General features: G+C 39.6%; 9 protein-coding genes and 1 non-coding gene across 13 annotated transcripts; 6 read left to right on the top strand and 4 right to left on the bottom strand.

The window, feature by feature from the left end:
* Window positions 1-1,060: 1,060 nt before the first annotated feature.
* LOC117612912 (protein trichome birefringence-like 2) lies at window positions 1,061-4,179 on the top strand. The gene is made up of 5 exons (XM_034341548.1): window positions 1,061-2,325; window positions 2,687-2,879; window positions 2,974-3,164; window positions 3,380-3,538; window positions 3,770-4,179. The coding sequence occupies exons 1-5, from the start codon at window positions 1,322-1,324 to the stop codon at window positions 4,110-4,112; spliced, it is 1,890 nt and encodes a 629-aa protein (XP_034197439.1). The 5' UTR covers window positions 1,061-1,321; the 3' UTR covers window positions 4,113-4,179.
* An 8,015-nt stretch (window positions 4,180-12,194) lies between these two features.
* Window positions 12,195-16,088, bottom strand: LOC117616643. The gene is made up of 3 exons (XM_034346026.1): window positions 14,905-16,088; window positions 12,996-14,766; window positions 12,195-12,701 (listed from the first exon to the last, which is right to left on the bottom strand). The coding sequence occupies exons 1-3, from the start codon at window positions 16,086-16,088 to the stop codon at window positions 12,195-12,197; spliced, it is 3,462 nt and encodes a 1,153-aa protein (XP_034201917.1).
* A 13,571-nt stretch (window positions 16,089-29,659) lies between these two features.
* LOC117614017 (homeobox protein knotted-1-like 6) lies at window positions 29,660-35,314 on the top strand. Its single transcript, XM_034342684.1, has 5 exons — window positions 29,660-30,081; window positions 30,293-30,451; window positions 30,587-30,734; window positions 34,556-34,794; window positions 34,888-35,314. The coding sequence occupies exons 1-5, from the start codon at window positions 29,728-29,730 to the stop codon at window positions 35,044-35,046; spliced, it is 1,059 nt and encodes a 352-aa protein (XP_034198575.1). The 5' UTR covers window positions 29,660-29,727; the 3' UTR covers window positions 35,047-35,314.
* Window positions 35,315-35,762: 448 nt separating this feature from the next.
* On the top strand, window positions 35,763-37,592 carry LOC117612274 (2-phytyl-1,4-beta-naphthoquinone methyltransferase, chloroplastic). 2 transcript variants are annotated; one of them, XM_034341060.1, is made up of 8 exons: window positions 35,763-35,954; window positions 36,038-36,102; window positions 36,205-36,295; window positions 36,419-36,507; window positions 36,598-36,731; window positions 36,834-36,895; window positions 37,000-37,099; window positions 37,354-37,592. In XM_034341060.1, the coding sequence occupies exons 1-8, from the start codon at window positions 35,817-35,819 to the stop codon at window positions 37,452-37,454; spliced, it is 780 nt and encodes a 259-aa protein (XP_034196951.1). In that variant the 5' UTR covers window positions 35,763-35,816; the 3' UTR covers window positions 37,455-37,592. The 2 variants fall into 2 exon arrangements, with proteins under 2 accessions (XP_034196951.1, XP_034196941.1); XM_034341050.1 differs by having other exon boundaries at window positions 35,794-35,954; window positions 36,416-36,507.
* Window positions 37,540-41,932, bottom strand: LOC117612257 (cysteine-rich receptor-like protein kinase 2). 2 transcript variants are annotated; one of them, XM_034341032.1, is made up of 9 exons: window positions 41,868-41,932; window positions 41,695-41,752; window positions 39,721-40,542; window positions 39,517-39,630; window positions 39,266-39,405; window positions 38,930-39,140; window positions 38,599-38,833; window positions 38,343-38,493; window positions 37,540-38,237 (listed from the first exon to the last, which is right to left on the bottom strand). In XM_034341032.1, the coding sequence occupies exons 3-9, from the start codon at window positions 40,478-40,480 to the stop codon at window positions 37,899-37,901; spliced, it is 1,950 nt and encodes a 649-aa protein (XP_034196923.1). In that variant the 5' UTR covers window positions 40,481-40,542; window positions 41,695-41,752; window positions 41,868-41,932; the 3' UTR covers window positions 37,540-37,898. The 2 variants fall into 2 exon arrangements, with proteins under 2 accessions (XP_034196923.1, XP_034196931.1); XM_034341040.1 differs by having other exon boundaries at window positions 39,721-39,860; window positions 39,957-40,542; window positions 41,695-41,923.
* A 1,456-nt stretch (window positions 41,933-43,388) lies between these two features.
* Window positions 43,389-46,515, bottom strand: LOC117616008 (cysteine-rich receptor-like protein kinase 3). Of its 2 annotated transcripts, XM_034345203.1 has the most exons (7): window positions 45,567-46,515; window positions 45,246-45,359; window positions 45,014-45,153; window positions 44,706-44,916; window positions 44,372-44,606; window positions 44,136-44,280; window positions 43,389-44,034 (listed from the first exon to the last, which is right to left on the bottom strand). In XM_034345203.1, the coding sequence occupies exons 1-7, from the start codon at window positions 46,330-46,332 to the stop codon at window positions 43,702-43,704; spliced, it is 1,944 nt and encodes a 647-aa protein (XP_034201094.1). In that variant the 5' UTR covers window positions 46,333-46,515; the 3' UTR covers window positions 43,389-43,701. The 2 variants fall into 2 exon arrangements, with proteins under 2 accessions (XP_034201094.1, XP_034201096.1); XM_034345205.1 differs by lacking the exon at window positions 45,246-45,359.
* A 1,436-nt stretch (window positions 46,516-47,951) lies between these two features.
* Window positions 47,952-52,066, top strand: LOC117614109 (polygalacturonase At1g48100). The gene is made up of 8 exons (XM_034342802.1): window positions 47,952-48,204; window positions 49,318-49,643; window positions 49,778-49,909; window positions 50,113-50,304; window positions 50,423-50,630; window positions 51,025-51,106; window positions 51,239-51,347; window positions 51,428-52,066. Exons 2-8 carry the CDS (start codon window positions 49,371-49,373, stop codon window positions 51,842-51,844), a joined length of 1,413 nt encoding a protein of 470 aa, XP_034198693.1. The 5' UTR covers window positions 47,952-48,204; window positions 49,318-49,370; the 3' UTR covers window positions 51,845-52,066.
* Window positions 52,067-53,389: 1,323 nt separating this feature from the next.
* On the top strand, window positions 53,390-54,215 carry LOC117615244 (pectinesterase inhibitor 12-like). The gene has a single exon (XM_034344297.1). It carries the CDS (start codon window positions 53,515-53,517, stop codon window positions 54,040-54,042), a length of 528 nt encoding a protein of 175 aa, XP_034200188.1. The 5' UTR covers window positions 53,390-53,514; the 3' UTR covers window positions 54,043-54,215.
* Window positions 54,216-54,541: 326 nt separating this feature from the next.
* On the bottom strand, window positions 54,542-56,801 carry LOC117615243 (high affinity nitrate transporter 2.5). The gene is made up of 2 exons (XM_034344296.1): window positions 55,372-56,801; window positions 54,542-55,059 (listed from the first exon to the last, which is right to left on the bottom strand). The coding sequence occupies exons 1-2, from the start codon at window positions 56,514-56,516 to the stop codon at window positions 54,690-54,692; spliced, it is 1,515 nt and encodes a 504-aa protein (XP_034200187.1). The 5' UTR covers window positions 56,517-56,801; the 3' UTR covers window positions 54,542-54,689.
* Window positions 56,802-67,531: 10,730 nt separating this feature from the next.
* On the top strand, window positions 67,532-67,638 carry LOC117616877. Its single transcript, XR_004584221.1, has one exon. It is a non-coding gene; the product is annotated as a small nucleolar RNA R71 (small nucleolar RNA).
* The last annotated feature ends 586 nt before the right edge of the window (window positions 67,639-68,224 follow it).

Here is a 68,224-nt window from a genome sequence, read left to right as displayed (position 1 = left end):
AACATATATGGCCCCAAAAAAGAGAAATACATGTAACCTATTGGGGACGTAAAAGTTGTACTCAAGACACTTCGGTTGAGGGCTTTCATTTATAACTTATATAGAGTGAATTCATAACAACGCGTTCTTTTTTAACATGATCATATTAATTTCCTTCTTCTATTCTTAATTTCAATTTCCTTCATGTTACGCCGGTTCTTTGTTTCAAATTGAAAAAAGAGAGGGAAGATTACGGAGGGGAAAAATATATTTAACTAAATATTAAACATATATTAATTCAATTTTTGGTTTTATTATTTTTCATAATTTGTTTGTTTGCTTCACGATTTAAAAATGAATCCATTTCATTCAACGTTTGATTCAAAGAACTGCGCTCATGAAACGGCTCCGCTGCAATGGATGGATCATGGCTGGGAACTAAAAAGAAGAGCTTTCGGTTTTTTGCACCCTGTTTTGGTCTTGCAGCTTTTTTTTAAAATTTTTAAAATTTATTGGATTGATAATTTTTTTTATAAATTTATTGGATTGATTCAGACTTGGAGGTGGAGCATGACAACCCATGCAATTGCAGACACAGGTGGTTTCTGTGTTTCGCGTGCAGCGTGCTCCTGCCACCTGGAAGTTATCACAGTCGCCAATGTATAACTTTGATTCCACTACGCGTCAACATCCTAATGGACGAAGTTATCGGCCATCACTATCAATGTTCGCATGTTATGGCCCTTAAGGCCCGGCCACGTATCCTCGTATATGTCGGCGGGAAGCCAACTCATATTTGTGTCGTCTTCACAGCAGTTAACCCGAAAACACTCAAAATTTTGAACGCTCTAGACAAAGCTACCCCTCCGCTTTGCACCATTTATGACGAGCTTTATTTACGCCGATGCCCTTTCCCAAATGACGCATCTGTCCCGGACTTATATGATTTATGCTTGGGGTTGTGTTGTCAAATGAAAATGAGAACAAAAGAAAGTGTAGTAATGTAAAAGACACTTGAAGGTGACGGGCATAATTGTACATTCAGCTGTCTCAGTGTCACAGACTCTCTCCACGCCAAAGAGCTGAAGAAGCCTTTTTTTCTCCAGCACTCTGCTCCTCTGCGTCACACTCACCGCTCTCCATAACTTTCTTTTTGTATTTATTTTCTTTTTCATAAATGAAAGGATGACATTCCACGCTTCATCTTGTTGATCTGTCAAAGTACATCTACTTATCTCCTTCCTTATCATGCAAACGGAATTCACATTTCCCTCACATTTTCACTAACACCCTCTGCTCTCTCGCGCTTTGTCCCCAAGCTGGGTATGCATTGTCTTCAGCCATGGTTTGGAAGAAACTTGCATTTCCAGAGCAGTTTTTTTCACCAAGAAGAAAGGTGATTTCTGGGTTTGGTTTGGGGATTGGAGTTTCTATTGTTGTACTTGGTGTACTATTGTTCAGCAACTCATTAAAAAGTCCTACAGTGGAACCTTCGATACAAGGATTCTATAGTGTTGGTCTGAATTCTGGTTCTGTTTCATGGCCTTTCTCATTTTCAAGTAGTTCTGGTTCGTCTTTCTCTCATGGTTCTAGTACTTCAGAAACGCAGGAATCTATTGATTTGGAGCATAAGATTGAAGAAGGAAGGGTTCTGAACAGAACCCATGAAGCAAATTACTCTGTAGTTGCTGGAAATCCAAATTTTGTGGAGCCCAATGGGAAAGGGACGGTTTTGGAGAATACCCATTTTCAAAATTTTACAGAGGAGGTTAAAGATCGAAGCTTTGTGATTGAAGACGAAAAGAATCAACAGAAAAACAGTGATAATGGGTCATTAATTCCTGAAAAGGGTAAAGTTTTGAGTTCAAATGCGGGAGGAACTATAGTAGAGATTGCCCATTTGGGAAACTCCTCTGAGCTTTTGAAAAATGGAAGCTTGCATGGTGAAGAGGGGAGGGTGATTGGGAATTTTAGCCATACTGGCATAGAAGATGTGCATGCAGAGAAAACAATTGAAGGCAGTTTGTCAAAGAATTCTAGTAATGAGGATGATAAGGTCACAGAAAATAAGAGGAAGAAAAGCGTTCGGGAGACATCTAATCTAGGAAATTCGAAGGAGAAAAACAAGATCATTGACTATGATTCTCAACTCAGGAAAATGCAGACTGATTCTTATCAGAAATGTGATATATTTTTTGGTAAGTGGGTAAGAGATGATTCAAAGCCATATTATCCTGGAGGTTCTTGCCCATACATTGATAGGGATTTTAATTGTCAACTAAATGGGAGGCCAGATAATGCTTTTATAAAATGGAAATGGCAGCCAAATGAGTGTGACATCCCAAGGTAAAATCCATCTTCATTTCTTGATGTTTTTTAAAGGTGTTTTTGAGCTTTAATTCTCATATAAAATCATCGAATGAAAAGTTTGTTCTGTCGTCAGAACTTATAAAAATGTATTTCCTCTCTGTCTCTGCGTGGAAGAATTTCTTTTATCATGTGTTTAAATATGCATTTTATATATTGTGTGTGTGTGTGTGTGTGTGTGTGTGTGTGTGTGAAAATGCAATGGGCATAATTTAATCCTGTGATATTGGTTGAGCGTGATTGGAGTGTGGACCATGTTTAAAGTGCTCTCACATTTTATGTAGTAATCTTTGAAGTCCTCTTTTTTCATACCCTTGTTTATTACTGATGTGATCCTCAGCCTGAATGCAACCGATTTTCTGGAGAGGTTGAGGGGAAAGAGGTTGGTGTTTGTGGGGGATTCATTGAATAGGAACATGTGGGAGTCTCTGGTGTGTATTCTTCGCAACAGCCTTCGATACAAGAGAAGAGTTCATGAGATTTCGGGAAAGAGTGAATTTAAAAAGAAGGGCTTTTATGCATTCAGATTTGAGGCAAGTGTCCATGACTATATTCTCCATATGTTGTCACAACATCATTTTTTCGGTTGAAAATCTCTGATCGTCCATGCTATTGCTGCACTGGCAGGATTATAATTGTTCAGTGGATTTTGTTGCTTCTCCATTCCTTGTTAGGGAATCATCGTTTACTGCTCGAAATGGTTCATTTGAGACATTAAGATTGGATATGATGGACCGGACAACTTCTATGTATCATGATGCTGATGTGATCGTTTTTAACACTGGCCATTGGTGGACTCATGAGAAAACATCTAAAGGGTGTGTATTTGCTTTGTTAAATTGCTTTCCTTCTTGCTGTGCGAACTTAGCTCTCTGGTATTGAACGGTCCTACAACGCTTGGGTTGCTGATACTGTGAATTAAAACTGTAAAACATGTAAAGAGAAGAAAATTTTAAATGCAATGCTCTACCAATGAAAAAATGAAGTCACTTGACTGTAAACTCTCTCATTTTTGCATTTGGTGGTTTGACAGGGAAGACTATTACCAAGAAGGCAACTATGTGCATCCCAGACTGAAGGTTCTCGAAGCATACAAGAGGGCTCTCACCACTTGGGCTAGATGGGTTGACAAGAACATTGATGTCAAGCGGACTCAGGTTTTCTTCAGAGGATATTCAGTTACCCATTTCAGGTACAGGACAATGTTTTCTCGTTTCGTTGCCTCACCTCTATTTATGCTCTCAAATTGTTGGAGGTATCTAGAGTAAACCTTTAGGAAGTTTAAGTTTGTTTAGATTTTCCTCTTATCATATTAGCATCACAGAAATTTATATTAGCATTTTATAAGGGAGATCCTTCTTCAGTTTCTGCCCATGTACTATGCCACAAAGACCAATTCTGAAACAGTTTGATCTGGTTGTAGCGGAGGGCAATGGAACTCAGGTGGGCAGTGCCACAAAGAAGCAGAGCCAATCTTTAATGAGACTTTTTTAGGGAATTACCCTTCAAAGATGAGAGCTCTAGAGCATGTACTTCAAGAAATGAAAACTCCAGTGACATATCTAAACATAAGCAAGCTTACAGATTACAGAAAAGACGGACACCCTTCCATTTACAGAATGAAATACAAGACAGTAGAAGAACAGATTACTGCAGAGCAATCTCAGGATTGCAGCCATTGGTGTTTGCCTGGGGTTCCAGATACTTGGAATGAATTGCTATATGCTTCTCTTTTGAAGGCCAGAAGGGCATCGGTGGGAAGCTGAACAAACTTATACAGAAGCTGTGTCTACCTAATAATTTGTTATTCTTTAACTGTCTCGGCTTAACTTTTGTGTAGTGAGTTTCTCAAGTAGCCTTACATGCTGATTCAGATGATGCATGTATGCAGAGTGGGTGGGCAGCTGTTTTTACGTTCAAAAGATATCCACAATACCATTGCATTGATACTTGAATTTTTTTTTAATCGATGTTATGGATTGATCCATGTTGACAACAAGAACAAGGTTTTCCGAGGATCAACTTAGCTAGCAGGAGCAGAATTGGAGACACTTTCCATAAACCAAAGTTGTTCTATTTTTAAGATTTAAAGAACAAAATTCCATCAATCATTTCCAATTCCAGCATAAACTAATAAATGAAATATATTAACACACAAAAGACACACAGTATGCTGCTTACACACACATTCACAAGATGGTAGACAGATCAATATGTTACTCGTTTTGCAGCAACTGAACTGATAAAGAGAAGACTACTAATCTTCAGATTAAAACCACAAACACTTGTATTATTACATTCTCATACTATTATTGACAAAGCAATGAAGCGTGTCATTACCTTTACCAGTGTGGAGGCTTCAACTCAACAATTGAATGCCATTTTGCTTTTTTTTTCTAGTTGATTCTATAGTATACATTACTCGTCTTGCCTTGATCTTATGAATTTTACCCAAAAAGAAGTGGCGGCTTTATCTTATCAATTTAACATAAGTATAAAAGTGGGTTCCTCACTTGTCACATTATCAATTTAACAGAGAACTAAACGGTCAATTTAACAGAAGACTAAACAGTCAAATTAACGGAATGTGCAAATTGATCGAATCTTAAAACATTAGAGTGCAAATTGATGAAATTGAAAGTCTGTGACCCAGTTCAATAATGCCCTCAAACCTATAGGGGCTACATTAGCCCAAGAAACTAGCACAAAAGTCTTGCATGTTATATTACCATATTCTTTGTCAATTTCGACTATTAGTAAGATGATTTTTATTTGAATGTGATGTAATAGCTCCTAAATTGGCAAAAATGACATGTTATGCGTACGTTATGAGTATGACTAATTGATCCAACGGCGATCAATTAGATAGATATATTAGATATATTAGGGTATCTAATTGAAAAAAGAAAGAAAAGGATAATCGAATTAATTCCTTTTAATCATACATTATGGGTATGAGTAATTGATCAGGTGATTATTAAAAGAACTATTAATTTGAGTTTATCTTACTCTGAATTTCCAGCAGTACTAGGGACATTCAAATGCTAGTTGGATAACAAGTGCTAGTGATAATAAGTCTACATCAGGGCGGATCTTTAGAATTGCTGGATGAGCAATTTCTTGGGCTTCAAAGAAACAAACATGTATAGCACATTCAACTATGAAATCTAAATATATAGAGCATTGACAGCAGCAAGTAAAGAAGCTGAATGGCTTAGAAATATTTTATTAGAAATAGAGTTGTAGCCACAACCGATGTCATTCATTTCTTTATACTGTGATAGCGAGGCTACTTTGTCTAGAGCTTATAGTAAGGTCAGTGGTGGATCCAAGATTTGAAAATTAAGTAGGCGGGACTAGCATGTTGTATGGATATATGTACGGGTACGTTGATACGATGATTAAAATAATATAAATAGCAAAATTGATATTGCATCCATCATGTTATAATCATCCACCAAATAAGAAAGAAAACAAAAAAAAAAAAATTCAAATGCATTTTGAAAATAAAAACAATTAATACATGTAAAAACAACTAGCATCTATTGCTATAAAACTAGGCGCTAGTGTACAACAAATTGGGCCACGGTGTACAAAAAAATTGGGTGTCCAAACAATTTTACCAAGTCCAAAATAATTATAGAGTCCAATAACACTCATATCTAATCGAGTTTTTATAAAAAAAAAAATAATTAAAATTTGGTCCTTACTTTCATAAATGTCAGTTTTTATAAAAAGCTTTCATACATAGCAAAAACTCCACTTAAAAAGACACAAATATCCTCAAAATTAAAACTCACATAAACTTAAAAGTAAAAATTAAAATTAAAATTAATCTTTCGCAAGCGATCATCTCTTACCAGACTTGTCAAGTATATTGTGGGAACCGAATTTTAGCAAAACCCTAGGTCAAATATTTCCTTCCATTTTGGGATTATTTGATTTGGGGATTCTTGCCTTGAATTAGGGATTTGATTCTCATTAAATCCCTAATTGATTTAAATCTCCTAACATCAGAAAAATAATTCCTTTCCCAACAAGGATTATTTTTTGTCCAAACCCAAACCCTACGAGGCTCTATAAATACAAGGCTATGCAAGGCATGAGGTAAGCCATTCTAAGCTCACAAGAAATTTCCTCCTAGCCGCCTCCTCTCTCTTTCTCTTACACAAGGCTTCGGCCACCACACACGGCTCTGGCCGCCTGGTTTACACCATACATACATCTCCGTATCCTTTTTAGCTATTGTTTCTCTATGAATCAATTGAACTAACTTAGGTATCGGAAGGCCTTTGGCCAACAGCCCCGAATGTGGTCCTCTTATTCCGATTTATTTTGCAGGAAGAAAGAGACAACGAAGAGGAAAACAGAATCTTAGACGAATATTCTGGTAGGACATATATCATCCAACAAAGGCTTATTTATGGATATGCCCTATGTGCTTTCAAAATAGTCTCAGATTACCACATGTTCTTTGAAATGTCTCAATATACCTTCACTAAGTGTCTCACGTAAGTGATTCCGTCATATTTGAGAGAAATTCTGTTAGCTGATGTGGCCCCCACTTCTCATTTTTCTCCCAAATATGAAATTCCCAAATCAAATTCCTCATTTTCTCCTAAATCCCCCATTTTCTCCCAAATATGAACCTCCAAATTCTCCCAAATCTGAACCTCTACCTTAAAGTCCAACGCCAAACAGTTTTCAAAGATTCTCGAATAAATCGTGTGACCCCCTTCCTAGATAACCCAACACAACCCCCTTCCCAGATAACCCAACACACTAACTCAATCAGTATTAATGCAGAGAAAAAGCAGCCTTCCTCCCTATTCAAAGATTTGAGACCTTCTTTTAGAGATTCCCACATATGAAATTCCCTCAACCTAACCTTCTTCTCCCAAATTCCCCATTTTCTCAACCTGACTAACCCTTCATCTCCCTTGTTAAGAGATTGAAAAGAAGTAGGGACCACATCAGCTAACAGACTTCTCTAAAATCTGACGGAATCGCTTACGTGAGACACTTAATGAAAGTATAGATGATATATTGAGACATTTCAAAGAACATGTGGTAATCCGAGACTATTTTGAAAGCACAAGAGGCATATCCATAAATAAGCCTCCAACAAATAACATGTTCTAATTAATTCAATTCTTCTTTTCGAGTATGATACAAAACAGGGCTTCCTTCATTCAATCTCTCTGCTTTTGAAAGTTTTCCTCCTCGGACTGATTGGGTATGGATACATACATATCTAAAGCTAAGGTGGCTTTGATTCACTTTGTTATTTATAGAAAATAAAAATAAATCTCTTACATAGAAATTGCTTATGTTTGGTCAAGCAGGTTTTGAGCTTATTTTTGTAGATATGAAGGTCTTGTTCGGAAAACTGCAATTGCAGGGCTTCTGTTTTCGACGGAACTTACCACTCAGACATGTCAGAAGGGATCTCAAGGAGTCCACTACAGTTGTCTTCAATGTCGGCATCATAACAAGTATCACCATAAACATATTAGCTTGAGACATGAATATGCCAAAAAATTAATAACAGATGGAGTTATTAATATTATTTACATTAAGTAAAGCAATAACTTGGAGGATCCGTTTACAAAAGCACTCTCAAGAAATTTGGTAGTTAGTACATCTAGTGGAATGAGGCTAAAACCCTTTACTGGAAATCACCAACAATGGTAACTCAACTTTGTCTAAAACATCATTAGTTCAAAGTTTAATGGGTAATAACAAGTTATTGTTAAGTGATTGTAAAAGCACTGAAATTCAATGTATATTGTTGATGCGAAAAAGTGGTTTGACACGTGGTTCGCCCAACTTAGTGATATTGTGTCTTCGGAAGGGAGTTAGTCTTCGGAAGATCAAGTTCCTGCAAAAGGGAACGTTCGGTAAGACCTTGGGGTACCGGTGCGGTACCGGCCGAAGGCTCTCCGATGCTTAAATAAGTACGGATTTAGTAAAGATTAGACTACAGATCACGCGGTAGCGTACCGTTGGTTTTTTCTGTCCCCTTCTTTTGGGAATAGGGGTCTCCTTATATAGGCCTGGGGAGGCGTGCATTATGTTCATATTTCCGATGTGGGACTGTGGGAGTTGGTCTAGAGCATGACGCGTGTCCTAGGTCAAAAGCGTCATGAAGTGTAGGATTCGGTAGGGGACATGCCGAAGGGCCTGTGATGTCAAGCTGTCGTTTCCATCCACGTGTCAGGTGGTCATTGGTCGTTAATATACGGTATAAACAGTAGTCCCCCAAGTTCTCTTCCGAAGGTTCTTCGGAAGGGAATTTGGTTCCATCCTGAGGGTTCATAGATGCCATGCCGTTCGGCAAGTTTGTTTGTGGAAGGTTCCCCTGAGATCTGTGAAGGGTCGCCGATGCTGAGAGGGGTGTAAGGCAGGGAGGCTTCGTTTCCCGTGCCTGGCGCGTGGAGACGCTTCGCCTTCTGCACCCGGCGTGCAGAGACGCTTCGTCTTCTGTACCAGGCGTGCAGCTGACATCACCATCCACCGGGCGACACGTGGCCAGCGAAGCGACGTCTGACGGCTGTAATTATGAGCCGTTTGGTTTCCCGAGGCGTACCGTTGCAGCCCTCTCCCTATAAATAGAGAACGCTCCGGACATAAGAGTTCACTTTGCATTTGAGAGTGACGCGAGAGCTCTGCGTAGGCGATTTCAGAAGATTGTGAACGGCAACCAAGGCGATTTTCGAAGGTGTTATCGGCAATTAAGGCGATTACCGAAGAGCATTAACGGCAATCAAAGTCTCAACAATAGCAAAGGTAAGTTACCGTTCGGTACCATAATAATTTTTTCTTTATATACCCGCGTGCTTTCGTAGTGTAGGCTTAGCCGATCGTCTATATGGGCCCTCTTTCGGTAGTCTAGTGAACTATAGGTAGTGGCGTAGACATCGGTAGGGTAGTTCATTTCAAAGCCTTAGCCATCCTTTTCCTTTTTCTTGTTTTGTAGATGTCCGATAGCGAGTCTTCCTTCGGCAGTGAGCCCAATGCTTTCGATGAGGAGTTATCATCGGGCTGGGACCCATCCAGCGGGGCTGCGAGCCTCGGGGCCGAGAGTAGAGAGGACACCGATGTGGAAGTTATCGGTGAGGAGATTGTCTCCGTTCCTACCCACGGCATCGGCAAGGGTCTGATGACGGGGCAACCGCTTCCCTTGGTCGCGGTCAACAAAGATGGTACCCGATTCGGTACCTCCGATCACCAGCTGGAGGCCTCTACCTCTGGTCGCGACGATGTCGTCGCCGGTCCGTCCCGGCCGAGGGTAACGATCGTCCATCGAGAGCGGCCAAGGATACCGGTGGGCGTACCGAAGAAGACCCTGTTTGGGGTCGACTATTTGGAGCCCAACAAACTTACCGAACGGGAGCTCGAGAAGATTAGGGCGGAGTACCTCATCCCGGATTCGGTAAAAATGAGGATTCCGAGCCCTCCCGAATCCCTCAGCGACCCGGGAGATGGTGGAGTCGTCTTCTTCACCGATATGTTGGCGCAGGGTGTCAGGCTGCCGTTGCAGCCTTCCGTTCAGAAGATCCTAGCCCAGATCGGGTATGCCCCAGGCCAGTATAATCCCAACTTTTGGGTGGCCTTAATGGGGTTGATAGCTGCGTTCGGGATTGCCGGGGAGGGGGAGCCCTCCTACGAGCAATTCTCGTCCCTATACAGCGTCACGAAGTCCAAGAGTGCCGATCACGGCGGTTGGGTTCAGGCGAACTGCCTGAAGGCTTCCGAGCGGGGGCACTTCATCAGCGCCGTGCCGACTTCCCAAAAATCGTGGAGGAATCGGCGGGTGGTACTCTCGGGTGATTGGGAATCGCCGTCGGGAGTGTCCCCGCTGTTTTCGGTGCCTACGGCGTTCCAGATTGCCGGTAGGTAGTTATGTTACCAGTACGTAGAACCATTGTACTTGTTATTCTATGTTTTGCAACTCATTCTTCTTTCGGCAGGTAAACTAAAGCAACCGAGCCCCAAGGAAAGCGAAATTCGGCAGCTCGACAGAGTCAGGCTGAGGGTTCCTGCTGCCGAGCGAGTTTACCCGCGATTCCTTTTTACCAGCAATCTCATCAGAGCCGGCCTCGTCAGCCCTGCCGAGAGTAAGTACCTGTGCATTTCTCTTTTTTTCTTGATCGATTTATTTTGCATGCCGACTGACCGAGTATTTTTGATCAGTGACTGACGCAAGGAAGGCTGCCGAAGCCAAGAAAATGAGAGAGTCGTCCAAGAGGCGGCTCATGATGGGTCTGCAGGGCAAGAAACAAAGGAAACAGCCCGAGGCGCCTTCCGTTCGGCCGTCCACAGATCCCGAGGACGTAACTCTTGCCGAGCGTCTTCGGCAGCTGGGTGCTGAACCAGTGGCATGGCCAACTGCCGGTGCCATTGCACCGAGGCAACCAGATGCCGAAGCCACTGCCTCAAAAGCAGCCGGGAAGCGGCCGATCACGGTAGACCTGGAAGCTTCGCTAGCCTCCAAGAGGAGCCGACCTTCAGAAACCACGAGGGCTGTCTTCGCGGCGGAGGACGAGGACGGTCCTACCGAGGCCGTCACCATCGCCTGCCCCTCGAAGACGGTGCAATTCGTCAATCATATGATCCTCGGCTCTCAGATGGAGCTGCCGGAGGTTGACGAATTGCCGAAGAAGCTTCTTCGGGAACAGGCCGGGCGGGCCTTCCGTCTTCAGGCGTCGGTAAGATATCTTTTCTTCTATTGTCATTCCATTTTTTGAAGTGGGGCTTCTCTCTGAATTTGCTAGTTGTGCAGGCGTCCATGGAGATGTGGCTCTGCGTTAAGCGGGCCATTAATGCTGCCGAACGGGCTAAAAAGGCCTATGAAGACGGCAGGACCAAGGCCGCCGATCTGCTGAAGGAGAAAGAGGCTGCCGAGCGGCGGGCTTTTGCTGCAGAGGCCAAGGCTGAGGAGACACGGCAGGCCTTGGAGGCAGCGCGAACGGCGGCGCGGGACGCTGAGGCTGCTTCGGAAGCGGTCCAGGACGCTCTGGAGGAGAGTGAGCGTACCAAGGCGGCGGAGATCGAGGCTGCCGTTCGGTCCGCTATCCAGGGGTACCGATCATCAGAGGAGTTCGCTGTCCTTTTGGATAAGGAGGTGGGCTCTGAGATGGCGGACATGTTGTACCGATTCAAGCGGTACAACCCTGGTCAGAAGCTAAACCTCAACTTCGCTGCCGATCCCCCTCCCCTTCCCGAAGGAATGACCGAAGATATGATCGAGGATTACGAGGGGGAGGATGCTGCCGAAGGGCCTGGGTCTGCTGAGGCCGCTGCCGGGGACGAACCCGCCGTCTGAGGGCGTTTTTCTTTACATTCATCTTTGTATTTTTATTTTTAATTTTTATTTCGAACACATTGATGCCGAGGGCATCTTTTAATTTAAGTTTGTGTTATGATTCAAAGTTCAACCTTTAATTGTCCAATTCTCAAATTTTAACCCATGTGAGTGCGTTATGATTGCTAATTGCCGTGGGCTAATCGCCGATAGATCGCTAGTCATCGACTTTCACAAGCTATAACTGCTAATTGCCGTAGGCTAATTACTGATTAAAAGTCACTTATTACCGTAGGCTAATAAGGACGCTGTTAAGTTTAAAAATTTTGACCAAGTCCCGAAGGGATCTGTAGGGTAAAAAACATTAACGATCGCCAATTGCCGTAGGCTAATGTAGAGCGCCGTAGGATGTTAACATTTTAGCTGCCGTGGGCAAATATGACTTAAAGAGAGGCTAAAGTAATAGTGCCGAGGGCTTTCTATTAATTCTAGTAGAACAAATACATCGAGTAATTACAGTTCCACCCTGCCGTAGGCTAGGTCACTTGTAGTAGTACTTGAGATGTTCTACGTTCCAAGGATGGCCGAGGGCCTTGCCGTTGGTGCCTCTTAGTCGATAAGTTCCCGAGCGAAGGATACCGATGACTTCATATGGTCCTTCCCAGGAAGGTCCGAGGGTTCCTTCCGTGGTATCCTTCGTCGCAAGCGACACCTTGCGCATGACCCAGTCCCCGATTCGGAAAAAGCGGGGTCTGACCCTAGAGTCATAATACCGAGACACACGCTGTTTGTAGGCTTCATTCCGAAGGTTGGCCTGTGCTCGGTGCTCCTCGAGTAGATCAAGGCTTAGAGACATGGCCTCCTCGTTCTCCTTCGGTGCGAAGGATTCCGTTCGGTAGGAAGGTTCGCCGATTTCCACGGGTACCACTGCTTCCGATCCAAAGGCCATAGAAAAAGGGGTTTCCCCAATGGACGTTCGGTAAGACGTTCGAATGGCCCACAGTGCCTCGGGAAGCTTTTTCGGCCAGGCTCCTTTTGCCTTGTCCAACTGCCGTTTCAGCAGTTTCTTCACTATTTTGTTTATTGCTTCGACCTGACCGTTCGACTGGGGATGGGCTGGTGATGCAAAAAACAAGTTGATTTTCAAACGGGGGCAAAATTGTCTGAAGAGTTCCGAATCGAATTGCCTGCCGTTATCGGTAATGATAGCATATGGGATACCGAATCGGCAACATATGTGAGTCCAGACGAAATCTTCAATTTTTGCTGCCGTTATGGTTGCAAGAGGTTCGGCTTCTACCCATTTGGTGAAGTAGTCAACGGCAACCACTGCATATTTTACCTGCCCCTTGCCTTGCGGCATTGGGCCAATCAGGTCCAGTCCCCATTGTGCAAAAGGCCAAGGACTTACAATTGGTGTGAGAGGTTCGGCAGGGATATGTGGGACATTACCGAAGCGCTGGCATTTGTCACACCTCTTCACTAGTGAATTGGCGTCCTGGTGCATGGTAGGCCAAAAGTATCCCTGCCGAAAGGCTTTGTAAGCGAGTGATCGGGATCCAGAGTGGTCGCCACACACGCCGCTATGAATCTCCCGAAGGATGTACTCCCCTTGCTCTGCCGTGAGGCATTTGAGATACGGGGTAGTGTAGCCGCGCTTGTAGAGTACATCGTTGATAACCGTGTATCTTGCTGATCGGTATCTCAGCTTCCGGGCCTGGGCTTTATCCTCAGGAAGGGTGCCGTTCGTCAGGTATAAGTAGATGGGAGACATCCATGTATCCTCATACCGTACGGCACACGCTTCGGAGGTTACCGTGCTCGGTTGGGTAAGGATCTCCACTGGTACCTTTCTTCCGACTTTGTCGTTTATCGCCGAAGCGAGTCTTGCCAAAGCATCGGCATGGCTGTTTTCGCCTCTGGGGATCTGTTTAATCTCGTATGCTTGGAAACTTCGGAGTAGCTGATGGGCGGTTGAAAGGTAGGCGTACATGGAGGCATCCTTGGCGGCGAAGTCTGCCGTTACCTGGTTCACAATGAGCTGAGAGTCGCTGTGAATTCGGATTTGCTTTGCATTCATGCTCTTGGCTAACCGAAGGCCGGCCAAGAGGGCTTCGTATTCCGCTTCATTGTTGGATGTCCGGAAGTCGAAGCGGAGGGCGTATTCGATCTTCTGTCCGTCCGGTGTTGTCAGCACCAAGCCCGCTCCGCATCCTTGTTGGTTTGCCGAGCCATCGACGTGCAAACCCCAGACGGGAGTTGATGTGTCGAGGCGTTCGGTGCCTGGTTGATCCGGCAAGATGGTCTCGGTAATTGCCTCAGATGTCGGTTGTACTGTCGCTGGGGTAAGCTCGGAGATAAAATCGGCAACAGCCTGGCTCTTCTCCGCGGGCCTCGGAACGAACTGTATGTCGAATTCCCCAAGTTCGATCGCCCATTTGATCAATCGGCCCGAAATTTCTGGTTTCTGGAGAACTTGCCGGAGGGGTTGGTTGGTCAGGACTTTGATCCCGTGTGCCTGGAAGTATGGCCGAAGTCTTCGTGCCGAGACAACAAGGGCCAGAGCTAGCTGCTCTAATGGTGGATACCGAAGTTCCGCACTCTGGAGTGCCTTGCTGACATAGAAGATTGGTAATTCTGCCTTCTCTGGCTTCCGAATTAGTACCGAGCTGACGGCAGTTCCGGATACTGAAAGGTAGAGGTAGAGAATTTCCCCAGGCAGCGGTTTTGACAAAAGGGGGGCTTTGCTCATGTAGTTCTTCAGGGCTTGAAATGCGTTATCGCATTCGGCAGCCCATGTGATATCCCGTTTGCCCCCTTTCAAGGCTTTGAAGAACGGTACACATTTATCGGTAGCCTTCGATATGAAACGGGTCAGGGCGGCCACGCGTCCGGTAAGGCTCTGAATGGCCTTCGTCGTCTTCGGCCTCTCCATATCGATGATTGCCTTTATTTTCTCGGGATTCGCCTCAATCCCCCTCTGACTGATCATGAATCCGAGGAATTTCCCGGAAGATACACCGACGGCGCATTTCTTCGGGTTCAGCCTCATCCTGTAGTCTTTTAGTATGCCGAACATGATCGATAAGTTCTGCAGGTGATCTTCGGCAGTTCTGCTTTTTACCAACATGTCGTCAACATAAACCTCCATGATGTTGCCGATGTAACCGGCGAAGATTTTGTTGACGAGCCTTTGATAAGTTGCCCCAGCGTTCTTCAGACCGAACGGCATGACATTATAACAGTACAACCCTTTGTCTGTTATGAATGCGGTATGTTCGCTGTCGGGAGGGTGCATGAATATCTGGTTATAGCCGGAGTAGGCATCCATAAAGCTCAGCAGTTCGTGGCCGGCAGTGGCGTCCCCGAGCTGGTCTATCCGTGGTAACGGAAAGCTGTCCTTCGGGCAGGCCTTGTTGAGGTCGGTATAGTCTTGGCACATCCGCCACCCGCCCGTGGACTTTCTTACCATGACGGAGTTGGCAAGCCATACCGGATACGTTGCTTCCCGGATGAAACCGATGGTTTGAAGTTTCTCGACCTCCGTGCGCATCGCCTCATACCGTTCGACATCGTATGATCGGCGCTTCTGCCTTACGGGCTTATAGGCGGAGGAGATGGTGAGTTTATGGCTAATCACGTCCGGGGCGATGCCGGGCATGTCCTCGTAAGACCATGCGAAAACTTCCGAATGATGCCGCAAGAAGTCTATGAATTGCGTTCGGAGGTTCGCAGTGAGTCTAGTGCCGATTCTAACCTGTCGATCGGGCTGCTCATCGCTCAAGGTTATGGTCTCCAATTCTTCGGCAGGTTGTGTGTGAGGGGTGGGAGATTCATCTCTAGGGTCGTCAACCGGTCCAGGACCGTTCGGTAAACCTTGCACCGTCATGGTCTCGTTGGGGAGTATGAACGAGGTTGCCTTGAGCGCCGTAGCGTAGCAAGTCCGCGCGCTGAATTGATTTCCCCGGATTGCCCCCGGGCCGTTCGGGGTAGGGAACTTCATCAACAGCATGTGGGGCGAAAGATGCGCCTTGATCCTCGTCAGTGCCGTTCGGCCAACGATAACGTTGTATGCCGTCGGGCAGTCGACGATGAGGAACAGATCGTACGTTGTTGCTTTTTTCGGCGCCGTGCCAAATGTAATTGGCAGTCTGACACTGCCGATTGGTTGGACCAAGTCTCCAGAGAAGCTTAACAGAGGTGTCAACTGCCGGTCGACTTGGTTGTCATTGATTCCCATCTCTCTGAAAGCTTTAGCAAAGATTACGCTCACGGAGCTCCCGGTATCGATCAGCACTCGCCTTACATCGTAATCGGCAATTTCAGCTCGGATGATCATTGGGTCGTCGTGGGGATAGAGGATTCCCTCTTCTTCCTCTTGGCAAAATGTGATCGGCTCCCAATGAACTTTTGGTGTTTCCTGGAACCGATTCATCTATATTCCGAGCACCTGAGGGAACTGCGCGGCACGCACATACTGTTTCATCGAACGGTGGCTCGTCCCCGCAACGGTAGGTCCTCCGCTGATAGTGCTGATCATGTTTATCTGCCGAGGAGGGTTCGGCCCCGGCGCCGTTGGCGGCCGGGCGATATACTGGTCCAGTTTCCCTTCTCGGATCAGCCGCTCCACAATCTTTCTCAAACTTATACAATCTTCCGTGTTGTGGCTGTTGTGCTGATGGTATCGGCAGAATTTACCGGCCTCCCGGTTGTCTTGCCGATTGGGTCTTCTAACATTCGGCTTCGGTATGGCCTCCTGTTCGTTCATCAGAACGGTTTCATACGTGGTGTTCAGCAGGGTGAAGACCTCGTTGCCGTGGTCACGGTTGGGCAGGGGTCCTCGGTTGTCGTTGTGACCATACCGACCTTTCCCTTTCTTTGGCTGATCTCTCCGATCGTCACGGTTATCTTTCCGCTTATGGCTCGCCGAATATGAGTCGGTCCTATCGTAGGATGGCGCCTTCGCAGGGTAAGCGTTTGGCTTGGCATCCTCTCGGCGTGCCGAAGCGCTTGGTTTTGAGTTGAAGTACTCGGCCTTGGCGTGCCCCGCCGCCTGCTTCATCAGCTCATCATACGTGCGCCAGTTGCTGCTGTGTACTAGGTATCGGAAATGCGAGGACCGAAGGCCACTCTTGAAGGCGTCGTAGGCTGCCCTATCATCTGTTTCCGGACACCTTGAGTACTCGTGACTGAAACGCGCCGCATACTCTCTCAGTGGCTCGTCCTCTCTCTGCCGGATCGTGTACAGATCGTCGGCAGAGTAAAGGCGATCCGTTTGGATCATGAAGTGGTTGAGAAAAATCTGCTTCAGCTCGTCAAAAGAATCTACCGTTTCCGGCTCCAAACGGTAGAACCAATTCAGGGCTGCTTCGGTAAGTGAAGACGGGAATAACAGACACTGCCCCTCGTCGCTCAGACCCTTGCATCCGATGGCGGATTGAAACGAATGAAGGTGGGTTAAGGGGTCCTCGGTTCCAGTATAGAACGGTATGCGCAGTGGTTGTACTTCCCTATCCTGCCGAGAGCGACGGATGCGTCCTGTGAACGGCCCGGGCCGAAGCTTTCCCCACTCAGGTTCCTGGGAGCGAGCCTTGTCGTTTTCCATTTTTTGGACCTTCTGAAAAAGGAGTCGGACAACAGGGTCGCGGCTTGGGATTCCTTCGGCATCATAGTCTTCTAAGCGCCTTCGCGGGCTCACGGAGTTGTCCCCCAAGTATTGAGTTGATACCGAACGGTAGGTGGACGTTTGCGCATCGGAAGGGATATATTCGGATGCAGACTCCGTGGAGTTCAATCCTTGGACTTTCCGAATAGGTGACTTACTCCCGCCGGCGTTCATCCGGGATTCCCGTAGTCGAGCGTTAATCCTGGTCGGGGATCTCTGTCTCTCTACCTCCCGATCATTAAGCCTGTGTCGGCAGTCAGAATAGACCTTCTTCGGTATGTGTGGTTGGTCCCTAGGTGTCGGCACCACCAGTTGTTTGGAGGGCGCGGGCGTTGCCCTTGCTGCCCTTCGGTGCCTCCTCCTATGAGGGGGTCCCAAGCTTTCGGAAGAGTGAGTCGTCTGGACGTTCTGCGGTTGCTGCTGGTGCAGCTGCCGTTGGGTTTCGTCCACTTTGGGCGAAAGGTGGTGGTTGTGCTCCTGAAGCCTAGCCATGTCCTTTCGCAGAGATGCGATTTGGGCTACTAGCTCGGCCTCGGCGGCTGTTTGGGTTGATGGGGCGTTTCCGTAGGGAGTGCATGGAGATAGCGCTGGGCTAGCCCCAGCTTGCCTTCCGAACGGTGCCCCGTCCTCCGGTAGAAAAGTGGGTATTGAAGTGGTCCCCATGTGTTTAGGGGATAGTGGGTTAATTGTTTTTCGTTTCCCACAGACTGCGCCAAACTGTTGATGCGAAAAAGTGGTTTGACACGTGACTCGCCCAACTTAGTGATATTGTGTCTTTAGAAGGGAGTTAGTCTTCTAAGACGGTAAGACAGCAGAATGCGTCGCGTACCCAAACTGACTCTCAAATGCTAGTAATCTGATTTATTAAATAGATTCTGAATCAGCGATAAGCGTACCAGATTTAATCGTTCGTCCCCTCTTTAGATGAGGGGGTCTCCTTATATAGGCCTGGGGAGGCGTGCATTATGTTCATATTTCCGATGTGGGACTGTGGGAGCTGGTCTAGAGCATGACGCGTGTCCTAGGTCAAAAGTGTCAGGAAGTGTAGGATTCGGTAGGGGATATGCCGAAGGGCCTCTGATGTCAAGTTGTCGTTTCCGTCCACGTGTCAGGTGGTCATTGGTCGTTAATATACGGTATAAACATATATAGCCCATTCGAAGATAATCAGTGCAAGACTGCTACATTTAGGAGGATGAGACTTCATCTCTTGATGAGGTTAAATAATATGGGAAGGAACCTCTCACTTATATGAACATAAGAAGTGGTGCCATTTTTACCAAGAGTTGGGTTTTCTCTTGTAAATGTTCATGAAACCAGGATGAAGCACAAGGCCATAATAGTGCTTAATTAGTACAAACATTTCTTTAAGGAAATATGATATAATCATGTGTGTGGTAATTCCGGTCTTACATAAGAAGACTAGGTTTAAGCTAAGGCCACCACAGACTTTGTTAAAACTTTGATTTACTTGCACTAATTGAAGGTTTAATTCGAAAGACACTTTATTGTATGCATGATAATAATGGTGTGATTGTGTTACAATTCGATGGGGAATTATTTACATATATTTTAGAGAAGTGTGGATTAGTATATATATATATATATATTACTGAAATTGGGAAGGATTGTTGAAGATTTCAATAATATATAGAGAGAGAGAGAGAGTCAAATTCAATTTCTACGGCAAAGAAATTTGATTCATCAATATGTCTTTTGGTAAAATTAATTATATATCTTTTGGCTAAATGGTACATAACAACTAATTTGTCTTTTGGTTGAAATGGTATTTACCAACAGACATGATATTTGGTAGTGTCCTTTGAGAAAGTGGCGTTGCAGACTTTCAGATAAATTGAATGGGTGCCTTCTATACTCTATATATACTTCCTATTGTTATCAGAGCAAGATATCAGAAACCAATCCTAAGTAGTTTCCTATTCTTTCCGGTTCAACAATCATACAATTTCCTTATAGCAATTTCTAAGGGAATTCTTCGAGTTTTTGCTATTCGCAGATTCCAGACTTTGCTGTATCCTGGAAGTAGTTTGCCAAGAACCCTTTAGCAAACTCAATTAAGTGGGGGCAAATAACACTTTAAGGAAACGATTCAAATTGTACCTCAAAGTCTTTCTTCATATTTCAGTTTTTACTCAACACGTTTTGCAGCAACTGAACTGATAAAGAGAAGAGAATCATCATATTAAAACCACAAACACTTGTATTATTACATTCTCATGCAAGAACTCAAAATAACATAACAGAATTGAAAGATATCCTTAAATTAAAAGACTCATGACTGAGTCGGTTGCCGATTTGTGACTTGCCGGTTCGCCAAGCAATAGCCAAACCTCTGCTACCTCTAGATCATTGCCTTGCTGTAGTTAGCAGCCATTGACTGAGCTCAGACGAACTGTTGAGTTTTGGAGGAGGTTTTGAGACAAACCTCACTCCATGTCCATGCTTTTAAGTCCCATGGATTGGCTCTTCTTGCCAATCTGTTTCCACACCCATCAAGATTTGGAGAAACTAAACTGATAGGTTGCTCTAATGATATGATTTCCAATCCAATGGGCACTTAAAACAGACAGTGGAGACATAACTCTCTGGCTATTGGCTTTAAATAGCTGATGTTTGATCAGGATCTTTACTTGAATTGAAACCTTGACAACCCATCTACTCCACTATCTAAAAATAATGGCCCCATGCTTTTCTTTTAAAATTTACACCTTCAAAAGTAAACAGAAAAAGCTCCCATCAGATGACTATGTTACCCTTTCACCTAATTCCCATACAGTTCTGATTCTTCTGAGTATCTTATGATCACTCTGCAACTGTGTTTAGGAACTTGGTTAATTGCAGACATGGATTCATTTCCATGCTCAAGAACTTTCAGCTTGAATCTTGATCAACTACACACTAATTTCTGCAAAATTATCATTTTGCTTGTTACTCATCTGCATCTGGGAAAATTCATAACAAGGGACCTTCTTTAAAATTGTGAAATCATAGAAGGATATTAGTGTCAATGTAATGAAAACTTTAAAAGATTCCTATGATATGTGTTGGTGTGCATTACTTTTAATAATTGGAGTTTTATACTTTTATGTTGCATCAGTGGTACCACTAATTCATCACTCATGCTCATCTACTCCTTTTTCCAACTCCAATATCCTTAATTACCCACTAACCCTTTGTTACTTGGCAGCCAAGCCGAATTTCCTTTTCCATACTATTGATGGCTTGGTGAGCCAGACCAATAATTTAACTAATGTGATATGAACCCATAATGGAAATTTCAGCTCAAGCTGATTCTTGGTTGAAGCCAAATGGATTCAACCTAGCTGCTTAGCTAGCTAACAGTCTCCCTCAAAGAATCATTTACAATCTAATGCTCATTACAAACACTTGAAAATACCGCCCCTATTAAGTCATCATGGTCCATTGAGTGATAGTTTTAGCTTCCATAACACAAATTCAAAAGTCTGATTGATAATTTGTCACTGTTGGAACTTGATATGTGTTGGAAGTATTGAAAAGTCCACTGGTCTGCAGGGATTGGACACTCTGACCATTATTGACAAAGCAATGAAGCGTGTCATTACCTGTGTGGAGGCTTCAACTCAACAATTGACTGCCATTTTTGCCTTTTCTATTTGATTCTATGCATTACTTGCCTTCCCTTCCTTGATGACTCTTATGAAGTTTTACCCAAAAAGAAGTGGTCTCCCCCTCAGAAGTGCACTCAATTACAACAGTACTTAGACTCTCCACTAATGAGGCTTTATCTTATTGCCTCTCTCTTTATGCAAACAGAGAAACCATCAGTACTTAAAGAATCTCACTTTACTTTCAGACCAAAAAAAAAAGAATCTCACTTTACTTATCTGTTTATGTCAATTTTCATTTCTTATACAAACACAGATTGCAGATTTCATATGGCCAACCAATGTTGTGCAAGAACAAGCCAACTTAGGCAAGTTGTTTGTAGGTGACAAGGTATAAAAAAATAATTCAACTTAATTAGTCACGTGAAATGACACAAGTACTGTCATTAGTAGATGCTTAGTTTGTCTTCACATTAAATTTCAACTGTGCAAAACAAATTCGGCGGCCTATTTTCAATTAACTTCCTGTACAAGATATTGTCTGATTCCAAAAACTACCAAAAAAAGTAGCTTCAAAAGAGTCGTTGTAAGCAGATCGTTAAACCAAGAAAAACATGCGAGTTCTGTTCTGCATCTCTTGGTAGGTGGGTTATCTGCTGCTCTTGGAGGCCTTATCCAATGAAGTTGTGGCTTTCTGCGAAGGTATCGGCTCAGCCCCATTTAGTTCTGTTAAAAAAAAAACAAAAAGAGCCCAAACTGAACTCAGGGCAAAAAGCCCTTTTTGAAAGCCCAATTAATCACTATCAAGAGAGAGAATTACAACTTTAATTCACTATCAAATTGACGGAATGTCTTTGCTTAAGAGAACTAAACTTTAGAAATGATTATTTAATACAAAAATAATGCCAAAAGCCAAGTGGAAATAAAATCGAGTTTTTCTATTTAAATCTCGCACTTCTCTTTGTCACCCTATATTCTAAGTTCACCATAACTTCCAATTCAAATTTTTACAATTTCTAAGAAAACCCCACTATTTTCCCAAACTACCCCTAAATACATCCCCAGCAGAAAAAGAAAAAGAAAATTATAAAAACTCATCAACCTCATACCCCACACCCGGCTATCTTGCCCCTCACCACTCTAAGTTAACTTCAACCTCACTTTACTGAAACAGATAAAACTATGTTGTCAAATGTGTGAAATAAAAGAGCTTTGGAGAAGAAATAATGGGAAATAAAGTTTGAGGAGAAGAAGAAAATAGCTTCGGAGAAGAAAGAAGCCCCTTTGAAATGGGAGCATAAACTAGAATCTGCTACCAAAGCAAAAGCTTATGCTGATAGCGATAGTGACACTAACAGCAGTGATGGGAGAAGAAAGTTGAGTAAAAGATGGGAGAACAAATTTAATATGAAGAGTGGTGAAGTGTGTGTACTAGGGTTAAGTATTAAGTTGGATGACATTTTTTGTCTTTTTACACAATAATAAAACTTAAGATCTTAATGATTTAAGTATTGGGATGAACAAAGAAAAGTGTGGGGTTTAAATAGAAAAACTCAATAAAATATCCTAAACAGAAAACAAACCAACTAAAAAAGAAGACCACTGTTCCACATCCTCTCGGGCTACACTAAGAGAGCCATATTGGCTAAACCCATTGTGTGCCCCAATGGCTAAACCCGAACCCGATGCAACTCGACATCATTCCCGCTTCGTAGCTCCAAATCTATATCAAAGGCTGACAACTTGAGCCAAATCCTTACATGAGTGGGTCAAAAGACGGTAATTATATCATGATGACGGTAACATTTCACAACAACTACTTTTACATCACAAAACAAAATAAACAAACAACAAAGAATCCAGAGGAAAAAGGAAGGGAATGAGAGGAAAGGAGATGAGAGGAGAAGAAGGGATATTAAGTAAGAAGGGTGGCCGCCGATCTTAGCTAGGGATTTTTCTTTAGGATTTTCTCAAAAATGAAAATGATTAGGTTTTCTCAAAAAAAAAAAACTACGGATTTTTTAAGTTTTAAGTTTTTAAATCTATCAACTTTGTGAAACTTTTTTTTATTTTTTTTATGGGAAAACAGATGAAAGTTAGAAGGAAATTAAAAGGTAATCTGGGGACAAAGTTTTCTTCCTTATTTTTGGGTGTGAAACAGTTGACCAAATTATTATGGGGTTGTTGAGTGCAGTTTAAGGTGTTAAATGTCGTTCTCAACTTGCCACAGCTGAATAATTGAGCATAAGTGCCACTTCCATAGTCTTGTTTATTTAATTTATAAAATAAATTAGACTTGTTTAACCATAATAATTTTCTTGTAAGCAATGATATAATCATATGATCATGCAGCACAGATGATCACAAAGGAGCATGTATATACATATAATAAGCGATTATACTCCCTACAAATTATTTAAATATATCTTGGGGTTATCGAAAAGATAATGGGAATTTTTGCTCCCCATTAATATGATTAGGATAACATCAACCATCAGACATCTTCCAAGTTGTTGCACTTCCATTTTTGTCTCCCAAATTGCCTTTAGAGAGAGAATACTTTAGCCCAAAATAGTTAAAGAGAATCAAGCCTTCTTTTTGACCAGAAACACAACCTTTATAAGCTGTCAAAAAAATGCTCTCCACTTAACTCAAATTTTTTTTTTTTTTTTTCAATAATCATGCTTCTTATATTAGTGTAATACTAATAACACATTTTGGCTTCAGCACTAAGATTTTCATTGGAAGTAATGCAAACTTTGTATTAGTTCTGCAGATTTTTTGGGCATAATAATGCAAAATAAAAAAAGACAAGTGCTGACATTTTTACTTTATGTTTATCTTATTTTCAAAAACTTAAAAATAAATTTACTTTTTTATAAAATAACTTCTAAGAACTTGAGGGAAAAAACCTCAGTTTACATAACCCCAAACATGTGTTTGAGAGTCTCGATTGACTGAGACAACCTGAAATAATCCCTCTCATTTTCACATCTATTATCCTTCCAATTCACGTAGTTGCTTTTCTATTTCGTCAAGTTTTCACTTTAGATTTTCATGTGTTTGTTTATGTGCACCAAAAAAGAAGATAAAAGTAGACACAAAATTCAATGCATATATTATCTTAATCTCGTCCGGTAAACAACAAAACAAAAATAGAAAACATATAACAATGATCAAATACGGGAATGGGGTGGCACCCACCTAAATATCTGATATATATATATTAATGCAAGGGAATCCTTTAACATTTAAAAAGTCTTATACCCAGTTGACATTGTTATGCTTTGAAAATAATCATTGTCAGATTTACTGTAAAAGAAAGTAGTTTGGTATTTGGTAAACTTTTTGTTAAAATTATTTTTTGAACTGATTGCCTCATAATCAAAAAATGATTCCCGCATAATCATTAAACCCAATGCATCTTTAAAACTGATTCATGCATAATCAGAAAATGAAAGCACCACATTAGTTATTTTTCCTTATAACTTTCTCTCATTTCAATTTTTAATAATAAGTGATTTTTTCATAGTTTAATAAACGGGCTGAGTTTTCTAAATTTTTTTTAAAAATTACTTATCACCTCAAATAAACAATACCAAAAGGGCAATTAAAAATATACAAGCAAGCTAAATAACTTGGCATGCAAATGTTTCTCCTGCATCTCATGTAGTTCATTATTCTAACTTCATCTCTATGTTTCGTAGAATTTTCTTTAATTATTCTCTACCTTGTTAGCATTTGTTTCTTTTGGGATTTGACTGATCTCTTGTTATTTCACCCACCTTTTTATTTGAAATTGTGAAGACAAATTAAAAGGTGTTTTTAAGAATAATAGTGAGTGGAAAGATATGATTATGTTTTTTCAAATTTACATTATAAGTAAGAAGATAAGAAGAACACACAAAAAAAAAGAAAAAGAAAAAAAACGGAAAGTTGAAAATAACAGCACTCAAAAGTAAATATCTAAGAACCAAAGCTTTAATTAATCAACACTATGCTAAGATATGCCTGAACTACATACCACCTAACAACTATCGAAAACAACCCTCTGTATCTTTGACTAATCAGAAATCGAAATCCTTGTCAACCTAGGTCAGCCTTCGCCTCAACCACCAACAGCCAATAATTCCTTTTTGACCGGCCAAAAACAATAACAACGCAAAAGTTTCAATCCATTATGATTAAACAATTCTCAAAAGGGATTAAAAAAAAAAAGGAGCTTACAGAGATTTCATTTAATATTAATAACAATGGTTTTCTCTAATTGAGTCTTATTGTGTGTTTGGACTTTAGAATTAGAGTTAAATATGTGTGATTTATTGATGATATATATTTGTAATAAATTTGATATTTCATCATGATTAGCCTGATTATCAATTAATTTTGACAACAACACATGCCTGGCTACAAACAAAACAACTGCATGGCTGCTCTGACAGCCTCCGATGACCTAAGTTTTGATTGTGTAAATATCTTTATAAATATTCTTAGTCTATCAAATATATCACATGTACAAAAAAGTAAAAGGAAGATCGATGATGATAATGATCAAATATAAGAAGCATTTTTAACATAGTAAGCGCGAAGATTTGGTCGGATTTAAGCATCATTGATCTTCGATTATTGTCCCCCAATTACAGCTTCCTCAGATGCAGCCCTTTTAGAACGTGGTACTTGGTAATTGGCCATGTGGTATGTCGAATGGAAAGTCAAGGAGTAAAAGTCTTTGTGAATCTATGAATAAGCGACACGCATTTTATTTGACTTGAAGATGGTTGGTGAACTTTCCGCAGATGCAGCGGCACCCTTTAAGTTTGGAGACGGCAAACTTAATATTTGTTTAAGCATGTGATCAGATGACAAATGCGGAACTCCTTTCACTAAATACGGCTTTGTTAGTAACACGTGTCGTTCATGTGAATACGTAGCAAGAAATTTACTTTTGACGTTGATAGTTGAGCAAACAAGTTTCAATTGCTTAATCACGAATTATATTTAATTAATATTCCAAATGCTTTAATTTACGTCCGCCACAATACAAGGCACTTGATTGACTCTATATAAGAAAGCAATTCTTGGACCACCTCCACATTAATCAAACCTTTTGTGAAAACTCAGGTTCAGAAAGCTATATATATATATATAGCTCAGAGAAGAAAACACACGTGCACACTTGCCAGGCAACAAAAATACAAGAATAACAGGGTAGATGGATATAACTCCGACTCGACTGGATTCATGTGGGCGCTGCACCAAAGCCATTAAAATGCTGAAGAGGTACGCCCAGTTTTTATGCATTTCCGATTTTATTTGTAAATAATTCGAACTAACAATGGAACAAAAAGAGGTAAAGAAAAGATGCGTTACCTGCTCACAAAACTGTAGGTTTTACCTTAAGATATCAACCGTCTGATTGGCCTCGGAAGTCGGTGTTTGTTCAATCCGAGAACGATCCAACGGTGACAACTGCACACTATTTGGATTCTCTGTGAAACACGTTTTAACTTTTTTACAGGGAGAGGACGCTATCTTGTCAACTTTTTCCCGAGACGATCAATCAATCCATCAAATCAAACATCAGAAATATATAAAAGAAAGAAAGCCAACTGCTGGTCTGCTGGTTTGCTGGTTCACCCTCATCTGCAAAATTTGCACCTTTTTGGTCTTAATGGTACGTATTAGGCTTTAATATTCTTTTTATTTCTTTTTTATTTGTATTTTGTTGTTGTTGTTGTTGGTGATGACTAGTAAATGCATGGAGCACCCTGCAACAGCAATTAAATAATTGAATGTTAAAAAGAAAACATTTCCATTTAGTAGATTTGCAAATGTTGATATACGATGCAGCTCACCGACTTGCTTATTACGGGACATCAATATTTTCTTATAATAAGAAGTAGTGGTGGAGTCAGGATTTCATATTAAAAAGGATTTTTCATAAAATTTTAAAAAATAATTTGAGTAGGAGTGCTCAAGTACTAACCGATTACTAACCTTCACAATTTTTTAAATATGAAACTAACTACTCGGTTAAGCCAACTTCATAATATCGTTTCATATTGATTAATAATTTATTCATTCATTATAATCATAATTTTCTTTAATTTCATATTTTAATCTCATCATCTACACTATTAAAGACTCAAAAGTTAATAATTTATATTCCAACATAGAGAAGAAATACAAAAAAATTCATAATCTCAATATTAAGGTATCCTACTCAGACATGTAAAAAGGGAAGGAAAAAAATTCACAAAGCTTAAGTTAAACAAAAGAGGAGGAGAAAGAGAGAAAAAAAGGAGTTTTTTTAGTGCAAATATCATAATCCAACCTAGAAGGTTTAAGAGAAAGTAGAAAAGTGATTAGGAAGTTTTATAATTAATTTATAGACAAAAAAAACCTAATATATTATTTATTTTAAAATAAATATCCCAAAAATAATCTAAGTAAATTTAGGTTTTAGCAATAATTTTTTTTTTAATTTTTAGAAAAAGTCAAAGCTTTTTCAAAAAAGACATAAAAACCTCTCAACTTTCAAATCAAAGACATGTAAATGTAAATGATTCTTTAAAAAATCTAAAAATAAATAAGGGCAATTTTGTCTATTTTGACTTCTTTTAAAAAATTTATCTCCTTTGACATTTTCCAAAGTCTCCCATCTAATATATTATATATAATATATAAATACAAAGGGTATAAATATTGACTGGGGCTTGTGACCACTATGGTCCCAACATGGCTTCGCCCATAATAAGAAGAAATTACATATAATGGGGATGTCATTATAACGGTATAATTCCAAGCTTATTACACATTATCATGTCAGAAAGTTATATTATTATATCAAAAAATTAAAATATATAATAATAAATGATTGACTTAAAATAATACAACAGTGATATCTCGGGTATAAGTAAATTTTTCTCCCCAATCAGCTTGGGCAGCTTACTACTAATTCTGAAAGTGGTGTTACATCATCCGCCATGTATAAATATATTTGCCGAGTAGTAAATTTTTAATCTCAAAACTAGTGGATTGGTTTTCACAACACGAATTTATCACAGCAGTCGATAACATGAACCCAAAAGGTGCCAAAAATCCTGTGGCCTAGTGTCGGACTAGTCAAAGCTGTCGGGTCCGAATCTAGTCATAGCTCTTTTTTAGTGTATACCAAACACTTAAAATATGAGTTAAGCGTATTAGCTTAAGGTTGTCTTGTCTGCATAATCAACCATATTATCAGACCCCCACCAACCGTTACAACGCACGGGGGTCTAGCCATATAAATCTCCCATACCGTCCCATAATATAAGGGTAGGGTTTCAAAAAGTCGTGAAGACGTTTAACCTAAACGCACCGCATAATGAATTGTTCTACCACCACCGACGTCCATGTTTTCTATTAATTTTCCTTTTCAAGTTCGATTTCCATCATAGTAAAGCAACCAATTGAATTTGCTCCCAAAATGTCAACTACACGCACATATATATATTCATGCATGCGTACACAATATAGAAAATTAATATTAATTAATGCAGATGCTGGTGGGTTCCAGTTCCATATGCATCTCGAGCTCATTGGGGAGGAATGCGTGCCCTCCACGTGCTAGTGTGTCCCACGGTGTAGTGGCCGCCTGTAGGTATGCATGGCCCACCACTAGAATTCGTCTTGACTACATAGATCATACTTTTTATCGAATAATTTTTCCTTTGTCGAATGCATCAATTATCAACATTATCTACCTACAACTGTACTGCAAGTTATTATTAATTCCCCAGTAAAAATATCAAAGGTAAAACAGTATATATAGAAAAGTTAACAGTAAACTTTAATAGAGCCACAAATAGGGTTATACAATGTGAGTTGTCAATTACTATAATTGGGCAGAGTCGAAGCTTCATTTATTAGTAATGTCGTCAGCATAAGAAGCATAGGTATCAATGTACAATGAGTTATATACACAATTTATACAATATTATTTATATATGGAAAAGGAAAAGTCTCATCTTCATCTTGCCATTTACAAATACAAAGGCTGCTTTTTTATATTTTATGTTTTTTCTGCTGGAATTTTAAAACCTACTTTGGTCGTGTGCCTGGAGCCTCCTCTTTCTTTTTTTCCATGTTTGGTCAATTTAGGCATTGCATTTTTCTAATTTTATTTTGGTGTATCTAGCTGTCAATTTGGGAGTGTTTATAAAAGGGTTAAAAGTATTTTTTGACAATAAAAAAATATTTTTAACAACTATAATCTCTAAATCCTAAAATTTAAAAGTACTTCTAGGTCATAAAAGCACTTTTTGAATGTGCTTCTTTTATCCCAAATATTTTTTCTTATGAAAATTTATAATAAAAGCATTTGCGATCGCTACAAGTGTTCATGAACAGAAACGCCTCATAAAGAAGTAATTGAACATTGTTTACACCTTGAAAGTAACACACACGCTAAATAATATATATATATATTTTAAACAACAACACAGTAGAAAAGGAAAAAGATGAAAAAGGAAGGAGCTATTATCATATCTAATCATATATCACATAGTTGTTAGTTGGGCAACAAGCACACTCCCCAAGAACACTGCCAGTTACCCTCTGATACTCCACTTCCAGCAAATGTTCTCTCAGTTAAAAATTTTGTGGTTAAAATGTCAAGATGAATAGAAATAAACAAATATACTGCCTTTTATTTTATTTTATTTTTCTCCTATAGCTGTAGCTAGAACTAGAAGAAGACATATAGAAAGAAAGAAAGAAGAAGAAGAAGATAAACTTTTGTTGTCTGCCATTTGAATTGGATGGAGGAAATGTACGGATTGCAATCAACGGCGGAGTACGGGGACAAGGGTTTTCAATCAACGGCGGAGTACGAAGACAGGGCGCTGATGACCCCGGAAAATCTGATCCTACCGTTGGATTACCAAAGCCTGCTTGTCTCATCCGGAGCCTTCCGTGGGGAGCATCATCATCATCGGGTCCCGATGTTCGGATCGGACGACGTGGTACTGTACTCGGCCATGTCGGAGGCAGCTTCACCAACAATCACGCCGGAATTTCAACGCGAGGAAGACGTGTTTGGCGCCATCAAAGCCAAAATTGCATCGCACCCCACTTACCCTAGGCTCATTCACGCTTATATTGAGTGCCAGAAGGTGAACTTTTCAGAACCTACACCCACCAACAAATAACATCATTAAATTTCTACAAATAATATGTAGTCTGAGTTTTCTGTTTCAGTTTTCTTTGTTTGTTTCAAAATAAAGAAATTTTAGTGTCAGCCTCTGACAGTGTTCTTCTTAGCTTCTTCGATGACAGTTAGGAGGTGCAATGAATTTAACTTTTGTAAATGTTTTTTTTATGTAGGTAGGGGCGCCTCCGGAAATCGCGAGTTTCTTAGACGAAATCCGCCGAGAAAACGACTTTTATAACTGTAAGCAGCAGCAGCAGCGAGGCTCTTGTAATTCTAATTCTTCTATGCCCTCCACGTATTTGGGAGCCGATCCCGAGCTCGACGAGTTCATGGTATTATTGGTCCCCCCCCCCCTCTCTCTCTCTTTTACTTTATAATTTAATTGGTGTTAGATTGCTACTGATCTATTTTTCTGGCTAAGTATAAGTTTTGTCCTTTAATTAATTTGGGTTTGTTTATATATTTAGGAAACCTACTGCGAGATGTTAGTGAAATACAAATCAGATCTCTCAAGGCCTTTTGATGAAGCAACCACTTTCTTGAACAAGATTGAACTGCAACTTAGCAATCTCTGCACTTCATCTGCTAACGCCTCCTCCATTAGAACCCTCTCCGGTTAGTCTCTCTCTCTCTCTCACGATAGTTGTAGCTTGATTTGGCTCGTGTTGATGAACATAAAACGCACGGAATATTGCGGCCACTGGTTTCCTAGTCTTACCCTTACTTACCTACCTTCGGTGATAATACTTGATACTTATCTCTCTCTCTCTCTCTCTCCCCCCCCCCGGAACGGCCCACAAATTGAGAAGCACGAAACAAACGAAAGTTTCTGATCGTATGCCAATAATGACACAAACAAATACCCACCCGAAAAAAAAAAACCCTAGTATCTCTATCTACAACTGAAAAAGACTCTTCCTTCTTCAATTATAAAAACCCACATATATATTTTCCGAACTTTATTAGTGCTTGCTCTCCCTCGGAACTGTAATCGGCAAATGCTTTATATGTATCTTATCAAATGCCTGCCTTCTCTCTCCCTCTCTCTCTATGTGTTTTTTTTTTATGTGTTTGTCTGTGTGTTATCAAAGTCCAACCTCGTTGTTTGTTTCCTCTTTCTCCTTTTTATCTTTTTCATTTTCTCCCCAAATGCGCCATAGAAGAACCGGCTTGCAAAGTAAAAGCTTTGCTTTTTTGTTTCAGAGATTCTGATTTTGACGTTTCAAAGATCTGCAGTGATGACATCTCAAATAGTTGTTTGATTGTTTCATACAGTGGCCATTAATTGGCTCTCCTGAGGGAGCTAGCTTGCTAGTACTCTTCGGATGCTCATTATGTGTATCACTCCCTATTCATCGAGTGAAAAAAGTTTCCTTTTCCTTTCCTTTCCTTTCCTTTCCTTTCTCCACGCATGTTCATGTACTTCCAAGTATAAAATGATCTAGGCTAATTATCAACTTCACACTAGGAGTTTATTTGATATAGTGTCTGCATGTTAATAAAGTTTGAAGGCTTCCATTACATTTTTATACACCCTCCTTCGTTTGCGGTTATTTCTATCACGAGAATTTATGATATAGATAACATTCAAGTTCCTCTTTTTTGAGTAAAATATGTTTTTTTTGGTGTGCCGACATCAATGTATATATGGATGTTGCAATTTCTGATTTTGACATTAAAATAAGTGCATTTAGACCAACATTTTCAGATGGATGTATCAGTGTGGGTCGGGAGACTCGTAGCAATATTGTTTTGGGGAATGTAACAAGTTTTGTTCATGAGAAGTTGTGTGGAACTTGGGATCATTATATGCATTCATTCCCTTAAATTTGTTGGTCTTCTAGCTGATAAGAGTCGTAGCTTCTTTGTTTCCATGACAAATAGGATGACAAAGGAAAAAAAATTCGAATTGATTCTTACTGGAAAAATGAAATGCAATGCCACCATGCACTTTCTGGTTAGAGTTTGTTTTTGAACTAGTTTGAGTCTTTTTTGAGGAACTTTTCTATTGAGAGTGGCGATATCAAACTAAACTCACACACACTATACGGATGTTAGAACTTAAAACCTAGAACTTTTCTTAAGGAGTAATTGCTCCAAACCAATACACATTCTAGTGGGGCCTTTGCAAACTAGTTTTAGCCTTAAATGGAGGAAATGGTTCTCTATATTTAAAGAAGACGGTATATTTGCTGCTTGTAAAAATTATTGATTCTCAAGTTCCAACACAGCATGAGTGGTGATATGCGCACATCGGAAATTGTCCAATTAGTAGCTCTCTGGCTGGTTCTTGGCATCGCAGCCAAACTTATCTTGGAAATTAGAAAGTAGAATAGAATCAAAGCTATGTGTACTTCAAGTCTGGCCCTCCCTAGGCCATGATCACTAGCAAAGCTCACATAGGAATCTTAGTAATCACGTGAGTCCATATCATGCACCGTGTCTTTTGAACTTTCTTCCCTTTCTAAGCGCCTATCTATTTTAATAGGCACCCAAAAACAAGATGTACAAGTACAAATCGGATTTGTTGATAATATAATTGTTTATTTGGGCAAGGATTTGTACATTTAGGCATCTCTCAATCACAGAAAACCTGCTGTTACTTCCTTTTGTTGTTTTTTATATTGTACCAAAGTACATAATGCCTTTCCAGTGTGCTTAATTGGCCTCGTGCTCTCACTGCTGCATATCGCTAGATTCTTTAAGCATATATTCACGTGCTTGGATGGATGGTTTAGGGTGCCTATCTGGTTGGCCTGCCTGCATATGTAAAGTCTTGTTTGCTCCTTTTTCAATACTATCTGCATATTCATTTTTCTTTTTTTCTCTTCATATCTGTTTTCTTAATTTCTCTTTATATAATAAAATCCTTAGTTGTGATGGATTTCAAGTGTTGAGTTTACAAGTAGAACATAAAATTTAGAAAGTTATATGGACGTGATATTTCTTGAGATATAAGCTAGGCTTTCATCTTCCGTGCACAGCGACGATGCGCATTCTTGTGTTGAAACGTTAACTGAGATTATCATACAGCCGAGAGGCTTTTCCCAAGTTTTTTATATTTTATTTGGTGAAAGTGGTGATGAGGGGCATAATGGGGAGAGGGTTTTAAATACACTACTGGTCTGGTATGGAAGGAAGAAAACTTTAATAGAAAAGAAAAGCCCGGGTAGAGCGGGTGGTCGAAGTTTTCTCTCCTCTCCACACTCACAGTCGTTCATTCATTCATTCACTCACATGGACTCCCGTAGTTTACGCTATTAGCAGCGTTTATGGTCTCCCTCTCTCGCTCTCGCTCTCTCTCTCACGAGCTTCTTCTGGGCATTGTGGCCACTGCTACTTGTGCTAAGTGCGTGTCATTTCCATGGGCCGTGGGGTCTTTTGGCCTTTCATTATTGCTTCACACGTGCCTCTCTCTCTCTCTCTCTCTCTCTCTCTCCCCCTTCACTCTTCACTCTTCACTCTGTGGACCTTTGCCTCTCGCACTGGGTACCCCCAATTCATTTTTAATAATTTGTTTGTTAATTTGAGCAAGAAAGAACTGAGCCTCTAATTATTGCAAAACCCTATGAAAATAAAATGGGCATGGAGTCATGCATGTATATGCATATTGGCCCCTACCATCCTATCCAATGCACGGTTTCGTAACTTATTATGCGAATTTATGATGTATTTTTACACAAGATGGTACAGGAACCTAATTTTGTAGGGTACGTGTCCTTTGTAAATGGGACCCCACGGATCGTTAAACCCCCACCACTGTTTATTAGGGTAGGGTGTTTCTCCGTCAGGAGGGAAAGGACGAGAGGGTTATAATATGGTGGGTTGGGACGCTGTGTACTGTCTACTGTATATGTCAGTTTTGATTTGATTGATGTCCCCACCCGTCTTGTCCTCTCTCAGTTCCTGACACACCTCTCTCTCTCTCTCTCTTCTAGTCTCCATCCGGCTGACAATGAAATACTACCACACATTCTGTGTCTGATAACAATGGCTGCCCTCCTCCTCTAGCCACCTGCCCTATACTACTCTATGGTCTAGAGTCTTGACCTAGTTGCCTCTCTAGACCTAGTTGTCTTTGAAAGCTTTGTTCTTGGTGTGGGTCCAACCCTTTTTCCCCTTTCCAATTAACTTAATTTGGGGATTTTAATTTTTTAATTTAAGTTTATTCTTTTCTATTAAGTATGAATCCTTGTTCCCAAGTTATATGCAATGTGTTGCAGGGTAAACTTGAATTTATATGCGCTTTCCCAAAGTTTGCCAAGTTATATGACAGGAAAATTTTGATATGAGAACAAGAATCACACAAACTGTTGAAGTTGGACAATTTTAATTATTTTCATAAAATCAAATCAGCATTTTAGTCCATGATGCTATGTACGTATGTTATATCCAATCTTTCTGAAGAACATTTGCAATGGAATGTTGCTGATCAGATGAAGGCGGTGCGTCATCAGATGAGGATTTCAGTGGCGGAGAAATAGAAGTGCAGGAAGGTCAACAAAGGGGTGAAGATCGAGATCTCAAGGACCGGCTCATGCGTAGGTTTGGCAGTCACATTGGCACCTTGAAGCTTGAATTCTCCAAGAAGAAGAAGAAAGGAAAGCTACCAAAAGAAGCAAGGCAAACGTTGTTTGATTGGTGGAGTGTTCATTATAAATGGCCATACCCAACGGTGCAAAAATTTATACATATCTCTTTTTCCGCAACATACATTTTCGACAAATCAAAATATGTGCTAACCCTTTGGCTTGAATCTCTCATCCAGGAGGCTGACAAGATTGCGCTGGCTGAATCGACGGGGCTAGATCAGAGGCAAATCAACAACTGGTTTATCAATCAGCGCAAGCGCCATTGGAGACCATCTGAGAACATGCAATTTGCAGTGATGGATAATATTGCTGGTCCATTTTTCACAGATGACTGAGGTGCTCTTGCATTGCATGTACATTCTCCCAAATGCTTCATCTCCTGCAAAATTTGTTTTGTGCTTTGTGCTGCTCATGCTCTGCCTTCATGTACATGATCTGGAAAAATGCAAACTTTTTACTGACATTGACATTGGTTGATTAACTTTACCCCATTCTCTCCAAGATCAATAGAGGGTAAAAATTATTGTAATTTGCTTCCATTTATACTATGGAATTTTACCACTGTTGGTAATGAATGAAATGCTTACATAGTCTTTGCTATCACTCATGCCTCGCAAACAGAGCTGGTACATTCTAGCCGCGCCAGCTTGTATTCCAACTGATGTGACATCATTTCATTATTTTTATTGGACGAATTAAAATAGGCTAGTTAAAGAGTAGGGCATTGCATACGTGAGTTAGACTAGTTATTGAGGAAGTGTGTCCGCCCTTTGCACCCGATTTCAATCTTCCCTTCAGAATATCACTTTATTATTATTTTTTGTGAAGTAGGGCAAATTTGAACACCATAGTAGTTTTGATAAGAGTTGGGTAAAAAATCCGACCGGAACTTGATATAATAGGTTAGCTTCATCAAGTTGCGAACATAAATTTGAGTCCAAGCATAACTATTGGGCTAGCCCAGATTGTTCACTGTATTGGGCTTACAGTAGAAACAATGGCCCATCATGTACTGGATTGCGACTCTCTGATCCGATCACTGAGTCTCACAAAACGGCTCTATCTCTGTTTTAATGTGTCAGCGAAGGAGAAACGGATAGCTGACATGGCTTCGCTTCAGCTTCATCTTCTTCCATTCTCAACCGGTCCATGTCTACCCAGTTCCCGGTTCAGACGCAGTCTGGTCCGATCCTCGACCGAGCGCCAGGCGCTCTTCAACCGCATTGCCCCTGTCTACGATAACGTAAAGCTTTTGCTCATTTTACTTCAAGTTGCAGTGTCGCTTTTCTTTGTAAATAGTTAATGGGTCTTTTCCTTTTCTTTTAGTTGAATGATTTGCTGAGCTTGGGTCAGCATCGAATATGGAAAAGAATGGCAGTGTCCTGGAGTGGGTAAAATTCAAATATATATATTTTTTGGGTTCGGTTGGTATTTTTTGATATTTGGTTATCTGAAGTTCGATTTCTTTTTAAGAGAAATTCTTTTTGGGACAGGGCTAAAAAGGGAGACAGTGTGTTGGATTTGTGCTGTGGAAGTGGGGATTTGGCGTTTCTCTTGTCTGAGAAAGTTGGGTCCAGTGGCAAGGTTTGTTCATTGTTGTTTGTCATACAATTGATGTTACCAAAGTTTGGTTTGTTGAAATTTTGGTGCTTTTCCATGAATCTGAACTGGTTTTTAAGACTGAGATTGTAATTTGAACGCTAGCAGGTGATTGGTCTCGATTTCTCGAAAGAGCAGTTATCAGTTGCTTCTTCGCGGCAAAAGTTGATGTCAAAAGCCTTCCACACAAACATTGAGTGAGCACTGGTAAATCTAGTGGTCAATCAACTAAAAAAGTTTTGAACTTTAATTCAGGATAATCAATCATGTTATGCATTGCATCTTAGGTGGGTTGAAGGTGATGCAATTGATTTGCCATTTTCTGATGGTCACTTTGATGCCATCACTATGGGTTATGGTCTGAGAAATGTAGTAGACAAACATAAGGCCATGCAGGAAATGTATAGAGTTTCAAAAGCAGGTTCCATTCTCTCTCTCTCTCTCTCTCTCTCTCTCTCTCTCTCTCTCTCATCGTAGTTGTTGGTTGTGGTTTACTGTTTCTCATTCTTGCTGGTGTTTACAGGCTCAAGAGTATCTATCCTTGACTTTAATAAAAGCATCAATCCAGTTATTGCCTTTACTCAGGTATTCATAGCCAGAAATTTTGAGTTTTTGATAATTTGGTCAATGTTTTTGTGTTGTTAGCAACATGACAAACTGAGAGTGCTGGATGTTTCAACCTTTGCTAGGAATTGATGATTGACAATGTTGTTGTACCTGTGGCTTCTGGTTTTGGCCTTGCAGAGGATTACAAATACTTAAAGAGTTCAATCCGGGAATTTCTGACAGGTGCATTCATCTTGATCAACATAGCATCATGCTTTTTGCTCTTTATTTTGGTTACCTTTTAGTTTTAAGGCACCTGCACTGAAGTTGTTTTGATAGTTTAAAGCTCTCTTTGTACTACTGCGTTTATATATTCCATCTTCAAATGTAGTGAATTTGAATGCCTTGGCAAAATTTGGAGGCCTTTGTGCATTGGCTAAATAAGATGGATAAGAAAAGGTACTAGTTTGTTGATTAAAAGTTCTCTATGAATACAGGTAAGAAGTTGGAAGAGCTGGCTTTAGATGTAGGTTTTTCCAATGCCAGATATTATGAGATTGGTGGAAGCCTCATGGGGAACTTAGTAGCCACCCGTTAAATCTTACGTGTTATCTTTTAAATTGTGTTTTGTTGAACATGAAACATGCGCCTTTGGTAGAGAAGAATGATGTTGGACTTCAACATTTCCTTTCAATTATTCTATCATAGCTGTGAATAACAATCTTTAAGAGCATTACTAATGATCAATTTTACTTCTAACAAGTGCGAATTATATTGACCACATACTGCATTGCTCAGAAAAATAAGAAAAAAAAAAATTCTTTATTTAAAAGTCTGGCTCAACCATTATCAGTATATCTACAAATCCTCGAATGCCACTTTGCACTTTATCACAGTGGCTCAAAATATGCCGTCATTAGATGTGTTTTCCTATTGAGCTGAGCAGGGCCAAGTTGTTACTTGAGATTCCTGAGCTCCTTCACTGGAAAAATGAAGTGTGGCTCTGGAAGTTTGAGAATCCTTTCTTTTCCATCTCATGTGGTCACCTGGGATAGAAAGAACTATGTGAAACACTAGCAACTGAAGAAGCACCATCTGCATTTAGAGGGTAACCCGGGTCGTCGCCGGTGTCATTCAGTTCCATGGTCTTTTCATCTATAAAAGGTGGATTGGCGGGTGCAGGAAGGTGCTTCTCCTTCTTTGTTAGCATCTGCAGTGTCTTTGACATTGTGGGTCGTAAAGAGGGACTCTCTTGGGTGCATAGAAGTCCTATTTGCACCACTCTTAGTATCCCATCCTTAACATCGTCATTGCAATTCTGCAGCATTAAATTTGAGTCGTATAGTTCCTCTGTAGTCCCTGCTTGAAAGTGCTTCCAAGTCTGTTTAGCCAAATAAACACAGGAGCGACAAAGTAAGTACGAGGATAAAATCCAATTTGTTTTATGATTGGAAAAAAAAAAATTGAAGAATTTTGGGAACTTTACAATTGTGACTATGCTGTCTGAGTACTCTGCAGATTTGCTCCTGTTGTTCTGCCTTCCAGTGACTATCTCCAATATAAGCACTCCGAAACTGTAGACATCTACCTTCTCTGTCAGCTGGCCATGAGCTAGGTACTCTGGAGCCATGTATCCCCTGAGATTAATTACAAAAACCAGTAAGCTAAACGTTTTTCATGGTGTGATACGTTTGTGTTCACCAAGACTATTCCAAAATGAGTTTGTATGTATATTTTCTTACAATGTTCCTGCAATGGCTGTGCTGATGTGGCTTTTATCTTCCTCGAAAGACCTAGCCAACCCGAAATCTGCAATCTTAGCTCGAAGCCTTGAATCCAAAAGGATGTTGCTGGCCTTTATGTCTCTGTGAATGATCCTTGTTTTCGAGTTGTCGTGAAGGTGGACTAAGCCTTCTGCTGTCCCAACAATGATCTCATATCTCTTGTCCCAGTTTAGTGTTTTACCTCTTTCTTGATCTGTTCAAATTTGTTGAAAACATTTAAGATAACATGCATTGCATGAAATATCACGTCATTAAGACTGGTTTAAATAACATAAAGTTATGAAATTACCGAAGATGAAGCGGTCAAGACTCCTGTTGGGCAGGTATTCATAGACGAGAAGGCTTTCGGGTCCTGCGCAACTACAACCCAACAGCCTGACCAAGTTTTTGTGTTCCACGCTGCTTATAATGTTGATTTCATTATAGAAATCTGCTGCTCGGTGTCTGTTGTTAAAGAAAAGCCTCTTCACTGCAATCTCTCTCCCATCAGCCAGAACTCCCTGCAAGGAGAAAACCACTTAGTTTCTGACCATGTGTTTGATAATCCTAGATATGTTCTGTTCCAGTGAGAGAGAGAGAGAGAGGCATTGAAAGATATAGGATTAAAGAAAGGGAGATAAGGTACCTTATAAACTGTTCCAAAACCTCCTTGTCCAAGCTTGTTGGCAATGTCGAAAGATCCCGTGGCCTTTTCAATTGTTGAGTACTTGAAGTTTAAGCTGCTGTCATTGAGGGTTTTTGCCCACTTTTCTGCATCATTTGATCCTGCAGAATTACCAATGCTCATGAGAGAATAGAGTCGGGGGTCGACCTTCATGTCCAATAAATTTACTTTCTGGAAGCAATAACTAATGGGAAACAAAGCCTTTTTGTTACCTCTGCGTTTCTTTTGTATATATCTGTGCTTCCAGATATAAAATCCAATAGCTACTCCAACTACCAAAACCACCAAGGAGCTGATAACTGAGACTACTATCACAATTATGGTACCTGCAAAAGTCATCAATGTAAAATTGATCATGATCAAGCCAAACTTTTCGCTATAACAGTTCAAGAAAAAAGGGCAGCATCCCTTTTTACCTCTAGAACTTCCATTCCCCACTTCCTTGTTGAGAAAATCTCTATCTGAGTACCTCATGAAGCACCCTGTGTATAATGCTCTCCCCTCAGACCAAGGCAAGCATCCCAACATTGATACAGATGCATTTTCCAGACATTGCCTGCAAGAGTTCTCATCCAAAGTTCTCCAGCAATCAGCCAACACATAAGCCGATTCATTCCCCGTCCCACTAACACTCACCTCACCCCTTGCATACCTTCCATTGCTTGGAGCAGATTCAACTGCACGCTGCACAACCTGCCTTGCTGATTCTTCGAACGCTGTACTCTTCCTCGTTGTGTTCCCGCACACGGCCCTGTCGTCTGATCCTCTAAACTCCTCATAAAACGTGTAGTTTTCGGACCTCATGAAACAACCGTCTAGGTAAATCCGACCCCCATTGTAAGGAAAGCATTGGGGAAGCACCGTACGTGCCTCAGCGTAGCATAGCACACAGTCTAGAAGAGAAAGATCACCATAGCATTGAGCTAGGCCATAGTTGTTGTCAGGGCCTGAACCAGTCCTTGCCACTCCAAAACCAGAAGTTCGCATTTGTTCACTGATGTTTTCCATTGTGCTCACAAAGTTTGGAACAAACACAGTTGAGTTGTGCTCCAGTTGCTTGCCGCACATGATTTGGACCGTCTGGGTTCTTGGATCTCCTAGAGCCATTCCTAGTAGCAGCAGGATCTTCAGGAGAAGAAGATGTTGGGTAATGACTGAGATGCTGCATTTCTTCATTTTTGAGATGAAATGGAAACTTTGAGTTAATGGGCAGTTACCTCCATCCACTTTATATGAAGCTGTTTGACAATTGGGCAAAATGGAATTAGAGATATAACAGAGTGACAGATGGCATTACAACAGAGAGCCCCTGTAGATCAATCAAAACATGCTTTGTCCAACTCCAACAAATGCCTTTTATCCAATAATCTTTGAAATTCAATCCATATTTGGATCAAAGAAGCATCTATCTCATTGAGATGGGTGGTTAGTCCAGGAGGAAAGATGGGTTGGTCCAAAATCATCATGATCAGGGTGTGAAAGTGAAAGGACAGATATAGCGTTCATATTTATTTAGGCACCGTCTTTAAAGTTTTGAGCTGGTGGTTGGTTCATTTTGCTGTGACATCTTAAGTCAAAGGGGCAGGTCTCTTGGATTGGATGTGTCACCATAAAATTGTTGCAGCCCCAAAGTTTTTATCTGGGTTCACACTTTCACAGCCAATTCTGGAAGAAGAAATCAGCCCCCTTTAATTGGCTTTTAGATGAAAATTGAAATCAATCATCGCTATAACAAGAACAACAAGGGACCCCACAAGAATTTCAAGTTGGGTCCCAGAATTTTGGATGAAGGTGAAGATGACGATTCTAATGTCGGTATTAAATTATAGAGGGAACGTGATGCTTGAGAACACCACAGCTCTCTGAGCTCAGCTAACCTACACAAATAAATGTCCAACAAGATGAGACCCTACCCATCCCCACCATGACCGCCAGCCAGCACACCGTTGCCATCATCAGCTAACGGTCAACGTCTAAACTGCTGACTTTCTATACCGGTCTCAGGTGACTGAACAGAAGGGCAAGATGTTAAGCAGCCTAGGTTATTATGGCACAAAAGAAAAGAGAAGAAGAGAAAAACAGAGACCAGCACAAACTATATATGAACTATATATATATATATATATATATATATATCCTTAAATTGAATGTCTAATTAATGTAAAGTAAACAAAAAACTATGCTGTTGAAGACATTGGAACTGGGATTCAACTAAACTGAGACCAGCACAAACTGCATGAACTATATCGTAAGTAAAGTATAATTACAGATACAAATATACCAAAGTATCAAGGATTTCGTATCACTCCATTGAAAGGCGAAAAAAATGATAGCTTTGAATCCATGAAAATGAATTTCCAAAAACAACACATGCATATATGTGTACATACCTTTTGTTGTTGCATTGGATCGGTGAGCTGCAACTTGGGAGTTCCGGGAGAGATGAAGCTAAGCGAAACAGATAGAAGGGCAATTTATATCACAAGTCAAGAGTGAGAGACAGCAAGTAGAGTCTAGAGAGATGAAAGATTTTCGTCTAAATTTGTTCAAGTTGAATTGAAACCTGAGAAGCAAAGACTAAAGACTGAGGAGGGGACAAAGTGGAAACGACGCGGTCTTGGACTGAAAATCCATCCAACAGCTACATAAACGACATAGCTCTCTCTCTCTCTCTCTCTCTCTCTCTCGTAACACTTGGGTGCCTTTGACTATTAGGAGTTGAATGCTCCAAAATTCCAGTGAGAATTTCCTGTTTGAGGCTTCTTATCTTTGAAAATTTACAAAATGGTTTGTAGGTAGGTACTGGCGGTACACTTTCGAATAAATATTCAAAGATTCTTGTGTTTTGTGTTCTGTTTTTGACCCTTGGCCATTGCAAACAACCAACAGTTGCTAGAATAACATTCAACAGATAACCATTCAATAACATACACTCCCAGTCTTATAAGTGATAAACAACGTCCAAGCGGGGAAGAATTAATGTTGTTAATAATATTTGTTGTGATTGTTTCCTATTGAAATGGGAGATAGCATATTAAACTCACACACACAACACGGATACTAGGACTCGAATCCAGGACCTTGCCTGAGGGAGTAAATACTCCAAACCACTACACTAGTGGGTCATTTGCTTGTTGTGATTGTTAGTGTTGTTGTTGTTGTTACAATTGTTATTTTAAAAGAAAAAGAAAAGGGAGATTCAGTATTATATCCAATATAGGAGTCAAAATTATAAAAAAAATCCTATATGAAATGGATTTTAGAAATACACCTAAAACTCATTTACAATATAATAAAAAGGCTTTTAACTTCTTTTAAATTACAAAACTGCCATTGATTTCTTAAAACAAACTTAACCCCAAAACACCCAATAGGGTATCAAAGTAATTTAATAATCAAAATTAAATTCAATAGGGCCAGCTGTCATTTTTTGGTCTTTTTTTGAGTTTGTTTATAAAAATTAAATGATATAGGATTTATTTATAATTTTAGTACTAAGAATGAGTACATGACTAAATATCTCAAAAGAAAATAGCAACTGCACATTTAAAATGTTGCAAGTCCTCCCATTTGTTATTTTAAATGTTCTTCTTTTGTTTCCTTAATCAACCCTGAAAATATGTATGTTTGAAGGAGTATTTTGCAGAGAAAATTTGCCAGATTGTCTTTGTATATCAGACAAATGACATTGTCCACACCAAATTGTGTTTTACAGAGAAAAAGTGCAACGCGTAGCTTGAAAACGGTAGAGCTGCTGCTGCTTCTCCATGTGCCTATAATTAAACCAAAGCTGGCATCTATTGTTCTTTAGATTACTTTTCTTTATTTTGACTTTAGGACGGTTGTTCATTAAAATTATCACCGTCATTTGAAAATATTGATCAAGCCAATTTTATATTTATATGTATATATATATACAGATTTTTTTCAATGCGGACGTTCAGGCGTTGTTATCTTGTGGACATCATGTATTTTCTACTACCCTTCCCTGTTTTCCTTCCTATTTACAATGGCATCCACATTGTAATAACGTCCGGCATAGGAGAGGAAATATATAAATATATAAGAAGAAACAGAGGATTACTTTGGTAACTTCTGCCTGCATGGTAATATTAGTAATATATATACTCCCAAATATTTCTCTACAGCACATTTTACATATATAGGACATTCTGCTCTACCGATGTTGTAAAACATATACAAGGTACACAAAATTTGAGTGCAATTTGACTGTTTCAGCTCCTACATCACTTGAACTTGCTCATCATCTCTCTTGAAGGAAACAAATAGGAGAAATACAAGTCCTGGAAAGTTGGAGATGAAATTCTGAAATGCTGGTTTGGTGAACTGGGTCTTGTGAGCTTAGGATGAACACCAATGCTGTGTGTAGAAAAAGTTCATCTGGGCTCAATCCAGCTTTGAGTCATGCTATTCCTTGAAGAGTGTGTGTTGTTAGAGTCGGGCAGAGTTTTGAAAGTCCCTGAGGGAATTTGTCTGCCGAATTCTGCACTGCCAGAGTTGAGAAATGGTGGCTGTGTTGGTTGAGGAATCTCGGGATTTTCGGTCAGCATTTTCACAACTAATGACATTGCTGGACGCAGCTCTGCAGAGGCTTGTACACAAAGTAGCCCAATTTGAAGTAATCTAGATGCCTCTTCTTCATCAAACTTACCTTCTAGGAGTGGATCAACAGCACTGCATAGCCTACCCGTTCCATAAAGGTCCCAAGCCTTTTATGATACGAAAACATAAGAAATAGGTTAATATTTGCTTAAGTTTCATAAACTGTAAGTCGATGACAAGAGAACATATGCAAAATATATTCGTTTACCATGTGTAGAATTGAAACTGAATTTGGAATGTAGCAGTTGTTCCTCTTTCCACATACGACTTCGATGACAAGAACTCCAAAACTGTAAACGTCTGCCTTCTCCGTCAACTTGCCACGAACGACATACTCTGGAGCCATATAGCCTCTAGCGAAGCAAATTTTAAATGCTCTACATTAGAAACCATAAGCACATCTATGAAGCAGCAAAGAAAAACAAAAGCAGGTGCTCAACTTACAATGTGCCAGCAATGGCAGTGCTGATGTGAGTTTTATCTTCAGGAAATAATCTAGCAAGTCCAAAATCAGCAATCTTCGGCATGAAGTCCTCATCCAACAGAATGTTGCTCAGTTTTATATCCCTATGAATAATCCTCACTTTTGATTCTTCATGAAGATAGGCCAAACCCTCAGCTGTGCCCAATATGATTTTATACCTCAACTCCCACCTCAGCGGCTCGACATTATTTTTCACTGAAAATCATTCAAGGGATGAATAGCAGGAACAAGTAAATGGACTGATGAGAAAAACCAATCGTCTTCCCCAAAACAGGACAGAGAAGAGAAAATTACCAGTAAAATAATCATTAAGGCTTTGATTTGGGACATACTCATAAACAAGAAGGCTTTCAGGGCCTGTAATGCTGCACCCCAATAGCTTTACAAGTTTTTTATGATGGATCCCACTAATCAAATTGACTTCATTGAAGAAATGATCCACCCATTGCCTTGTATTGAAGAACAGCCTCTTTATGGCAACAACCTTCCCATCTGGCAAAACTCCCTGTGTTGTTCATAAAGAAATTCACGAAGTCAATTGAATCCTTTCCACATTACTTATATCCAAATCCCTCGTACAGAAAGAAAATCCATGAAACTACCTTGTAAACGGAACCGGACCCTCCTTGTCCAAGCTTGTTAGAATCATGAAAGTAATTGGTGGCCCTTTCAAGAACTTCATAAGAAAAATTGAGTTGGGACTTATTCACAGTGGCCAACAGAGGACCTAATTGCTTTTTCTCTGAAGCAAATGTGACATTAAAATTAGAAAACAAAAATGAATTCAGTGCTTAAAGATGGAATCTATTAGAACTTCAAGCCAAACCTCGGTACCTTTCCTCCTCTTCAGTATTTTCTTCCTTGTAAAGAAAGCAACCGAAAAAATACTCAGCACAACAGCAAAAACAGCAGCTGTTACAGCCAAAATTATGGCCAAGCCGCGGTGTCCTAACAAACATTTGCATGCCAACATTGAACATTATAACTCAGGAACAGATTTGGAGCATTCACAACAGAAAACCAAATTTCAAAAGTCTTTACAATTCAATACATGAAGCTTCGAAATCGATTTACAGTCGAAATCTCAATCCAATTCCAGTTCTTTGTATCAAAATAACACAGACAAAAAGTAAAAGCCAAGAAAACCAAACTAACCTCCATTTCCTGCAGCATCAGTGCTTGTATTGTTACTATAAAACTTCTGAGTCGAATACCTCAAGTAGCAACCAGCATTCAAGACCCTCCCTTCTGCTTTTGGTGGGCACGATCCAATTCTCACAACTGTGTCAGCCAAACACTCTTCACAAGCAGACCCATTCACGAACTCCCAACACTGAGCCAACCCATAAACCGTCTCATTCCCCTGACCCACAAACCCAACAGAAAACCCATCATTCTTCGGCGCCACGAAACTCAAGTTCCTCACCAACCTCAAAGCATTGTCCTTGAAAACACTCTGGTTCCCACCAAAACCTGTGCGCCCGCAAACAGAGGTGTCTTGGGCGCTCAAGCTTTGGTTGAAGAAATTGAAGTCATCGTACCTCAAATAGCACCCATCGTAGAAAAGCCGGCCCCCACGAGTTGCTTTCTGAAATGGGAGGCACCTCAAAATCTGGGTCTTGCACTGAGCAAAGCAGACATCGCAGTCTTGTTTTGAGAGGTCCTTCATGCACTCGCCGAAAGCATAGACGGTGTTGTTCCCGGTTCCATTGACAGCAGCTGCGTATCTTTGGACAGCAATCTGAGGAGTCACTGCGTCCATGGTTGCCAAGAAGTTGGCTACGAAGGTTTGCCTCTCTGCCATCAAAGCAGTCTCGTTGGTGCACATCAGGGCTGCCTCTGTGGCTCTTGGGTCAGAATGAGCAGTCTTTACAAGAAAAAATAGAGAAAGGAGCAAAAGCAGCACACAGTTCTTGGACATGTTGAAGTTTGCTGCAAAGTTGCGAAAATAATTCAAAATCTATTCTGGGGGCGTTTGGAATTGAATAACCAACAGTAGCATCCACCATCCACAAGAAGGAGGAATGTGATGGTGAGTGATAGAAAAACCAGTTGGTGATGATGGATTGATCGTGGATGTGTGGAGCCAGGTGGTGACGTGGGGTCTGGTTATAGGAGCTTGTTGGGTGTAAATGATAGCTGGGTAATGGTATATCACTACTGCTGCGTTTTCTGCAAAAGTCAAAGTCAACCGTCAATTGCTGCTTTAGAAGACCGAGACGGGAGATCCACCCGCGTACGCAACAACAACGAATAACTACGAAATGAAAATGAGAGGGAGCTTTCGATTTTCCTGAGCCTCAGATAAAGACAAAAGAGCTAGCTTTGGGCATTGACAATTTGACAATCAATGACTCAATGGGTGGTAGGTTGATGCGACCTCTCGACGTGGTAAGAGGCGTATGCGACATGTCGTAGCCGAGCATTACCGGAACCGGATATCAAATGGCTAATGGATAAAGATCCGAGGCCCAATCTAAAATGAGTGCTTCCATAGTCATCAATGTGGCTCAAACTTCGTATTTGGTTTTTCAGGCCCAAACGAAAGAACGGCTTGTATTTCTCTTTGCGGTGTCAATCAACAATGACAAATGTTTTGCTGTCAATCTTGCACTTTAATTTCTGATCAATTAGTAAGTTAATATGTCGTTAATCACATATTTTGGCGCACTCCATAATGTAATTCTATTCCACGATCCCAGCCCCCGCTTACTTTTTGAATTATGAAATCATATTATGGAGTAAGTCCAAACGAGTGATTAACATTGTATTAACTTTAAAGCTTGAGCATTATTACTTAAGTGATTTAGGATTTATGACTTATATGGAAAAGATATTTAATTATATCCTAAAACAACCTAGTTTCTTTTACACATAAACACAATATCAATACAAAATAGATCAACCGTAGATTTGTACTTGTCTTACAAATTAGTACACAAAACCAAAACAAAGAAGAATGTCCTTTAATCCAAGGTTGGATTACAAAGTTGATTAACGCGGATCAAAAAAACAATGGTGAGTTACGACTAACACAACAATAATGTCACAATTATAATTCTTAACTGCTCATAATGTTTGAAGAATACTGCTAGCAACATTCTCGTTTGAATATTCTCCTTTTCTCATAACATGTATCATTCTTCTTAATATTTGTGCAACTATGGTCTATGAATTTATTTTCAGTTTAAGACGATAATGACACTTGATATGAGATAAAGGAAAATTACATCCAAGGAAGAAGATTAAAAGAGAAAGTTAGATAACATACCCCTTAATATTTTGTGTTTAAGAGGAAGGGGAGGGAGGTGGGAAAGCAGAAAAACCGGCCGCAATAGTGATAGGAGCTGCATAAATTAATGGCACCGACCGGTCCCACGTGTGGCCCACGGCGTGCGAGAAGAAGACAGAGACAAAGAGTAGAGCTTCAGAAAAGGTCCTAAACATTTCCTTCTCAAATACCACACAGCCTTTTTCAGTTCTTTCCCTTATAATACATGAACGTGCGAGCCATCTTCTCTTAAACTAAAGGCATCAGAATTGTAATGGCCAATGGGGCCTCCATATTCTCCAACTTGTAACTAGAAAACCTGCCACTCCTTTTATTTGTTTTATGCATGCCAAAAACAAAAAGATAGTAAGAATCCATCGCTTTCCCAATCAAACTCTCCTTTTTTCCATCCTTGCTCTGCAATCTGGTTTGCTAGGTTTGGTTTGATGAACATTCTCTCTGTGCTCTATGTTATTTATATTACTTCAACAACAACAAAAACCTTGGACCACCAACCTTTTTACTTTGAGTTCTATTTTGGAAATCTGATATAATATTCTGAAAGTTTAGGTGCTGCAGGTTATTCATAATATACTGCATTCCACGGTCCAACGAGAATAAAATTGTGTTTTTAAATGGATGACAACCCCATTTATCGGATGGAGGAATCCAGATCATTCATTTTCAGCATCTTCTTATGAACTAGTTAAATTAATACAATATTAATTAAGGCTTAATAATGTTATCCAAGTTCCTATCTGAAAAAAAAATATATATACTACTTTCCTCATCTAGCTTCCACTCAACTAAATGATGGATTTGTCCTTATATTAAGACGCTCCAATTTCCAATTATGAGACATACGTAGGACGACGGAGTAATTTTTGTATGTTCCAGATACACCAGTTGATTTACACTCTAATACACATGGGACATGTGGAAATATTGTCCAATTCACATAGGACATAAAAATAAAATTTTTCCACATGTCCCATGTGTATTGGATTGGATGGTACACCAACCAGTTCGTGTATTCTAAAAATACAAAAATTTATTAGACGTAAGTACACAGGAGAGAATATATCACCTAGGATTAATGGAAACTGAAACTGCATGATTAGTTATAGCAAAAAGATCAGGGGTAATAACTTGGAAGGCAGCTAATTTTGCTCAAGCTTGTAGGAATATATATATAATGGATCACAGATGGATAATTAATTTTGAATCATAGTAAATCAAGCAGCTGAAACACATATAGTTTCTTCAGGACATAGTTCTTAAATGGCTCATCATTTTGCACTAGTCTTGCTTGAAGATAGACAGATTTTAAATGGCAGAATATTTAAGCTGCATACTTGTAGATGACTCAGAGATCACTTAAAGATAATTATTAATCCAAATTCTATCATAAAATATTGTAACCAAAAAAGAAAAAAAAAGAAGAAAGGGCACCTAGTGCAGTAGAAGAGGCATAGAACTCATAATTAAATTTAAAAGCTAGCTAGCTAGAAATGAAGGGTGTTCATGAATGTTAGAATCCAAGCAAGGGTGTTTTCGTAAAAGACCCTTGTATAAAGTTTATAAACTGCCTATAACTAACTTACCCTCCCTGCTGCAAGCAGAGTGCTTCCTGAAACTTAGAGACAATATCTCTCTGCTCTAAGCATACATAGAAGCCTAAAACACATATGAAGAGGAGCAAAAATTTATCTTCTCTACTTTTCTTGTTTTTGATTGCCTTTCTAACATTTCTTATAACTTCAGTTGAGGCAAGAAAAAATCATACCAAGAAGAGCAAACCACATAAACATCATCAAGGAAAGGGTGCCACCAGTGGCAATAACACTCATAATTCACATTTGCCCGGCCCTGCTCCAGCCCCTCCTCAACCCCAACAGTCTACCATTTTCCCCGTCTTGTCATTTGGTGCCAAGGGTGATGGAGTCTCCGATGATTCGAAGGTAAAACAACATTGGGAAGTGCATATATATGTTCTTGTGTGCTTGCATTAATTGTGTGTGCGTGCGCGCGTTGGAGAATAAGATAGAATGAAATAACATATGTTCTAATTTTATTGAGCATCCCAATCCATCAGGCACTTGTAGCAGCATGGGAAGCTGCCTGCAGGGTTAAAGGGGCAACTGTGGAAATCCCTTCAGGATTCAAGTTCCTCATCCAGCCTATAATTCTTGATGGCAGCGGTTGTATGCCTGACCTTGTTCTTCAGGTTTATTTTGTTCTCTCTCTCTTTTTTTTAATTTTTTAATTTTTTTTATCACTTCATCAGATTTCAATAACTATATATTTCATGCTGCATTAGGAAATAAAGAAATGAAGAAGTGTAAGAAGTGCATACGCTTCTTTCACTTAACCATGATTTAACATGCAAAGCTAACTAATAATATTAATGTGATTTTGGAATTCCAACAGATAGATGGAACTCTCTTGGCTCCTTCAAAAGCAAGTACCTGGCCAGAATCCAGTTTGTTCCAATGGATAAACTTCAAATACGCTCGTAACTTCACCATCCAGGGCACTGGCATTGTTGATGGCCAGGGCTCTGACTGGTGGAATTCATCTGCGCACAAGAGGTCCAAGCACACTCCGGATACGAAACCCACTGTAATTATTTCTCTTTCGAGCCTTTTCTTCCTTCTCATTATAAACTGTTTGAAAAAAAATCAGATGCAATGCAACATGGTTTTAAAGGCTCTCTCTCTTTTCTTATTTTTACATGCAGGCTTTGAGATTCTATTTTAGCTCAGATGTCACAGTTCGAAACATCAAAATCATAAACAGCCCTCAGTGCCACTTAAAATTTGACAACTCTTCGTGGATCAAAGTGAACAACATTACCATCAGTTCACCAGATTATAGCCCAAATACAGACGGCATTCACTTGCAGAACACACAAAACGTGGAAATTCACCATTCTACTATTGGCTGTGGTAAGTAAGAATAATCAAGCCATAATTAATATCCTTTTTTAAATTATAAATAATTGAAAAATAAAAATAAAAAAGGAAAATGTGTGCTAAAAAAAAGTAGTCAGTGCCCAGTGCCTAGATGGTGCATTGCGCACTTGGAATTGTACTGAAAAGATAGTTAGCTCACCGGTACGAGGAAGAAAATAATTTATAATTAACTGGTGCCTCATAAACATTTTTAAACGGTAAACTGTCACTCAAGTATAACTTTTGAAGCAAGCAGGGATTTGCAGGGCACAAGAAAAACAATGTGCAACTTGCCAACTTGACTTCTGTATGCCTGAGATCCACATTATTATTATTATTATTATTATTATATTAAATCCTAACATTTGTGGTTTCTCTCTTTATACAGGAGATGACTGTGTATCCATACAAACAGGATGCTCTAACGTTCATATTCATCATGTTAAATGTGGCCCTGGCCATGGCATAAGGTATGCCACATACATTTACATTGACCCTTTTTAGATCTTAGTTTAAATTTCAATAGAAAACATATGAGTTTTTTTTATATCGACGATGCTTAAAATTTTGTTTTCTTTCTTTCTTTCTTTCTCATATTACAGTTTAGGAGGACTTGGAAAAGCCGGAAGTGTAGCTTGTGTCTCAAACATCATCGTGAACAACATTTTATTTCAGAATACTCAATCAGGAGTTAGGATCAAGACTTGGCCGGTACGTATAAATAAAGTTAATAATTAATTGCGTACTTACTAATTAAATATCCACATGTTAATAAATCCTAAATTTGGCAGGGAGGAAAGGGGTCCGTGAAGAATGTATCATTCTCCAACATCCAGGTTTCCAATGTGGGCGTTCCTATAGTGATAGACCAAAACTATTGTGACAACATGAAGAAGCATTTGTGCCAGAACCAAATTAGAGGAGCTGTGGCAATCTCAGGTGTTAAATACGATAATATAATTGGGAATTATTCAAAGGAGCCAATTCGTCTAGCTTGTAGCAATGACACTCCATGCACAGATGTGGATCTTATTGATATCCAGCTTAAACCCAAAACCGGGGACCCGAGATCACTTCGATCCGATTTGTGTCGAAACTCGTATGGGAAGTCAAAAGCTCCCTTGCTTCCTTCAGTCATAGACTACTGCTTGAGAAGGGATGGGGGTCAAGTCAAGCATATAGCAAGGTCACATGAGAAGATGTGTTAGAAAAATTTATTTGACTTAGTGGCTTCTTTGAGCTTCCCTTCTACAAAAATATTTACAATTATGTTTGAAGGTGATGGATGGTATAAAAAGATAATAAAAAAAATTTATGTTTGCTTTGGTATTGTAGTGTAATTCAGTTCGTACTTTGTATGAAAGAATAAATAAAATAGTTTCTTTGTTCTGAGTAAAAGGGTCTAAAAGCTTCCAAGCTTGAATTGTTTATTCAAATTTGTGTTGTGTCCACTTTAGAACGAGAAACCAGAACCAGACCCGTTTGAGTGGGTGACTTAGGTTTTGATAGTGGAAGAGGAGGTGGGTGCTGGCACCGTCCAACGCAGCCTTAAGGCCTCAATGCATGCGCATGGCCTAAAAAACTTTGCACAGATAATAAAGATGATGTCTTTACTTTCTGTCTCTTGATCATTCATCAAATATAGTATTTGTTTACAGACTCACTTGTTCATCTCCACTCTTAGCCTACATCTTTCTCAAATTTTATTTTATTTTCAATCGGAAAGTCATTGTTTATTAGCTGACAAAGATTTTGGTAACTTGTAGAGATATGCAACAGTTAAGTTTCTCTTAGAAGAGCTCAAAATCACAACGGATCAGAAAGATTTCTTGCTAAAAAAGTCTGCTTCCTTGGGTTTCAATTTTCATCATGCACCTACTCATGATATGAGAAAAAGTGTGTGAACCGATCCACTTGATTCCTCAAAATTCTTTGACACTGGTTCAAGCATATATAGCTAGCTACTCATGATATGTTGCAGCCTGCTTAGTGATCACGTGCTTGAGTCTCTCCTCGCCATGTTACATGTTTTTCCATATTTGCTAAGAAGAGTTGTGATTTTGATGGGAAATTTTCCTCTTCTCGATTACGAAGTCTGGAATTTTATTGTTTGGCCGATGGCCATTTGGCAAAGAATGACGTGGATCAATGATGGGCTTGCAGTTGTATAAAACCGGAAGGCCATACCCATACCAAACAATAAGGGTCTGTTTGGTGAATTGGATTATGTAGTTGGATATGATTCATAATCTTCGTCAAATATTTGATGTCCTAAAAAAAACATGGATTGGATTACTTCTAATCCTACTACAAGCCAAATGTAGTATGATTATACCTACCAAAATGTTGGGATTAAGTCGGATTGGAGTATGTCTAATCCTACTAAGCCATGTAATTAATAGCACATTTCAATTAATTCAACCCCGTAGTCATGTGTGGTATCAAACACATCATTGGATTAGCGTTATTATTTCCAATCCAATGTAATCCAATGCAATCCAATTCTACCTCATAATCCATTTCAATCTAGTCACCAAACATGTCCTCAACTATAAGTCAAGAATCACAACATTCTGCCCCCATTTCCTTGGAAAATATGGGAAAACATGTAAGATGGTGACTGAAAATGGAAATTGTAGAAAAGGAAAATAAGACGAAGTGGGCAACAATTTATTACCATGTGGGCTGCATGTGGCAGCTTATATATGGTTGAACCAATGCACAAAACGTTTGACGAAATCAAGGAGATGGCTTCACTTCATCTTGAAAAAATATTGTGGCTTGTCGATATGATGCTATGAAATTATTTATTTGAATCGTAGTAGCTTTGAATGTGATTTAATATTTAATATTATACAATATTGTATGTGTTAAATGAATGAAAATTCAATTGTTTCATTGGTTTAAAGTAAGATTTGTTATTACAATGGGTGTCACTGTCAACAAGCAGCTCATCTCTTTGTCACTGCTCTTTCTTGCCTTCCTCTCAGGCCAAGCTCATGGACAGGGCTTGGATCTATGTGCCGGAGCTAACTACGCAGCCCTCTGCCACTCGGTTGTGGGAAGAGAGAAAAGCCCATATGTCGCCGCGGAGGCAACTGTCAATCGATTGATTTCAGAGACAAAGCAAGCAAAAAGTTCGGCTGCTAGGCTTCCCCACAAGGACTCTCCAACTTGCACGTACGTGTATGACGAAGCCCTTTACAGCCTCAAGGAGAGCCTGCGGAGTCTCAAGAGTCATGACATAGGCAGCTTCAACGTCAAACTCTCTGCGGTTATGAGCTTCGCCGAAGCATGCAAAGACTCGTTTGAGGAAATGGGGAAGCCATTCCCCATAGCCAAGCAGAATGAACTCATCAAACACATTGCCAGCAATGCTTTGCATATAGCAACATTCATTTCCTGAAGACACCGCTGTGATTATTCATGGATTAGCCTAAAATAATTTGTAATACATATAAGAGATGAAGAAAATAAGTGAGGTTATCAAATATGCCGCAAAACTTTTGATTAATAGGAAGAGTTGATGGGTTAATGTAGAAGCAAGACTAGCTGGGCCTAGCAAGGCATTGCTGATTCTTATCAAGAATACCCATAGCCCAAGCAAACAGCAGAAAGGTCCATAATATGCCGCAGAACTTTTTGGTTTTTTTGGTCGTATATGCCCAAAAACTGTCAAACATTTGGGAATCTAGTCTCTTATGTTTTCTAGGCTTACATTAGGAGGACGATGGTCAAGGCTTTTGATGAGTAGAGTCTAGAGATGTAGGTAAATTTCATGCCAAATTCAATATTCAAGTCCAAATCATCATCAAGTTGTTTGGTGCATAATTCTACCTCCTTATTGGACTTAAATTGCTTTGGCTCTGTTAGGCAATATAAAAATCACCCATTTGAAACAAATGTTTGACACAATTAACCACATAAACTTTCATGCTTTACAAATATTCACACCTAAAAGAAACTTTTCATTTTGCTTAAACTAAAACAGTACTTGATCAACTTTAAAAGCTATAAACATGCAGAGATTTCCGAGCTTTTTTGTTTGAAGCTTCACACATGTGGTGGTGAGGTCTCATCAGAGGGCCTGGTTACATAGTCGGGTTTTCCTCTTTCACTTCTGCTGTTCTCAGCAAATTTGACACTTGCCTGGTGAAACCCTTTGTCCTTCTCCTTCGAACTCCACTCAGATATGTAGTAGTCTTCTTCTGTGGCCTTCTTTTCAGATGGACCACGGAACATGCCACCCCATTGTGGGAAGTAAATCAAAGTCATTGGGAGGGTACAACAGATGATCATGATCCCCATTAGAGTTATGCCTGTTTCTTTTGAATATTTTGATCCTTTGAAGAATATCAGTTGGGTCAGAACGGCACCCACATTTCCACCTCCTCCTGTCATACCAGATATGACCCCTAATGACCTGAAAAAAAGGTATGGAAATTGTGTCACATAATTACACAATAATGTAGCTACTAAACAATGTAACGTGTCAAAGTTTTCATTTCTCCACTCTGACAGTTGAGGTAGAGGGGTCAACATAAATTTCTTTCATGAAAACTAATACTTCGATCGATGTTTCTAACTTTCTGTGATCAATTAGCTGTTCTCTGCTAGATAATTAATATTGCTTGACTTGCTTTTAGTTAGCAAATCTTTCTCATGAAAAAAAAAAAAAAACTAGGGAAATTGAAAAACTTAAATTATGGAATAAATATTGGTGAAAAAAACTTACCTTCTCGAGACAAAAGGAACCACCCCAAATGTAAGCCCACAAGCACCTTGGACAAAGAAGGAGAACAAAATCATCACAGCAATGGATGCAGTCAAAGAATTCACCTGCCCAAGAACAACACAGAGGACACCTCCAAAGGTTTGTACAATCCACAAAGTCCACAACCTGCCCCTCATCCCAAACCTCTTTGCCACTACATCTGATAGAATCCCTCCTCCGGGCCTAGAAACAATATTTGCCAATCCAAAAGTTGCTGCTATGATCCCTGCAGTGTGGAGATTCAGATTGAATCTGTCATAAAAGTACTCTGCTATTATGTTGTCCACTGCCAGCTCAACCCCAAAGCAATATCCATAAGTCAAAGCCAAAATCCACCCTCTGTAATTTGTAACCCCATGATAGAAGACGCTTGAGAATTTGTCTTTTGGCTTCTCCCCAGATTTCTGCAGGCCATGGAAGTTCCCGTCTGGCATGTCCTCACCAAATATCAGAATAAGAAATGCTGAAAGCGTCTGAAACAGGGCAGGGATGAAGAAGGCGATCCTCCAAGCTGTGAACTTGGCAGCTCCAATGTTCTTGATGACGTCAAAAACAAGGGGCATGATCAGCTGCGTTGCTCCACCACCCAAGTTTCCCCACCCGCCTGCAACTCCATTGGCTGTGCCAACGACTGGAGGAGAGAACATGGAGCTCATCCAGAATTGGGTCGAGACGAAAGTGGCCAAAGAGAAGCCTGTGAAGAAACGCACGAGGAGGAAAGAGATTGGAGATGAGGCCATGGAAGTGAAAAAGACTGCTGGTGCAGTGAGGAGGATGAGCGAGGCAGAGGCAAGCCGCGGTCCAAATAGGTCGCAGGCAGTTCCCATGGCTATTCTTGCAAACACTGCACCAGAAACTGAAGCTATCCCGGCATTACCGATGTCGGTAGCCGTTAGATTGAGGTTGTCACGTATGACAGGAATGAGAGGCGGTGCGGCGAAGCTAGAGACAAAGCAGAGGAAGAAGGAAAACCAGGACAAGTGAAACGCTCGCATGTGGGGTTTGGCTATGGAAAACAATCTGAACTCGGTGGCCTTGTGATCAGAGTCCACAGGCAGAGCAAATTTTGGAGACTGGGTTCCCATCACACTGCTCTCCACTTCCATTTTTTTCTACCCTTTGATCGGAAACAAGAAAAGAGCTTGAAAAAAAAAAGCAGGAACAAGAAAATTGGTTTTGGATATTGGGTAAGGCCGGCTGGTGCCTTACAGAAGATACATGCATACAAACAAAAGTTCCAAGCTTTTGCTTTTCTTGTGTTTTGGCTGTTACTTATAAATAGTATTGAAGAAAAAAGGGAGGTGTGGCCTTCTGTAGGCCTCGAAAGGCATGGTTTTGGAGCTTGAAACCATGTGAATCCGCCGAGTCTCACCCTTTCACTGCGGCTTGAAGATGCAGGGAAATTAAAGTTGAATAGATCAAAAGACTTGGAGGGTAGTGGTTGGCAGGAAGTGTGTTTCAAGTTTTGAGTGTAACGTTTTGTGGAATTAAGATTCACATATGCCAAGGATTTTGGAATTTGACGAACAAGTTGGGCTTGTCATTGACTTTGGAGCGGTTGCCTCGGGATGGAATCCAATGCAGTTCCTTCTTGACTGAGTAAGAGATTCCTCTTCTATCAATATCAAGTTTTAACGTGCATTTGACTTTGGAGCGTGGACTTATTTCATACACGGCATAGTGGGCGGTGAAGGATAGTATAGGGGCTTCAGGTCTTGGAGAAATTACACAATAGTACAGTATCACTACGTCAGTTAGTATACTTCCATTCAGATATTGCCACGTATCCTTTAAAAGAAAACTTTAAAACGTTTTTCCAACAAGACGTTGGGTTTTAATTTTACCCTTTAGAATAAAATAAAATATTTAAAAAAAGAAGAAGAAAGAAGTTGACTGCAAACTTGGCTGTAGTGCAGCCCTTGCTGTCGCCCCCTCTCCCTCTTTTCGTTCATTTATGTTTCTCTCTCTCTCTCTCTCTCTCTCTCTGAATACAAACAGAGAGGGAGGTTGCGGCAAGGGGACATCGAACTGGACCGAGGAGAGAGGGAGGGCACGGCAAAGGGATCTGCGAACTAATAGAGGGGAGGCTGCGCCACAGTTTTTTTTTTCTCTTTTATTTTTCTTTTGAAGAGTAAAATTGGAAACCAATGTGTAGGTGGAAAAACAATTTAAAGATTTTTTTTAAAAAAAGACACGTGGCAATATCTGAGTGAGAGTATCACCATCTGACGTGGTGATACAGTACTATTCTATAATTTCTCCAAGTCTTGAGCTCTTAACCATCTAAACCACAGAAAATCTAAGTCCTTTGAAATTAGAATGGATGTCACAGTACACAACAAATCAAACCCCTACAAACAATTCATAGGAAGAATTTATATCAAATACAATTACATTTAGAGATATTTAGTCATAGGGCTTTTTTGGACAATGCTAGCAACCTTCTTTCTAACATTCTCTTTTGGATATTTTCCCTTTTTTACTTGACATGTGTCATTCTCTAAAAACTTAAAACAATGTCATTAATATATAGTTAATTTTTGCTTTTCAATTTTACCCATATTAAATGTATTCAATTTATCCAAAAAAATTTCACAACTTTCTTACTATCTTATTATTATTATTTTTTAAAGTCAATTATTTTTTTAAAGAAAATGTCTGCTTTTTTTTTTCAAAAAAGAGGAAACGTCAGTTTTTTTTTTAAAAAAAAAAAAACACAAAGGACTTTTTTTTTCCTATCTAAACCCTTTGTGTTAAAATTTTTTTAAAAAAACCTGACATTTCCTCTTAAAAGCACATATTTTCTTTATAAAAAAAAATTTTGACATTAGAAAAAAAAAATAAGATGGTAAGAAAGTTGTGAAATTTTTTTGGATAAATTGAATACATTTAATAAGGGTAAATTTGGAAAGAAAAAGTTAGCTTGTATAATATATTAATGACATTGTTTTAAGTGTAAGGAGAATGACACATGTCAAGCAAAAAATGGAGAAGGTCCAAAAGAGAAGGTTAGAGAGAAGGTTGTTAGCATTCCTCTTAGTCAAATACCCATTCTTAGCATTAATAATATAGATAAATCCTATACAATTTAATTTCTATAAACAAACCCAAAAAATGACAGCTAGCCCTATTGAATTTATTTTGATTATTAAATTACTTTGATGCCCTATTAAGTGTTTTGAGCTTTTTTTATGAGGCTTTGGGGTTGAATTTGTTTTAAAAAATCAATGACAATTTTGGAATTTAAAAGAAGTTAAAAGCCTTTTTGTTATGTTATAAATGGGTTTTGTGTGTGTTTCTAAAGTCCATTTCATATAAGTTATTTTTATTTTTATTTTATAATTTGGGCTCCTATATTGGGTATAATAGTGAATCTCCCTTAAATTTAAAGTTAAACTAAACTATAACCAATTTTAATAACAAAGACAAAATCTAAAATCTAACCAACTACCTTATAGAATCACGCCAAAAGTCATTAAGACGACCATCGCCAATCTTGACAGGTAGTTTAAGCTCATCATAATAACCATTGTTCACCATATTTGTCCACTATTTAAGATTGTGTTCCAAGCAATCATAACATAGACTCCAGATTCCCTTCCTTAACTTGGTATCAACAGGTAGTGTGGGAAACTGCTTTTGTTGGGAGAACAAATACGTCCACTGTCGTAAAACAACACCATCAGTAACTGCACAATTCCTTTCAAATACTGTTTTTGCATTTTGTCCAGCAACTTTTACGAACACCACATTTATAGGTGGCTCGTGGGGATCAAAATATAAATAATCCTCATATAATTGTTGAGAAATTATATATATACTAAAATCCAATCCAATTGATCCTGTAGCTGAGCACAATAAATTTACAAAATGCCTATATTTTTAACTGTTCAGCCAGCTCCTTTTCTTTCCTTGCACAGTAAAATCACGATTTTATCCTTGGCTGATTGCTTTGTGTTTTTCCCGTTTTGCCCCATCTCCTTCGAATCTAACCATGGGCTTGTTCCTTCTTGAGAGGCACATGGTTCTGTTTGAACCAGCTGGTTGGGGGCAGCCATGGAAGATCAGAGTTCATTGTTCTGCATGCATGGGGGGCCGTCGATTTTCGTTTGGGGAGGCACTGCGAATCCAGCCGCCTTTTTGGTCTTTATCTCATCGGTTTTCCTCTCAGATGTTGTGTTCGAGTGTTGCCGTTTCAGCTACGCTTCATCCTTATTGCACGGGTTTAGCTCAAAGGGATTTCTAGGTTTCGTTAAAAAAAGTTGGTTTTAACGTTCTTTTGGTTTTCTAGGTTGGTTTATTCATTTGTCATGTCAAAAATTGAGAAGTAAATCATAAATTGAGTTTGGTTTCTTGTTTTATAACTAAACTTGAAACTGTAAAAACAAACCACATAACCAATGACCTCATTCTGTTTATCATTGTTACGATGAAACGTTTCAACAAACTCAAACTTCTTTCTCTAGTCCTTAATTTACCGAAAAGAATTCTTGGCAATGAGAGTAATCTGCAAGAAAAGATAGAAACAAACAAACATTTAATCCTTTTAATCAGCTAGCCATCAAGCAAACAAATTGCAATGCACTTTAGCCTTCTAAATCAGTGTCCCAAGTGATGTAGCATATCCCACATGATTAATACTTATATTAATAAATTTGTGACATTTTGTTTTAACATAAAAGCATTAAGAAACAAGATTAATTTTACACTTATTAGCAATTGAATCACGATTCACATCTGTTTCCTTACCTTAATAATGCTAGGTTTGATTATATTCACGTCTTTCAAATAGATTGTAAAACCTAAAATGGCTCACGATCACAATTAGGTTTTCATGTTTTAAGACTATTTGCTTTTAACCTTTACCTTCGTTTTCACTCACTTCCCCTTTATTGTCTTTCCTTCTCACGTCATGTTTATTTGAATAGAATTTGATCATCTTTTCTTTTTCGTCTCATTTTTTTGGAAATAAAACATGAAGCTAAAATATTCCATATCATAACTGGTTTTGCATTTTAGTACCGCAGTTTCTTTTTCACTCATCTACTCACCTCTTATATATCTTTCTCATATCACCTTTTTGGAAATAGAATTGAAACCTTCTGTCTATTTTCTTATCACATTTTGTCTTTAGAAATTGAATGTAAACCTAAAAATAGCTCACATCATCATTGGTTTTACAGTTTAATAATGTCATTTTCTTTACACTCATCTTCTCACATCTTTTTTTTTTTCCCCTCATGTCAACTTTTTGGAAATATAATTTGAACCTCGTCTTTGTTCTTCACACATTTTGTCTTTATAAATTGAATGTCAACCTAAAAATAACTCACATCATCACTGGTTTTGCAGTTTAATACTTTCGTTTCTTTTTCACTCATCTTCTCACCTCTTTTTCTTTCTTTCTCATGTTAGCTTTTTGGAAATCTAATGTGAACCTCATCTTTTTTCTTCTCACATTTTGTCTATAGAATTTGAATATGAAGGAAAAAATGTCCCCATTTCATCATTGGTTTTGCAATTTAGTGCCGCTGTTTATTTTTCACTCATCTACTCTCCTCTTGTCTTTCCTTCCCACATCACCTTTTTGTAAATAGAATTTGAACAACATCTTTCTTCCTCTCACGTTTTGTCTTTAGAAATTGAGTATGAAGCTAAAAATAGCCCATATCATCACTAGTTTTGCAGTTCAATGCCATCGTTTCTTTCTAACTCATCTGCTCACCTCTTGTTTTTCCTTTTCATATCACATTTTTGGAAATAGAATTTGAACCTCTTGTCTACTTTCTTCTCCCATTTTTTCTTTAGAAATTGAATGAACCCAAAAATAGCTCACATCATCACTGGTTTTGCAGTTTAATACTGTCATTTCTTTTTCACTCGTCTTCTCACCTCTTTCTTTCTCATGTCAACTTAAATCTAATTTGAACCCCATCTTTCTTCTTCTCACATTTTGTCTTTAGAAATTGAATATGAAGCAAATAATTTCCCATATCATCATTGGTTTTGCAATTTAGTGCCACTGTTTATTTTTCACTCATCTGCTCACCTCTTGTCTTTCCTTCCCATTTCACCTTTTTGGAAATAAAATTTGAACTTCATCTTTCTTGCTCTCATATTTCTAAAAAAACAGATTTTGAATTATGTTATGTCCAAATTCAAAATTTGAAATATAACTTGAATCACACATCCAACATTTTCTTAATAATTCTGTTCAAAATTTGAAATATGTAGGTTCTAACATTGATGCGTATGCTTTTTTGCATTCAAATCTATAGCGGTTTTGATGGGCCTCCCATTTCGGAGTGTGATTGCCTTCACATGTTCTTGAATTTTCAGATTAACCTTGGATTGGCTCGGCAAAACTCTTCTCTCTCTCTCTCTCTCTCTCTCTCTCTCTCTCTCTCTCTCTCTCTTACCGTTCGCCAATTTACCCATTTGAATTTCTAAATTTATGATGGAAACGACTTGATTTTGTAAGGTCGTCTCCGTTTTAATCATGAATTGATTTGTATTTGTGGCGAGTTGTGCGATTATGTCTTCCAAGTTATTTTTCTTCTCTTGTGGTTGAAAACCTTGTGGTGGTTTTTGTATGTTTTGATTATTGTTCCATAAAAAATTGGGGTGCCTTTGCCATCCCGAATTGTATGTGTTGGAGAATGGATCATTTACGGGCTGTCTATAGGTATTCAGCATGACAGGACCCGATCCTAATTCCACTTTGAAATTCGAACCCATCCCTGTGCGTGTCCGACATCTGGCAACTGTCGGGCACAAATGACCATTTTACCCTTCCTGCTACAGTTACTATGAAAACTTTCCCGAGACTCCTGCCGAAAATTCGGCAGAGTCTCCCCTGTATTTTAATCAAACCCAAAAATTTTCTCCTGTTAAACAATCAAATAAATCCACACCAACTGCCAGAATAAAATAACCAAGTATTCACCAGCCCCAGTTTTCCACTAAAACTAGATATCAGAGCATTTTCTAAAGTTTACAGGGTTTCAAGGACTTTTCCACAAAACTCTACCTTACTTGGTGGCGCGGAAGCTAGGAATGGCCCGGTGGTGGATCTTGCGCACTTCTACGGCCTGGGGGAGAAAACAGGTTGAAAATTTGTGAGTGGACCAAACATAAGGTTCTTGAAAACAGTTTATAATCATAGTAACCCCCATGGTAAAATAACTTAATAAATAAAGCTAAAGTTCACCTGTATTTAATATAAGGTCTTCATCTAAATATATATATATATATATCTATATATATTCGTATGTATATAAATTCGTAAAACTGAACAATTATATGGAGATATAAATATGCACGAAAAATGAGAAAACTGATATAAAATGATTGAAATCAATAGCTGTGTAAAAGTGCTCAAATTTCTTTAAAACTACCACCTAATTGTACCCTTGTCAATCCATCAATTCTCTGGCAGGTCTCGGGCGACACAAAGTCTAACCGAGCCGCAAACTGGCGGATTCAGGGGACTATAATCAGCCTGATCCGCCGGCAAGTCTCGATAACACCAAGTCGACTCGAGCCGCTCTAGCAAGATACAAGGGACCGCAGTCAGCCTGAACCGCAATCCTAGCAGGTCTCAGGGACACGAAGTCAGCCGAGCCGCAATCCTGGCAGGTCTCGGGACACCAAGTCTACCGAGCCGCAAATCCTAGCACTCACGGTCCGAGCGTCCCCGAAACTCGTGAGGCAAAGTCAAGTGCACAGACGTAACTGTAATCAGACTGGATGTCCGTAGACATCGGTCCAACTGGGGGTAATCACCAAAAGCAATGGATACGATGTGGTTTTAAAATAAACTATTTTTAGAAAAGTCTAATAGCTCACTGCCTTTTTGTGAATCTGAAATTTAACTGCTATCTCCTTTGGTAAAGTTCTCAAACTCTGCTTTTTATATTACTGGAGCTTCAGTAACTAAGCAACATGTAAATCAACGCATTTTACAGCACAAATCATGCTCGAAATGAACAGTTCATAAAACTTATTCATGATCAAATAATAAAATTAACTCATACAAACTCATTTATAAAAGCTTATTTGTATAAAATCAATATAAAATCATTTTGGTAAACTTATTTATATAAATCATTTATATAACTCATTTATATAGAATCATTTATGAAAGAAAGTCCACTCACTGTTGGTCCGAGCCAGCTGGACCTTTTGAAGGTCCCTCATGTGGGTCGATCAGACCTCTGGTGCCTGATTAACCAATAATAGTAAATTAATAAACTGTTCAATAAAAAGAATTTAAATTAAACACCTTGCCCCCGGCTCCTAGAAATACGTGCATTCATTTTAAGTTACTCTTATGCCCACATTAGCCTTTCTGGCACTTAGAACGGTCTTGAAAAACCAGATGCTTGACAGAGCGATAAGCTGCCAGATCGGCCGATCCGGGACCCATGGGGTCCACGATCCCAGTTGGCCAATCTGGGTTTCTCTGAAGGTTCCTCATAGAAAAGGAACCATGTTCTGCGAATTTGGTCCTAAACGAATGGTCGGATTGGCCAAAATCGCGTTATCGCTTAAAATCCAAACCCTAGCCCCAGGGTTCGCGATTTCGGAGTATCCGGGACTCCGATTCGCAATCCATTGAATCCTACACGATCCTGGAATCATGTAGTACGACATATGAAAAATTGAGTGCGATCCAACGATTTGACGACACTGCACTCAAGGATCGCGCGATATGGAAAATCCGTTTGGGGCTCAAACGGACTCCGAATGGAGATCCGCGAAATCCTATGCGCTCGTGACGACACGAGGATCACAAAACTGCACAGAGTCACTTCACCACCCTCGCCCACGCTCCGCCACACGCGCGGGTAAATTGAGTGTCCAAAGCGATTATGGGTTGTCGGAAAATCTCGGAACCAAGACTCCAAACTCCTATCCTAGGTAAAACACCCCATTTAGAGTCACTTTTGTTCTTGGACATACCCCAAAAAGTGACCGAAAACGGCCGATCACGGCGGCAGAAGTTTCGGCCGATTTTCAAGTTGAAAATCGAACGTTCTAGAGCCAAAATCGATCAAAACCCATACATCCATCAGTTAGAACACGAAAAATAGCTGACAAACCATACCTTACTCGATCGATTTGGTGGAGAATTGAGGGAGAACGAAGAGCTGGAAGTTCAAACTGAAAATCGGTAAACAATGGCTGTTTCCGGCGAACTCCGGCCACGGCAAGGGCGGCGACGGCACGGGGAAGGACGGCGGGTAAGTGGTGGTCAGTTTGCCACCGGTCTCGGAGATCGACTCGACCTGTGGCAGCCGGGGCGACGTCGGGAAGGGAGGGAGGTCAGGGCTGCTGGCGAATTGGGAGGAGAGAGAGAGAGAGAGGAGAGAGAAATGAGGAGAGAGAAGGAAGAAAGAGATAAAAATCTGACTTTTTGACCAAATTACCATTTTGCCCTTCGCGGTATTTTGATCGTATTTTCTTCGTTACAACTCCGATTGGAGTCTACTCCATGTCTACGGACTCGTTTCGCCGTGCTCTACGCAATGGCGTAAGCGAAATTGCCAAATTCTTTTCTGATCAAAAAGTCAACTTTTTCCCTATTAAATAATGCGAGGGCAAAATTGTCTTTTTGCTAGAAGATATTAATCTTACTTTTTAGATATTTTTGTTATTTTTTTGATATTTTGTTTTGAGTTATTACACATCATGTTTGCTTGTTCTTGTAAAAATTATGAAAAATAAACTCCATGAGGACAAGATATGTAACATCCCATATCGATCAACAAAGAGGAGGTGATGTGCCTTATATGTACATGCCCACCTCCATTGTCACGTCCCGGACCCGGAGTCAGTGAAAACCCCGCACCTAGTGCGTGAGAAAGTAAAATAAAATAAAAAGAAACCAAACATAGGTTTAAAATAAATTTCTCTTATAAAAATAGCTCCAAAATCTTACAACTTTACAATTAATAAATAAAACTCTATTACTCTCATCTAATTCAGCCTCAACTGGTTTGGTCCTTATCTTACCCACTAATTCATCTGAAAAATTAAACATGGTGAGGGATGAACAACCACCGCTCTGTAGGGACATGAGACCTTACCATAGTAGATTGATATAACTAAATTAAGTAACATGCGATCATGCAACCAAATATCACATTATTATTAATAATGCATGAATGAATGCTCTTCATCTACTCCCGTTAATTCATATAACTGGATAAGCAGACCTACATGTCCCATACCATGCTTATATCACTTGGTCTCGAATGCCCATTTATATGAACTAACACCCATTTCAAGCATCCCATAATTCCCCTTTTGTTAGTCATTTTGTCTAACTCCCTGTCGCCAGTCCCGAATCACCCAATAAAAATCATGTGCACTGTGGGATCCCTGAGACCTGGTACCTGCCAAGAGTTAGACTCAACTGCACAAAAGATTATTTCCATTGCCCTCTTTTTCACCATTATTTTTCTCAACTCTAGAATTCTAGCCAAATTCCATGACATGATATAATTATGCCATTCATAACAATGTAGCCATTTAAAACATCACCAATGCGTAATAATTATGCCAACATTGTTCAAACAGTTAAGAGTACATAAACATCCAATACAAGGAAACGTCAATCAAATAGTACCATATTAACCAAATAATTAACAATATATAAACATCCAATATCAAGAATTAATAGCCATTATAATATCACACATAATATAGAACTCACGAAATTTAATTAAATCAATCTCTACAAAAGGGCCCCCAAGAAACCCTTACCTCATTTTCAAAGCTAATTCCAAGTTAAGAAAATACACAAGCTGGGACCTCTACTCTTCCAGGAACTATATCACCACTAGCTTTCTCTTTCTCTCTTTCTCTCCCAAGAAATCTTACTTTGCATGCGATGCATGCAGTGTGTAACCTCAATTAATACAAAAGGTTTATGTGTTTTTCATAAGAAGCAATGGATAGGTCTATTTATACTAGAAGAAGTTGGTTGCTATATTAAACAATTAAAAGAGATCATGCGTACTTATTCTCCAAGGAATAGAACCTGCTTATTCTCCAAGGAAATACAAATATCTACTATATTTAAAGACTAAGTATTTGCATGTGTGTGCATGTGTCAATAGGATGAATTTGGACTAGCCACCTCAAGTTAAAATGGGTTCCTATGTGTTGCTCTACCAAAATTCTATTACTAAGAATGCATGTAAAACCTCCATGTGCTAACTCCAAGTCGTGGGTTGTTGATAAGGAAAAAGTAACTTGATAAAACACAAACTACACGTCCACTTTAGAGCTAATTAATTGTTTAAATACATATAAGTATATAAAGCACCCAATAACCATCCAATGGCATCTCAAGCAATAATAAACAAATATATAAATTAAATAAATCATTTTTATTCAAAAGAACATATATCTATATATATAATAGAATAATATACATATAACTATTGAAATGGTATTATAAAAGTAAAACAACAATAAATATACATTTCCTTCTTACTAAGATAATTACTTAAGAATATATAATAATATTTATTTTCCTTTAATCAATATTTAAGAAAACGAATTGTCACATCTATCTAGAACGAGGCCTTTTGGGAGCTCACTGGCTTCGGAGTCATGGGAACTCCGAAGTTAAGCGAGTTGGGGCTAGAACAATACCAGGATGGGTGACCCATTGGGAAGTTGCTCGTGAGTTCCCAAAAACAAAACCGTGAGGGCAGAGAGGAGGGCCCAAAGAACAACATAAATGGAGCTATGGCGGAGCTGATCTCGGGATATGACAAGATATGGTGGCGTGATCAAGAACAACACAAATGGAGCAAATCTCTTGTGTTAAAACTCTCTCATTAATAGCAAGCAAGGCATCCAATTTACTGGTAATAGTGTCAACCTGTTCTTTAGAAGCAAAAGCATTAGAATTACCAATTTCATAAACTCCGGCACGCTTATCTCTCATATTAGAATGCTGTGTTTCGAGAGCTAGAGTATCAAACAAAGTTTGACATTCAGTTGGGGTCTTGTTCTTATTAGATCCACTTGCATAGTTATTAATGCAGTCTTACTTGAAACAATTAGCGCTTTATAAAAAATACGCATGAGAACTAGCGTAGGCAAACCATAGTGAGGACATTGTATTAAAAAATTATTGAACCGTTCCCAAGTTTCAAAAAATAACTCATCTGCATGTTGACTGAATTGCATGATTTTATCCCTTAGTGCATCAGTTTTCTAAGTCGAAAAGAACTTCTCCAAGACTTGTTTTGAATCTTATTCCAGCTAGTCAATAATCTAGGTCTCAAGGAGTTCAACAACGTCTTTACTTTATCTTTCACTATGTAGGGAAAGACTTTCATCCTGATATGTTCTTCAGTGATTCTCTCTGTCAAAGCCATGATAGAAACCGTGTTAAAAATATCTCTAATATGAGCTAAAGGATCTTCAGAATTTACTCCATGGAAAGAATGCATCATATTAAAGTGGATATTTTTCAATTCATAATTCCTAGCAGCTATAGGGAGAACGATGCTTGAGGGTGACGTCAAAATTATTGGGACACCAAGGTCTTATATTGTTCATTTGGTACGAAAGCCATCTCTTCTTCCCCTTGTTTAAATAAGGAGAAGATAATAGAATTGAAGAAGGAAACAAAACCCAAAAACAATTAGGAAAAGAAACTTTAATTTTCTAAGGAAAAGAATATTGACTTGAGAAAGGAATTGGAAATTCTGATTTGCGTGAAAGTTGAAACCCCTTTTGGAATGGGAGGTAGGCGTTCCAGGAGTTCTCCACGAGCTGATGTTCCTTT

This window comes from Prunus dulcis, chromosome 1 (assembly GCF_902201215.1).
Source record: "Prunus dulcis chromosome 1, ALMONDv2, whole genome shotgun sequence".
NCBI classification, from domain to species: Eukaryota; Viridiplantae; Streptophyta; class Magnoliopsida; order Rosales; family Rosaceae; genus Prunus; species Prunus dulcis.
This window is presented reverse-complemented; position numbering and strand designations above follow the sequence as displayed.

Bases quoted from the DNA above. Each gene is read 5' to 3' on its own strand.
- LOC117615244 (XM_034344297.1), top strand. From the start codon at position 53,515: ATGAAAATTCAATTGTTTCATTGGTTTAAAGTAAGATTTGTTATTACA.
- LOC117614109 (XM_034342802.1), top strand. From the start codon at position 49,371: ATGAAGAGGAGCAAAAATTTATCTTCTCTACTTTTCTTGTTTTTGATT. The intron at 49,644-49,777 runs GTAAAACAACAT...CCAATCCATCAG, and splicing joins GAGTCTCCGATGATTCGAAG to GCACTTGTAGCAGCATGGGA. The intron at 49,910-50,112 runs GTTTATTTTGTT...GAATTCCAACAG, and splicing joins TGCCTGACCTTGTTCTTCAG to ATAGATGGAACTCTCTTGGC.
- LOC117614017 (XM_034342684.1), top strand. From the start codon at position 29,728: ATGGAGGAAATGTACGGATTGCAATCAACGGCGGAGTACGGGGACAAG. The intron at 30,452-30,586 runs GTATTATTGGTC...TTATATATTTAG, and splicing joins CCGAGCTCGACGAGTTCATG to GAAACCTACTGCGAGATGTT. The intron at 34,795-34,887 runs GTGCAAAAATTT...TCTCTCATCCAG, and splicing joins ATAAATGGCCATACCCAACG to GAGGCTGACAAGATTGCGCT.
- LOC117616008 (XM_034345203.1), bottom strand. From the start codon at position 46,332: ATGTCCAAGAACTGTGTGCTGCTTTTGCTCCTTTCTCTATTTTTTCTT. The intron at 45,154-45,245 runs GTACCGAGGTTT...CATTTGCTTCAG, and splicing joins AATACTGAAGAGGAGGAAAG to AGAAAAAGCAATTAGGTCCT. The intron at 44,281-44,371 runs GTAAGTTGAGCA...TTGCTTCGCTAG, and splicing joins ACTGCCATTGCTGGCACATT to AGGCTATATGGCTCCAGAGT.
- LOC117612257 (XM_034341032.1), bottom strand. From the start codon at position 40,480: ATGAAGAAATGCAGCATCTCAGTCATTACCCAACATCTTCTTCTCCTG. The intron at 39,406-39,516 runs GTAACAAAAAGG...GTAATTCTGCAG, and splicing joins TATACAAAAGAAACGCAGAG to GATCAAATGATGCAGAAAAG. The intron at 38,494-38,598 runs GTAAGAAAATAT...AATTAATCTCAG, and splicing joins ACAGCCATTGCAGGAACATT to GGGATACATGGCTCCAGAGT.
- LOC117612912 (XM_034341548.1), top strand. From the start codon at position 1,322: ATGGTTTGGAAGAAACTTGCATTTCCAGAGCAGTTTTTTTCACCAAGA. The intron at 2,880-2,973 runs GCAAGTGTCCAT...CTGCACTGGCAG, and splicing joins TTTATGCATTCAGATTTGAG to GATTATAATTGTTCAGTGGA. The intron at 3,539-3,769 runs GTACAGGACAAT...ATCTGGTTGTAG, and splicing joins TATTCAGTTACCCATTTCAG to CGGAGGGCAATGGAACTCAG.
- LOC117612274 (XM_034341050.1), top strand. From the start codon at position 35,817: ATGGCTTCGCTTCAGCTTCATCTTCTTCCATTCTCAACCGGTCCATGT. The intron at 36,103-36,204 runs GTAAAATTCAAA...TTTTTGGGACAG, and splicing joins ATGGCAGTGTCCTGGAGTGG to GGCTAAAAAGGGAGACAGTG. The intron at 36,732-36,833 runs GTTCCATTCTCT...TGGTGTTTACAG, and splicing joins GTATAGAGTTTCAAAAGCAG to GCTCAAGAGTATCTATCCTT.
- LOC117615243 (XM_034344296.1), bottom strand. From the start codon at position 56,516: ATGGAAGTGGAGAGCAGTGTGATGGGAACCCAGTCTCCAAAATTTGCT. The intron at 55,060-55,371 runs GTAAGTTTTTTT...CCTTTTTTTCAG, and splicing joins GTTCCTTTTGTCTCGAGAAG to GTCATTAGGGGTCATATCTG.
- LOC117616643 (XM_034346026.1), bottom strand. From the start codon at position 16,088: ATGAATCGGTTCCAGGAAACACCAAAAGTTCATTGGGAGCCGATCACA. The intron at 14,767-14,904 runs GTTGTACTGTTA...GGTAAAAAGCAG, and splicing joins GCATTCATAACAGACAAAGG to AACTGCCGAAGATCACCTGC. The intron at 12,702-12,995 runs GTAAAATATGCA...CTGAAACGGCAG, and splicing joins TGCCGCAAGGCAAGGGGCAG to TTGGACAAGGCAAAAGGAGC.